The sequence below is a fragment of the Salarias fasciatus genome, assembly GCF_902148845.1.
Source record: "Salarias fasciatus chromosome 23 unlocalized genomic scaffold, fSalaFa1.1 super_scaffold_20, whole genome shotgun sequence".
NCBI lineage: Eukaryota > Metazoa > Chordata > Actinopteri > Blenniiformes > Blenniidae > Salarias > Salarias fasciatus.
In genome coordinates, this window is record NW_021941230.1 from 14,121,458 (window position 1) to 14,193,546 (window position 72,089).

Below are 72,089 nucleotides of genomic sequence, written 5' to 3' on the forward strand. Positions count from 1 at the left end.
GTTGAGTCTTTTAAATCATTGCTGAAAACCCACTTCTTTTCACTGGCTTTCAATTCAAGTTGATTTTAAGGCTTTGGTATTGTAATTTTATTGTATTACCAGGTTTTGTTTTAGTCTTGTGTTTAATGTTTATTATAGTTGACCTTTTATGATATAATGGCGGTTTAACAAACATGGAAAGCACTTTGGGGCAGTATGTTTCTGTTTTTAAATGTGCTATATAAATAAACTTGAACTTGAACTTGAACTTAATTAAGAATAAATACAGAAATATAAAAATGGGCCAATATATACATTTGTGCTAGAAAATCATACAAAATAAATCTATGTTTTTATTTCATGAGAAAACCTATAAAATGTGAGTGAAAACATTTATTTATTTTGTCATTTTCACCTCAGTCCATTCATTTATTTTGTGATTTTTTTTTCAAATTTCTTTTCTCATTAATTTTGATGTCTGTATTTATTTCTATATACTTTCACATTTTCTTTTCTCCAAATTATTTGTGTCTATATTTTATTTTCATCAGACATTTTATTTATTCATTCAAACTTTTTTATTCACTGTCACATTTATATCTTATTTTTTTCCATAACTCCATAATTTTTGGATTTTCTTTTTTTTTAATTTAAAATATTTTTATTGTTTTCAATTGACGGTAAATGTAAATTTGTGGAAAAAATAATCGGCCCACATAATCGTCTTATAAGTGAAAATGAACATAAAATACAGATATAATCTGTGAGTCACCGTAAAATACAGGTATACCTGTCTAAAAATGACAGAATTACAAAGTAATAATAATAAAAAAATAAAATACTACTTCTGCTACTAATAATAATGATAACATAAAAAAAGAGAGAAACATTCCCACCCATCCCACCACTGCTCACTGCTCATCTGTGTGTTAACTCCAGTACAAATATTACCCGATACAGTAATGAGTGAATCAGAGCTGGAAACCCAGCATGAACGGACCCCAAGTATCCTGAAAAGCAGTTTTTGGTAGCCTCTGCTGCTTCCCCTCCTCATGTCTGATCGCTGTTCTCCACCCTGATGTGCTTCACCTGTGTCTCGTTGGTCATGGGGGTCACCGGGTGGTCTGGGCTCATGGGGGTCACCTGGTGGTCTGGGCTCATGGGGGTCACCTGGAGCCCGGGGCTCATCGGGGCTTCGGTCTGTCTTCAGGTTGGGGGGTCGTCTTGTCTTCCTGCTCTGAGTCGATGCTGTTCCCGTTCAGTCGGTCAGCAGAGAGAGCTGCACGCTGAGCTCCTGCCAGGCGGTCTGGAGGATCTTCTTTCCTGTTTCTCTGCCCTCTGCTGAAGCAGCTTCTGGTTTCTGGATCTGGCTCCTGAGTCCATGCTGGACTCCTCCTTTTGTTTTGGAGACTTTGGATTGTTGTTTCTCCTCATGGACAAAAAAAAGAACTTTACACAACTCTGGGAGTGACTGGCATCTTGGGTCGTCCTCCATGTGCCTTCCCCCCTGAAATGGAACATTTTGTTGTCATTTGCATCAGTTTGTTGGACTTGTATATTTTTGTTGTAGTTTTAACTCTTTATTTGTCCAGGCTGAGAAACTTTTGTAACCATGTTGAGCAAGAAGTGATTTCCTGAGAAACGGACTTGTATAATCAGATCTGATAGGAGGCTGCTGTCACATGTCACGATGTGTTCGTGTTTTCATGACAGAATTAGAGATCTCCTCTCAGATTAAAGCAGTCGGATTTATCTCTGTGTATCATCTGCAGGCTGAAAACTGAGATGCTCCATCATGAACATGTTCAGTCTTTGTTTCCAGAACTCCTGCAGTGTGTGGAGCTCTGGAGGAGCCAGTCTGTCCACTCCCTCAGCAGCCTGGTATTCTCTCCCTGATTGGCTGGACGGCTCCGACTCACCAAGGTGTTGCTGGAGCTGCTTTTAAAGTCAGTTCATCCTCAGTCGCTGCATCACTGCTGGATGTGTTTCCTCCATTCAGACCCCGACCCCCAACACTTCACTGACATATATAGTGAAGATATTCAGTGGTTTCAATGGGCCGGTACGCGCCTGTACAGAGTTCCGAGGCTTCTAACATCAAATGAGTGTCCTGGCCGCACTGTGTGGTCTTGTCCATCAACCGGGACGCGGGACGGACGGAACCTCAGAGGAGAACCAGCAGCAAACTAATGCAGAGCAGAGAGAACTGGAGGTCTTGCCGAAGTCTTTCTTCCGTTTCACACTGAGAATGTGAGACTCTCAAGAAAGGTGTTCCTCAGAAGGAGGCTTCCTGTTCTCTGGACATGTTCCTGCCAGAAGCCAAAGAAGATTCAAACCCAGAGGAGGGAACAGCAGCTGAAAGAACCAGCGTTCAGCACACGGTGCAGCATGCAGTGGTGGCTGGAGAAGAGAGGGGGCCGGGGGCAAAGGGGGCCCTCCTCCCCCGGCACCAGGAAGTAGAAAAAAAAATCAAAATAATAAACCAAGAATATATTTGCTTCATTTTCTATAAATAATCTGCCAAACAGTGTGTGGCAGTTTTTAGTACTGATTCCACCAATTGCTGATTAATATAAATTAAATTGAACCAACCAGCGGTTTGCTGCCTGCAGCTTGAGGCTCCTGTTAGATTCTCCATCACTATGTGGGGAATGAACGTTCTGTATTTCAGTTAACACTCACAGTTTTGGATGAAACTGAAGAACGACGAGGCGCCCCACCAAATAAATTTACCTCCAGCTGCCACCGGCAGCACTCCCCATCACAGCAAAGCTTTAGAATGTTATAAGATGAGCGGCAGCATGGAAATGTTTTTTTTAATGTTATTTTGGACTCGACACATGAAGAATGCGTTGGTGTCCCACATCGTCCCACACAGCCACAGTCTTGGTCTCACATCTGGGGAGTCAGGATCTGGTCAGCCGAACTTTAACCCTTCAAATCGCTGTTCCCGCCACTTATCAGCCTTCACAGTCCCGAGCCCACGTTAACCACTTCATCCTGCAGAGACTTGATTACCCATACTGCTCTGAGCTTTAGGAGAGAAGTGTGCATGAGCTGTTGACAGATTCTCTGTCTGACTCCATCCAGCTGCCCTGGAACTCACATACAACATCTTTTGCTGCATCCGTGCTCTGCTGGCTGCTGGAGAGGGAAAGCTCAACAAACGTGACAAACCAGGAGGGAAAAAATGAGTTTGTAGAGGCAGGTTTGTTTCTGCATGAGCCATGCGTGCACTTCGTGATTGATTGATCTTTTTATTTATTTAAAAGACTGAATTATGCAAAAGAGAGTCCTGGCACACTGAGAACTGAGACAAATCAATGGTGTTTCCCATGATGCTCAGTGCCATGCCATGTCTCCTCTTTTTTGTGAAACAAACTGGGAGTGTGTGTGTCTCTGTGTGTGTGTTTCTGTGCATACGACCCTGATTGATGGTGCAGTTTGCTTTTTTTTTTATGGCAGATTTGACTGTTTAGCACTTTGTGCTGTTTTTTATGAATATGAAAAGTGCTTTACAAATAAAGTTTGATTGATTGATTGAATGAGACTGCTTTAATCTGAGAGGAGATCTCTAATTCTGTCATGGAAACACAACCACATCCTGACGTGTGACAGCAGCCTCCTATCAGATCTGATCATACAAGTCCGTTTCTCAGGAAATCTCTTTTTGCTCAACATGGTTACAAAAGTTTCTCAACCTGGAGACGTATCCAGAGACAGAGCCGATCAGACTCAGAGAGACGTGGTCTGGCTGGACATGGAGCTGAAGCTGCTGCTGCTGCTGCTGCTGCTGTGGAGCTCAGGTAGGACTCTGCTGCTCACTGCTGCTGCTTCTCTCTCTGCTGGGAATTCTCCTCCATCTGGGAGTTTCAGTGCTCCACCAACTAGAAGGAAGACATTAGTGTGGTCCTGAAAGCTGCTTCATGGATCCTCCTGACGGCTCTTTTCTGCAGTGAGGATTTGGAGCTGCTGCTCCAAACCTCCAGGCAGTGGTTCCAGTACCACAGTATCAGGGAACAAGATCTCATCTGGAGAGCTTTGCTGTTCAGGAAGGATTCTGCTTTGCTGAGGACTGAAGACTTGTGGATGTTTTGGATTCAGAATGTCTGATGTGAGGTTTCCAGCAGATTTTCTTGTTGGTTTTCACCCTCAGAAACTTGATTTCTGGAACTCTGTCTGCTTCTACACCTTCTGTCAGAACTTTAGAGTCTCTATATTCCCCTCATGACTTCCAAACAACAAAATTTACTGAGAGTTTGTTTGAATCAAAGCTCTTCTTGAATGTGTTCAGTTCTGAGTTGATTTCCTCTGAGAGCTGCTCTAAATTCTCCCTGGACGGAAACTATCTGTGTCATCAGAAAACTAGATAAACTGCAGTATTTTACAGGTTTTACCTCCTTCATGACAGTTTTTCTCAGTGGCTTTGGAGCTTTTCTCTCATGACTGTTTCCTGTTGCTCAGCAGTCAGTTCAGCCTCCTCAACATTCAGTCATTTGTTCTCATCACAGCAGCAGTTTCTCTTCCTTCGAACAAGTGTCCACTGCTTGTGGACAGTCCTCAGCTGCTGTCCTCCAGCTCTGTGCTGTTTGATAACATGAAGGTTTGCTCATGTCCCGTCAGTCCAGATGAACTCTGCTTCTCTTCTTGTTGGAGCTTTGAGCCAGGAGAGCGTGGCAGAGTTCTCCTTGTATTTTCTGAACTGAAGAGCTCCGGTTCCACACGCTGTGGCTGGACTGCCATGTTCACTGCAGGCAGCTTGAAGCAGGCATGCGCACCTCTGTGGTGAAGCCCAGGGCAGTATGGGTAATGGAGTCTGTGCAGGATGAAGGAGTGAACGTGCGCTGGGCCCTGTGAAGGCTGATGTGCTCTGATAAGCAGCAGGAAATCTTGCTTTTGAGGAATGAAATCTCCATTTTGAGCAAATGACGCATTTTTTGCAGGTTTTCTACTCGGTTTTACTTTTTTCTACTCATTGTTTTGAAAAATGCATCCACTGTTGTGCAAAAGCAAAACGTGATGTGAGGAATGAGCCAAAGCTGCCATGTCTGGAATAAAGAGTTTTGGTCACAATACTGACCCCTGGTGGACACCATAAGCAATGTCCAAGCATGAAGACTGAAAATCTCCCGTTTTGACAAACTGTCGTCTTTTGCTTCAGTAACTTTTCCTCCAGTGTGAAGCCACGCCCCTGACAGCAGAACTCCAGTTTCTCATGATTTATTGAGTCCAATGCTTTTTTCAGATGAGTGAACTCTGGAGCTGCTTCATTCTTTGTGTGTGTGGAGCTGCTGGTTCTCTCCATGAACTCTGTTAATGCAGTGATGTGGATCTCTGTGATCTGGATCCATGGTGACTTTCACACAGCAGCTTGTGTTTGTCAGTAGATTCATCCAGTGGAAACTTTTTCTGTGATTCTGGAAAACTGTGCGAGTAAAGAAACGGGCCTGTAATTATTGATCTGGTGTCTCCAGTTCTGTCCAGTGGAATGACTTCAGCCGTTTTTATCTCTTTTGGGAATTTACCAGTTTGCAGAGACAGACAGCTGATCGTCATGTCGATGCCATCCCAGTCCTGAGAAAAACCCCAAACCAGCACAAAACGAACCTGCTGCGACTCCAAAACCTGCCTGAGAGCTGAACCACGTCATGGATTTCAGACGTATTCCCAGATTTAGTTTCTCTGGTCCCGTTTACACAACAACGTTTCAAGAGGAAACAAATAGTTCTGGAGTTTTTGTTTTAGAAAAGTTTTGTATTCATGAATAAAACACTAGTCTAGTTGTGTTTTGAGGTTTCTGTTTACACGACAACGATGCTCAGAGTCTCTGAAAACACCAGTTTTTGGAAATGGCTTCCAGGGAGGAAGTTGTTGAAAACACTGGGCTCTGTCTCCTGGTAGAGGACAGGAAAGGAGACTTTGTGGAAATGCTCGGGGCGTCTCCTGGTCGACTGGGGAAACTCTGCTGCTGCACATGCACAGCATGGTCTGGTCGACAGGGCTTCTGCTCATGCTCAGGAGACTGACCACAACAAACACAAACAACAACGATGAGTTTCCTCTTGAAAAGCGGTGAAAACGGAGCCTCGGTGTCAATTCCAAACTGAAATGTGGAGTTTTCTGTCCCACACTTTCAGACTTCAGGTCAGACTCAGTTTGTTAGATTTGCTTTTAGAAAGAATCTAATTCTCGACCTTTGACCTCTGCTGGCCTAGTCTGGATGCTCTTGACCTGAGCTGGACTCTTCATACTTTCAGCTCATCTTCAGATCAAACATATTTCACTGGAATGTCGACTCTGAACTCAAGCTGCATGATGAGAAGTGAGAATCACTGAAACCTGATGAGTCCTGAACTCTGTCTCTGTTTCCCCTCAGGAGTCCATCTGGAAGACAGAAACCGTCCAGCTGGTAAAGAAAGTCCTCAGAGATGAAGACAGAAAGAGAATCTTTGTTCTTGCTGACTTTGTGCTCTTTGCTCAGAGGCTGATGGTGAGTTCAGGTTGGTGGGAGGAAGCTCTGGCTGTTCAGGTGGACTGGAGCTGAAACACCTCGGAGAATGGAGACCAGTGGACGACCTCTACTGGAACCTGAAGTTATCAACTGTAGTCTGTGAACGTCTGGACTGTGGCTCTGCTATTTCCTTCAATACAACATCTGAGTCCTCATTGAGATCTGTGTGGAGTGTCTACAGTCATTGTTCCCAGTCTCTGTCAGATTTGAAGAATTGCTTCAGGTCCTCTGATTCTTGGTTTTCCATTAATCTCAGGTGCTCAGGTAAGACCAGTGAGGTTTCATTAACTGCATGTTCTCCACATGGTGAGTTCAGACAGAAAGATTCTAACATGAAATCAGGATTGATCAGTCAGTCAAGATTGAAGGTTTTTATTTTCCATCTGTTCAAATACACCAGCAGCTCAGACACACAGGCTGTCATGTTTCTGTGGAGTCAAGTTAAAGGGACTTAAGGCAACTTCACAAAATGTACCTCAGTGCTGCCGCGATAGGCGCTGCGGGTAACTGCACCCACCAGCCAAGGCTGCACGGGAGCGCGCACAAACATTTTACAGCAAGTCCGTCTTCACAGCACTGCACCAGGGATGCTAATGCTATTTACTACGTCGCGGTTTACTGCAAGACCACAGTGCATATTATGTGATTTTTGTTAGCATCCGTTTTCACTCCCAAATGCAGCTGAAGTTCCCTCCATGAATCAAACGCATATCCAATATTTATTCGGGCTGACTCACGAGATAATGCTGATAAAGTCCTTTTTTTCTTCGTGGTGTTTTTTGTGGGCTTTGAGTGGATGCAGTTATCCGATTGTATGGGGGGGGGGGGGTGGTGCGCTCGTGCTTCAATTCACAGACCGGCATATTTGCGCACGCACGATTCATTTGAAGTGTGGACAGAGCGGTGTGGGTCTCCTCTCTGCTCTGACTGCAGCAGGGAGCGCTGCTGAGACTGGCCGCCTGTGAGTGCTTTGGGACGGGGGAGGGGCTCACGGCAGCACCCGCTGCTTGCTGAGAACAGCGGAGACGTCCTGTCACGTCTCCAGAGCACCAGAAAAGTCGCTAAATTTGTCGCTAGTCGCTTTTGACAAAAAAAGTCGCCAAGAGGCTTTGGAAGTCGCCAGATTTAGCGAGAAAGTCACCAAGTTGGCAACACTGCCCGCCCCTGACCCGAGCAGTGTTTGAGTCCGTGTCCACGGCGGCCATGTTCTTCCTGTTCGGCAATGCGCATACAGCGTCAATTTACGTCACATCCCCACGACTGTGCGGGAAATTCGGACCCCGAACAGCAACAAATTCTGTGGCACACAGCCTGTATAAGGCGAAAGACAGATACGCGGATTGGCCTGTTGTTTAAGTTTTTAATGCTTCATGGTCCATTAGCATTGAATAAACTGGAAATGCATGTGTAGTTTTTCACAAATCTTGCCTTAAGTCCCTTTAAAAAAACAGATTCATTTATCAAAAGTAGAATCAAATAAAGACTCAGTAGGAGTGAAATAAAGAATAGATTCAAAGCAACAAGAGGACCAGATGCAGGAATAAAAGTGTGTGTGTGTGTGTGTGTGTGTGTGTGTGTGTGTGTGTGTGTGTGTGTGTGTGTGTGTGTGTGTGTGTGTGTGCGTGCGTGCATATACACATGCACACAAAATAATGTTTCCATCTCAGTTTTCTTCAGTTTCACTGTCAGGAAAAAACTATTGTGAAAACAAGTTTTGTGTTCTGATCGTGTCTTCTTTCCTGTGTTTGAGAGTGGAGCTACAGTGTTTCTGGTTGTAAGTACGATGTTTTTTGAGGCTGTAGCTGCAGTGACCTCCTGTCCTGTGTTCAGACGGGGTGCGGCTGCTGAATGGATCCAGTCGTTGTTCAGGCAGACTGCAGGTGAAGACTAACCAGTCTGACCAGACCTGGTCCTCAGTGTGTGAAGCAGACCTGGACCTGCAGGATGCACAGGTGGTGTGTCGGGAGCTGGGCTGCGGGGCTCCTTCAGTCCTGCAGGGGGCGCTCTATGGAGACGTGCAGACTCCCAGGTGGAGCCCAGAGTTCCAGTGTGGAGGCCATGAGTCTGCTCTGCTGGACTGTAGAAGCTCAGGCTCAGCTAGAAGCAGCTGCTCACCTGGTAAAGCTGCTGGACTCACCTGCTCAGGTAGAAGAGGAGCTGCAGCTTCCACTCCTCTTCTCTTCACTCTCACTCCATCCTCTCACTTTTCTCTCTCTGCTCTAGGTTCAGGGGTTGATGAGTTCAGGTTGGTGGGAGGAGCCAGTCGCTGTGCAGGAAGTCTGGAGCTGAAATATCTTGGTGAACAGAGACCTGTGAGGGACGGTGGCTTCACCCTGAAGACAGCAGCTCTCATCTGTGAACATCTGAACTGTGGCTCTGCTGTTTCTGTGCAACCAACTGCTGTGTCACATCAATCTATGTGGAGAATCGACTCACATTGTGTTCAATCTGGATCTGATCTGTGGAGCTGTGTGTCACCAACGAGATTCTCTCTCACCCTGAAACTCACCTGCTCAGGTATGTTTTGTTGACTTTAAAAAATGAATCTTTCCTTCCTGGTTTAACAGCAGATTAATTTCCTGCTGCTTCTCTGCTGCTTCAGTTTGTTCCTCAAACCAGAGATCAGCTGATTGGTCTCCGACAAAATCATGTTGTCAGAAAAAATCCTCAAATCCACAAAGATCTGAGGATGAAAATCCCTCAACTGCTGGAGCTGATCTGAGTTCTGCCGTTTGCTCTGTGTTTTGACTGTTTCCTTCGAACTTCTACTATTTCTTTGAGGTTATATTGTTTCTTGTGAGGTTTTCCTGTTTCGTCTGAGTTTCTATTGTTTCCTCTGGGCTTCTGCTGTTTTGTCTGAGGTTTTACTGTTTCCCCTTGTTGACGTTCTGTGTTCAGCAGGGTTTGGAGGGTTATGTTAAAAATGTAATCTGGTACAGTAACAAGTTACCTGTCAAAAAGAAGTAGTTGGTAACTTCCTCTACCTACTGAAACAGCGAAGACAAAGTTATGTAGCAGAGTAGTTTAAATTAGTTTTAGACCAGTAAACAGAAATAAAGACAAGGATGAAAAAGTGTGTCATCCACTCAGTGTTCTGACAACTCTTACTCTCCACAAACAATACTCTAAGTAATGTGATTACCTGCTGAGCTCTGTGCTCAGCCTCAGTTGCTCCCAGCAGCGGTTGTTGCTGTGGTCAGTGTGGACAAGCGTCCAGGAAGCAGTCCCTGAAGGAGGAGCTGTGCTCCATACAGGTGAACTGTACAGGAGCTGGATCAGCTGGAAGCAGCTGCTCTTCATACATTCACTGCTGTGCTCCTTTGGTTTCCTGCGCCCCCTGGTGGCCAACCAGGAAGAACAGTCAGTTCAAATGCAGTCCAGACCAAGAGTCCACTCTTCATCAGTGTTGGGCAAGTTGTTCTTTTTTTTGTTTGTTTGTTTTTGAACAATCAAGCACCACATCTTAATCAAAAAGTGTGTACATTGTACATCAACACTCCACCAAAACAACAACCAGCACATTTTCAACTTGTACACAGAGCACAGCACAGTCCTGCATTGTAAAGTAGGATATCAAATGGGAAAGTTACTTTTAAAAAGTCAGTTGTTACAGTTACTAGTTACTCCTTCAACAAAGTAACCAAGTTATAATATTTTGAAAATAACTAATTACTTGGTAAAATAACTTGCATTACTTTAGAAAACAACTGTGTTTAAAAGTGCATTAAGGAGTTTGCACGTTTCATGTGAAACAGCGGCCCCTGCAGGCCTTGGGGCATAACTGCAGCTTAGTGAAACGCTTGTGCCTGTGGCTTGCGTCCATGTACGTGCACGGAAGAGGGGAATAAAACTGCATTAGCAGCCTTGGCACGCAGAAGAGGTGATCGATTCACAAGAATGGCTTCAACTGAAGTCAGGAAAGTTATATTTAACTTTTGGTCAGCCTCCTTCCTCGCTCTTTTAGCAGAGCTGCAGTCACTGTTGCAGTACTGTATTCTTCATATTATGTGTATCTAGTATTCATTATCCTATGTTATTTAGTATTATTCATACTATGCATGTCTCTGTTAGATATAGTGTGCTTGTGTACACAGGTGTGGAAAAGACAATGTATTCTTTCAGGTTTGCCTGCCTGCCATTTTTCATTTTTACGGCAGCCTCTTGGCAGCTGGACAGTCTGTTTTTTTCTAAAGCTAAGACTACAGGTCATTTGCCTCTCTGGTTACCTCTTGCACAAATGAGGCTCATTTGACAAGGAATGTGACACTATGTGAATTGTTGCACAACATCTGGCATTTGGGAAGGATGGATGGAGAATGGATGGAGAATTGATGGAGGCTGATAAGGCCTCCGAAGGGGTCACGGACATTCACCTTTGTAGGGAGGGGGGAAGAGAGGCAAATGACAGGTTCACAATTGTGCTTTTAGATGTGTACAACCACAATGGAGGGTTACGGAGTGGTTTATAGCATTTGTGTAGTCTTGACGAAAAGTCATATGAGATGCAATGTACTCCCAGGAAATAGTACAAATAGATGGAGTGGAAAGCGGTCTGCGCGTCAGTTTTTTTGGTCTACCTGACTGCCGGGGGTTTTGGAAATAAAGTCCTCTTTTTGCATTCTGACTGCGACTCTGCCTGATTGTTCCGAGGAGAACTACGAATGAAGACTTCGAGAACCAAGAGTGGATATAACTGAAGATTTTATTTTTTTTCTGGAATATATGTTTGGGGGTTTTTCCTTTGCATCGCAACTGACCTAGGATACTTTTTAAATAAAAATCCACAACATAACCTTTAAGGTTCTTCTGCCTGGTGGGGTCTGTGCTGGAGCTGCGGCAGTGCCAGAAGCCGGTCTTTTCTTTCTTTCTGGAAGATCCATCCTCATCCTGCTCAGTTGTTGCTCGCTAAGCATCTGGCGGAGGAATGGCAGACAGAACGAAAGCTAAGGAAGTCAGGCCAGCGGGAGGCGCATTACGTCACATCCTCTCAAATTCTCCCCAAGAAACACAAATTGTCGGACTGACACTGCAACTATTCAAGTGACAAGTTAGCGCTGTTAGCGGTTCTTGCAATGAATATGTCAGGGACATTCTACACATTATTGAATATTTGTAGCACATTTATGTGGAAAATAAATACTTTAAATGCTTTAAACTCCTTAATGCACCTTTAAATGTGTCAAAGAATGTGGATCCCTTCTTACTGGAACTTTAAGGTGCATGTTCAGTTATTTATTAAAAAACTAAATATATGATTCATGAAATACATGAACACTTGACCGAAAAAGTTACAAACAGGAAATGCTACATTAATCTGGTGTTGTGCAGAACTGTCAGACTGTTTTGCCAAATGAGCTTAGACTTTTGAAAAGGTCATTTCTGTTTGAAGAAATGAACCAAACCAGTGGAAACAAACTAACAGTTACTCTCATCACTGCTCGCTGTATATCTATGGTTCTTCTCTTCATATCTCTATGGTAGTGTCATGGTTTGTGCTGTAAAGTCTGGACAGCTCATATGTCTGGAATATTCAATCTGATTTTCAAGTGTAATCCTGATCAGTAATCGATGTTTATATCAGATATACCTGTAATAAGATTACAAATGTTTTATGTACGGTAAAGGATTACAGTTACACTTCTTTTGTATCCTATTAACGTAACTGTGTCACATGTACTGCGTTCCTCCCCAACCCTGGTGTTTAGACTCGGTGCGGCTTCTGAATGGATCCAGTCGTTGTTCAGGCAGACTGCAGGTGAAGACTAACCCGTCTGACCAGACCTGGTCCTCAGTGTGTGAAGCAGACCTGGACCTGCAGGATGCACAGGTGGTGTGCCGGGAGCTGGGCTGCGGGGCTCCTTCAGTCCTGCAGGGGGCGGTCTATGGAGACGTGCAGACTCCAAGGTGGAGCCCAGAGTTCCAGTGTGGAGGCCATGAGTCTGCTCTGCTGGACTGTAGAAGCTCAGGCTCGGCTAGAAGCAGCTGCTCACCTGGTAAAGCTGCTGGACTCACCTGCTCAGGTAGAAGAGGAGCTGCAGCTTCCACTCCTCTTCTCTTCACACTCACTCCATCCTCTCTCTCTTCTCTCTCTGCTCTGGGTTCAGAGGTCGATGAGATCAGGTTGGTGGGAGGAGCCAGTCGCTGTGCAGGAAGTCTGGAGCTGAAATATCTTGGTGACCAGAGACCTGTGGAGAAGTATGGCTTCACCATGAAGACAGCAGCTCTCATCTGTGAACATCTGAACTGTGGCTCCGCTGTTTCTGTGCAAGCAAGTTATGTGTCAGTTCAATCTGTATGGAGAATCGACTCAGGATGTTTTCAATCTGGATCTGATCTGTGGAGCTGTGTGTCATCATGGGTCTTCTCTGACACCATGAAACTCACCTGCTCAGGTATGTTTTGCTGACTTTAAAAAATGAATCTTTCCTTCCTGGTTTAACAGCAGATTAATTTCCTGCTGCTTCTCTGCTTCAGTTTGTTACTCAAACCAGAGATCAGCTGATTGGTCTCCAACAAAATCATGTTGTCAGCAAAAAACCTCAAATCCACAAAGATCTGAGGATGAAAATCCCTCAACTGCTGGAGCTGAGCTGAGTTTCTACTGTTTCCTCTGAGTTTCTTCTGGGCTTCTGTTTTCTCTGAGGTTCTACTTTTTCCTCGATGTTTTAACTGTTTGCTTCAAGCTTCTACTGTTTCTTTCAGGTTCAATTGTTTGTTCTGAGGTTTTACTGATTCGTCTGAGTTCCTGTTGTTTCCTCTGGGATTCGGATGTTTTGAATGAGGTTCTATACTTCAGAGGTTCGATTGTTTCCTGTGAGGTTATCTTGATTTCTCTGAGCTTCCACTATTTCTTTTGAGGTTCTATTGTTTCCCTTGGTTGACGTTCTGTTATGTGTTCAGCAGGGTTTGGAGGGTTACGATAAAAATGTAATCCGGTACAGTTACAAGTTACCTGTCAAAAAATGTAGTCAGTAACTTCCTCTAACTACTGAAACAGTGAAGACTAAGTTATGTAGCAGAGTAGTTTAAATTAGTTTAAGACCAGTAAACAGAAATAAAGACGAGGACAAACACAGTGTGTCATCCACTCAGTGTTCTGACAACGCTCACTCTCCACAAACACTCAATACTCTGAGTAATGTGATTACCTGCTGAGCTCTGTGCTCAGCCTCAGTTGCTCCCAGCAGCGGTTGTTGCTGTGGTCAGTGTGGGCAAGCGTCCAGGAAGCAGTCCCTGAAGGAGGAGCTGTGCTCCATACAGGTGAACTGTACAGGAGCTGGATCAGCTGGAAGCAGCTGCTCTTCATACATTCACTGCTGTGCTCCTTTGGTTTCCTGCGCCCCCTGGTGGCCACCAGGAAGAACAGTCAGTTCAAATGCAGTCCGGGCCAAGAGTCCACTCTTCATCAGTGTTGGGCAAAATACTTTTAAAAAATAACTAGTTATAGTTACTAGTAACTCCTTCAAGAAAGTAACTAAGTTGTAATATTTCTAATTACTTGGCAAAATCACTCTTGTTACTTTCGCAAGAAAAAAGTTGTTTAAATACTTCAGAGAATCTGGATCCCTGTGAATGGAACGTTAAGAAGCAATTGAAGCATTTACTAACGGTTTCTTTCTTTCTTATGTCTGTATTCTTGCTTGTGTTGTACGTCGCTTTGGAAAAAAGTGTCTGCTGAATGAAATTGTAGAATTGTAGAAGATGCATATTCAGTTATTTATTACAAAACTGAACATCTGATTCATGAAATAAATGGACACTTGAGAGACTAAACTACAAACAAGAAGAACTCCATTAATCTAAATGGTTGAAATGTTACTGTGTGATAATTTGAGACACCATCAAATCTGATTCGTCTCTGTAGGTCGCATTTCCACAGCTACTGACATGGATATATGTCAGTAGAGGTCTGAACTTCCATTGAGTTTAAAAGCCTTTGAATGATCAGGGCTCTCTGTGGCTGTATCTCTGTCATGTCACGTGACGCACTTTGGATCAATGAGGTTCCTTCTTTCTGGAAACAAACTCCACTGGACTCTGGAGGAGGAAAAAACAGCTGAAAGGGTGAATTATAGGAACAGAAACACAGAATTTCATTGTCAGTAATGGTAACGTGTAACGCTGGGAAAAGTCACTAGTTAGATTACTTGTGACTAAAAATAGTTACGAGGTTTATTTTAATGTCGCTCTTCCCATCACTGCTCTTCATATATCTATGGCAGTGTTATGGTTTGTGCTGTAAAGTCTGGACAGCTCACATGTCTGGAATATTCAATCTGATTTTTACCTCCGCCAGGAGGTTATGTAATCATGTTGGTTTGTTGGTTGGTTGGTTGGTTGGTTGGTTGGTTGGTTGGTTTGTTGGTTGGTTTGTTGTTTGGTTTGTTAGCAAGATCCCGGAAAAAGTAATTGACGGATTGCAATGAAACTTTGTGGAAAGGTGGGTCTTGGGCTAACTTAGAATTGATTAAATTTTGGTGATGATCCGGATCACCGTCTGGATCCAGGAATTTTTTAAAGGATTCTTTATCATTGATAGACAGGGAGTCTTTCACATGGTTGGGCAGGCCCGCCGACAGGGGGCGACAAACGCCTGGTTCACACAGGACGCACCATCTCCGACGCGGAAGTGGGAAGCGCTGCACACTGACTGTCAGATCGGCGCAACTGTTAACCGATCTGACGGTTCATACAGGACACGCGGGGGACTGCGGCGTCCGTAGCGGCTCGCGCCGTGGACCGCGGCCGCTCTGCTCCTCTCTATTTTCTCCACGAGCCGTGCGCCGTGCACCGCCAGTTGTAAAGCTGGACAGAGCAGATCGCACCACACAGGTAGTCTAGAATGGAAAATACGACAGAATCCAGTCAATTTTCGAATTGAAATGAAGTAAAATAACATGAATTATGTCACTTTTCGGTTTTCCTTTTCAAATAAACACACACACACAAACACACACACACAAACACAACCGACGGAGAGAGGGCGACAGGGCGACAGAGAGAGGCACCGCACGCTGCAGCGCTCTGCTCCGATCACACCCCCCCCAATCACAATGTTGTGCGATTATATATGGTGTTCTTACGGTTATTGGTGACTGATTTGAGCTGTGGTGGAGGTCTGCGCTCTCTGAGTGCAAATTTCTAGTTTTCAAATGTAATCCCACTCAGTTATCCATGCTTTTATCAGATATACCTGTAATGAGATTACAAATGTTTTATGAACAGTAAAGGATTACAGTTACATTTCTTTTGTATCCTATTAACGTAACTGTGTCACATGTACTGCGTTCCTCCCCAACCCTGGTGTTTAGACTCGGTGCGACTGCTGAATGGATCCAGTCGTTGTTCAGGCAGACTGCAGGTGAAGACTAACCTGTCTGAAGAGACCTGGTCATCAGTGTGTGAAGCAGACCTGGACCTGCAGGATGCACAGGTGGTGTGTCGGCAGCTGGGCTGTGGGGTTCCTTCAGTCCTGCAGGGGGCGCTCTATGGAGACGTGCATACTCCCAGGTGGAGCCCAGAGTTCCAGTGTGGAGGCCATGAGTCTGCTCTGCTGGACTGTAGAAGCTCAGGCTCGGCTAGAATCAGCTGCTCACCTGGTAAAGCTGCTGGACTCACCTGCTCAGGTAGAAGAGGAGCTGCAGCTTCCACTCCTCTTCTCTTCACACTCACTCCATCCTCTCTCTCTTCTCTTCGTTCAGGGTTTCCTGAAGTCAGGCTGGTGGGAGAAAACAGTCGCTGTGCAGGTTCTTTGCAGATCAGAAGGTCTGGAGTTTGGAGACCAGCAGCTATCGATGAGTGGTCTTTGGAGAAAGCAGCTGTTTTTTGTTCACATCTTCACTGCGGCTCTGCCGTGTCTGCAGATCGGATAGATTCAGTCAACTCCACACTTACAATGGTGATCAGCAACAGTTGCTTTCAGTCTGGATCTGATTTCATGAAGTGTTCATATTTCTATGAAGATAACTTCAGCAGTAATCTCTCCTGCTCAGGTAAGTTCATCAGTGGTGTGTTCCTCACTCACCACAGTCAGAGTTACAGTTCTGTTAATGACCTGTGTGTGTGTGTGTGTGTGTGTGTGTGTGTGTGTGTGTGTGTGTGTGTGTGTGTGTGTGTGTGTGTGTGTGCGTGCGCGCGCGTGTGTGTGTGTGTGTCAGACCTGCTGCTCCATCCAGTCATCTCCGTGTCCTCGTCCTCCATCCTCGGGGTCTCTGAGGCCCAGCAGCAGGGGCTCCAGGTGATCTGGGGCTCCACCTTCACCATCAGCTGCTCCATCCAGCCACAGTACCCAGGAGGCTCCTTCCAGCTCACCTTCACCTCCTCCAACACCTCCTACAACTCCACCCAGCCGGCTGTCAATCACTCTGCACACTTCCTGTTTCCTGCCGCAGAGCCCGCCCACTGGGGAAACTACAGCTGTGTTTATCACCTCCATGTTTTTGGACACAACTTCTGGTCAGAGAGCCGCCTGCTGTCTCTGTCTGTGTTCGGTAAGAAGAAGCTGATTCCTGCTTTACTCCACCCTCCCAGAGAACATATGTGGGTTTTACAGTTTTGTTTCAGATCAGTTTTGTCTGGGAAGGTGGAGGGAACCTGTAGGGGTGGAGGCCATCATGTCCTCTCCAGGTGGGGCCGGGGGGGCACCTTCCCCAGGTGGAGGAGTTTAAGTATCTCTGGGTCCTTCGGGAGGGATGGAGCAGTGATGGAGCCCAGATGGATGGACTCTGATGGTCTCACTCCCAGCAGTCCTCAGACAGACGCTGATTGTTCTCTGTGTGTTCAGATCCAACAGCTGTGATCATCAGATGGGTGGTGGTGCCGCTGTCTCTCCTGCTGCTGCAGGGGGCGCTGTGGCTGTACTGTAAGGTACTGTTCACCTCTCTGCTGATGCTCTGGAGCTCTGGGTGGAGCCAGACTCTCCTCACTCCTGTGTGTCGTCATGTCTCTGCAGGCCAGCAGGGGGCAGACCGGCAGACCGGCAGACCGGGCGGACGCTGAGCAGAGTGCAGTGGAGGGATGAAGTCGGTCCTTTGAACCTTCCTGCTGTGAAGACCAGATGGTTTATATGAGCTTCTTACAACAATGATGAATCTCATCACGTTCCCACAGACAGTGGAACAAGGTTCCTTTTCCTTTTGTGGACCGTGGTGAAAAAAAGAGCGTTGTTTTGCCGTAGACTGGACCACAGTGGATGTCCTTTTTTAATCTCCTTTTTACCCTTTTTACTCCTTTTTCTTTGATGTTTTTCAGTCATATCATGGATGCTCATTTCATCATATATTATCATCTGCTCCGCTCAGGCTGACTGTGTTTAACTGAGGAGATATTTTTGTGATTGTAATTCAATTTATTAGCTTGTTCTGCACCAAGGTGAGGCAGGATGTGGTTTGCAGCAGGTGTTGAACCGTATGGAACCGGACCAGTTTGTATTTGGTCCTGAGTGGTTCGATCTGGGCCTGAAGAACTCGTGTGGATCTCACTGCCTGCATGTTTTGTTTTTCTTCTGTCTCCTTTCTCTCTTTGTTGAGAACTGAGGCTGTGGTTGGTTTCCTTGGTAACAAAACAGCATCAGAGGACATGTCCATGGGACCGGAGTGTTTAAGTAGACCCTGTTTTCCAGTGGGTGGCGCTCTCGCTTTCCCTTTCTGAATTGGCAGAGAAAAAAAACGAACCCTGACCTGAAATTTGGAGAGAGTTGACCTCTGAGGTTGATGTCACCAAATTTAGACTAAAAACAGATTATTATGAGCGGCAAAATCTAAAAACCGCTCACATAAAGTGACCATATTAAAATAATACGTGCCTGAAATTTGAGACATGGAAGAACCAACGCAAAATCAGTTCTTTGTTTTCTTCATTTTTTTGGTATTTTACTTTTTTTTTGCCAGTTTTGAATTATAACCTGTAATCCTTTGAGTGAATAAAAATCCTGTGAAAATTTAAAATCTCTGGTGGAGTGGCGTTATTTCTCTGAGTGAGACCGAAGAAGGAACTTGGAATCAGGTTTCTTCTTCAGAAGTGAGACATTTCTTGGCCCCTGAGATGGAAGCCTCCAGTACAACCCACACTACGGCACACCACTGATCCCACAGAGTGACCACGTGTTGAACTCCAGTCCTGGGGCCCAGCATCCTGCAGGTTTCAGGTCTCCCCAGTTGTAACGCAGCTGATTGCAGTGAGGGGCTCATGATTGGTCCTTTTTCCAACCTTGAGGAGAAACATCTAAAACATGCAGGATGCCGGCCCTTCAGGGATTCAGTTTGACACCCTGGCTGATCTCACCTTCATGACCACATGATATTAGAAAGTCTTTAGTATCACCTGTTAGGACGAGGGAAACATGGATTTTTACAAGGCTTTTGAGACTGCCTCACTCAGTAGGGATGGGTACCTTTCACATCTGAATCGATACGATACCGATACTCGGTACCTGTGAATCGATACCGGTATTTTTCGGTACCGGTTTTCGATACTTTTTTTTGGGGGGGGGGGGGAATATGCATTTGGTAATTAAAGTTATTTTGTATATTTAAAAACATAGTCAAAACTTTGGAATTTTCAACATTTATGCTTCAATAACATCAACTGAAATAACTGCAACATAGAACTTGAGAAAAATGTGTGTGGGGATAAAGTAAAAAATTTAAATAAATAACAATAATAAATAACATAATAAAAATAGACTCAAAATAAATAGCTGTATGAAATGTTTCACATTTGCACCTGCTGCCCATACAATAACAAACAACTTTCAAAATAAATAACTGTATAAAATGTTTCACATTAGCAGCACCAGGCACCTCTACAGTAAACAAACACTCAAAGGTATACTGGAGGATCAGAATTGTATGGTTCCAACTCGTGATTGGGCAGTCATAATGCCAATCAAACGCCACGTGGGACCGCTTTTGCGTGATGACATATCATGTTGAGTCGCCGCCTCGATGCGCGCTCTTGTTTCGAGCCGCGCATGCGCAGAGCATTGTTTAGGAAGTGACATGCACCGGGAGCGACCATCGCAGAAGCAGAAGCCGCAGAAGCGGCTTGTTCCTCCCGCGAACAACTCCGAACAGGGGCGGGGTGGCCATCGGGAGGTTTCCCGAACGGCCGGTGTGTTCCAGGCCAGTGGGGTCTATTCCGGCCGGCAGCCACAAGCGCGCCCCCGCCCCGCCCCTGCCCCGCCCCTGCCCGCTCTCACGGCCCGTGTGCGTGTCTGCTCTCCCGGTATATTATATATTTGCTCCCGGTCTGCGAGTCAAAATACTCCGAAGATTTTGGACCCACATAACCGCGTCACCGTGTCCTCCGCTCTTGCCGATGCATGATGTCAAGGTGCGTTCAGGGTCAAAAAAAAAAAAAAAAAAAAAAGGTGCGTTCAGGTACCGAAATGTGGTACCGACGGATTTCCCGTGAATCGATACTCGGTACTTCAGCGGGAATTCGGTCGGTACCAAAACATTACCGAAATTCGGTACCCATCCCTATCACTCAGTTTAATCTGTTCTGTAAAACCTTTGGCTAAATGACATTTTTTTCTCCATTGAAGGGAAACCAGCTGAAGTGAGGAGAGAGAGAGAGGCAGGGCTCCTTTCCAACCCAGGAGCTTCTCTTCCCCTCTGACCCAGCAGCAATAGACAATTTGTTTGTTATGTTTTTCGCCATGGAAGTGCAAATTACATTTATTTAACATGAGTAAAACCAGGCTTTGGCCAAAAATGAAAAAAAAAAAAAAAACAGAACTAAACGGAAATCAAAATCCTGTATAAAACCTTAAACCAATAAATTGATTTGATCTCGATTCAGAATAAGTGCTCTGCTGCCCTCCTGTGGTCAAATCTGATCATTACATTTATGCTGTGAAGTTCAATTTATCTCGCCTGTTTTTGTTTTTTCCTTCTCTGTGGTTCTAATAAACTCATTCTCTCATATTCTAATCATGAAAATGTGATTTTATTGTAAGACTGAAAATCTGCTGAGTGTTTTTGAAAATGAATTAAGCTTAATTTCAAGCAATATAGACGGAAAATAGTAGAGGAAAACATCCCAAATGTGACTGTTGTTACTGTTCTTCAAATGAGTGGCATATTAGTAATAGATTTTTAATTTTTACAGTATAAGAGCGTGAAGCTAATTCACAGTTTTTTTTTTGTTTTTTTTTTTGGAAAATGAACTTTTTGAAAACTACAATGTGCAGAAGTGGAGACACCACTGCCTCATCACGGCTGTTTGTCTTCAGATGTACTTATATGGAGTCAAAGCTCATTTATCCAACACGAAAAACTACTGTAGACGAAAGCTAATTTAAAAGCAGTTGCTGTCTGAGCAATAACTATATTTTTTATTGTAAAGGGAAAAACCAGTAGATGCTCGTTACTTTGTCATAAATTAATTTACTCCAATGCTCTTTTGAAGTCTTTGAATGTCGGCTTTAAATTCCTCGCCGTCTGAGAAGTTTTAATTTGAAGGAACAAAAAAGGAAATGTGATGATCTTCACTTACTGACTTTATTTTTCGTTTCCACTTGTGGCCACCAGAGGGCGACCGTCCACTCATCCAGCCGTGGTCAGGAGAGTAAATGGTGGAGATTTTAGCAAATGAATCTTTGATACACGATCGGAAGTTAATCAGGAATCTTTGATGAACTGTCTCCAGGCGGTAAATTGTAAATTTAATCCCAGAAGTTTAATTATATTTTTTCATTGTAGCTTTAAACAGTGGTAGTAGTTCCTTCTTTTGACCACCAGAGGGCAAACCTCCATTTCTCAATCGAGAGGGCTTCCTGTTTTCACGCCTTCTTGTGGACAGATGTAGGAATTACAACAGTCCTGAGTTTCACCAGTTTGCTCTGCAGAGATTGAAGTGAAATCTGAAGGAAGAAGTCCTTCTGCTCTTCAACATGATGAAGAGTGTTTCATGTCTCAAACATCAGCAGAAGAGGAAGACATGAGATGAAGCTCTGCATCTGCAGGTTTCACAGAAAAGTGACACCTTCCAGTTCTCTGGTAGATTATCGCTAGAGCTCCTTCTCTTCAGGTGTGATGACCCACGTGGATTGGCATCTCCCAGCGACTCTGTTCAACTGAGAAAATCAAACTTATGTTCCAGAAGGAGGCTTTTCTTGCTGCCACAGCGATAACGGATGTCAGCGTGTTCCAGGTAGGAACCTTCTTTCACTGGCACAGCAACACAGCCGGACACTTTTCGTGCTGCACCGCTGTAAACTTTAGAAAACACTGAACGGACAGTAATTAAAGACAAGCGAGAAAAGCAGAGTTCCTGCACATTGATTAATTTTAATATGTGTAACGAAGGTTGTTTCACTATGCATGTTGGCGTCAGATAATTTTGCTGCAGGTCAGAAGAGCATTTTGTGACTGCAGCAGTGAAAGAGACTGCGGTCAAGTGAGCCTACACTTCTTAGCCCGCAGTCAAATGAGCCGCACGTTCACTAGCTGTGCGCAAATACACCGAGCATTACGGTAACACCGTTCCAAAACCCATTTAAAAAAAAGTGGAGCAGTACGGAACACAGCTCACTGCATGTAATACATTATATATTGATGATTATATATTACTGCACTTCATAAATTATATATTACTTTCATAAACACTATGAAGTATGAGTACTGTGTACTTTTACTCTCATTTGTTGCCAAAGTTCATTAGACATAGTAACACAAGCCATTGTTATCTGACTTTGAAGTGCATTAAAATCCTGTTTTTCAATAAGTAGTCCACGACATCAGTAGTGCTGGACTTAATACATTACAAATTACTTGCACAAGTACTATGAAGTACTATTACTGTGTACTTTTCCTGTAATTTGTCGCCAAAGTTCCCTGTTGTTGTAAATAAAAGCCAATTTCGCCAAACTTTGAAGTGCAATAAAATCCTTTTTTTTAATAAGTAGTCAAAGAAATCAGTACTGCTGGACATAGTACATTACATATTACTTGTGCAATGACTATGAAGTACTATTACTGTGTACTTTTCCTGGAATTCATTGCCAAAGTTCCCTGTTGTTGTAAATAAAAGCCAATTTCGCCTGACTTTGAAGTGCATTAAAATCCTTTTTTTCAATAAGTAGTCCACGACATCAGTACTGCTGGACTTAATACATTACAAATTACTTGCACAAGTACTATGAAGTACTATTACTGTGTACTTTTCCTGTAATTTGTCGCCAAAGTTCCCTGTTGTTGTAAATGAAAGCCATTGTCGCCTGACTTTGAAGTGCAATAATATCCTTTTTTTCGATAAGTAGTCCACAAAATCAGTACTGCTGGACTTAGTACATTACATATTACTTGTGCAATGACTATGAAGTACTTTTACTGTGTACTTTTCCTGTAATTCATTGCCGAAGTTCCCTGTTGATGTGAATAAAAGCCATTTTCGCCTAACTTTGAAGTGCAATAAAATCCTTCTTTTCAATAAGTAGTCCACAAAATCAGTACTGCTGGACTTAATACATTACAAATTACTTGCACAAGTACTATGAAGTACTATTACTGTGTACTTTTCCTGTAATTTGTCGCCAAAGTTCCCTGTTGTTGTAAATAAAAGCCAATTTCGCCCGAATTTGAAGTGCATTAAAATCCTTTTTTTTAATAAGTAGTCCACGAAATCAGTACTGCTGGACATAATGCATTACAAATTACTTGCACAAGTACTATGAAGTACTATTACTGTGTACTTTTCCTGTAATTTGTCGCCAAAGTTCCCTGTTGTTGTAAATAAAAGCCAATTTCGCCCGACTTTGAAGTGCAATAAAATCCTTTTTTTTAATAAGTTGCCAAAGAAATCGGTACTGCTGGACTTAGTACATTACATATTACTTGTGCAATGACTATGAAGTACTATTACTGTGTACTTTTCCTGGAATTCATTGCCAAAGTTCCCTGTTGTTGTAAATAAAAGCCAATTTCGCCTGACTTTGAAGTGCATTAAAATCCTTTTTTTCAATAAGTAGTCCACGACATCAGTACTGCTGGACTTAATACATTACAAATTACTTGCACAAGTACTATGAAGTACTATTACTGTGTACTTTTCCTGTAATTTGTCGCCAAAGTTCCCTGTTGTTGTAAATGAAAGCCATTGTCGCCTGACTTTGAAGTGCAATAATATCCTTTTTTTCGATAAGTAGTCCACAAAATCAGTACTGCTGGACTTAGTACATTACATATTACTTGTGCAATGACTATGAAGTACTTTTACTGTGTACTTTTCCTGTAATTCATTGCCGAAGTTCCCTGTTGATGTGAATAAAAGCCATTTTCGCCTAACTTTGAAGTGCAATAAAATCCTTCTTTTCAATAAGTAGTCCACAAAATCAGTACTGCTGGACTTAATACATTACAAATTACTTGCACAAGTACTATGAAGTACTATTACTGTGTACTTTTCCTGTAATTTGTCGCCAAAGTTCCCTGTTGTTGTAAATAAAAGCCAATTTCGCCCGAATTTGAAGTGCATTAAAATCCTTTTTTTCAATAAGTAGTCCACGAAATCAGTACTGCTGGACATAATGCATTACAAATTACTTGCACAAGTACTATGAAGTACTATTACTGTGTACTTTTCCTGTAATTTGTCGCCAAAGTTCCCTGTTGTTGTAAATAAAAGCCAATTTCGCCCGACTTTGAAGTGCAATAAAATCCTTTTTTTTAATAAGTAGCCAAAGAAATCGGTACTGCTGGACTTAGTACATTACATATTACTTGTGCAATGACTATGAAGTACTATTACTGTGTAGTTTTCCTGTAATTCATTACCAAAGTTCCCTGTTGTTGTAAATAAAAGCCAATTTCGCCCGACTTTGAAGTGCATTAAAATCCTTTTTTTCAATAAGTAGTCCACAAAATCAGTACTGCTGGACTTAATACATTACAAATTACTTGCACAAGTACTATGAAGTACTATTACTGTGTACTTTTCCTGTAATTTGTCGCCAAAGTTCCCTGTTGTTGTAAATGAAAGCCATTGTCGCCTGACTTTGAAGTGCAATAAAATCCTTTTTTTCGATAAGTAGTCCACAAAATCAGTACTGCTGGACTTAGTACATTACATATTACTTGTGCAATGACTATGAAGTACTTTTACTGTGTACTTTTCCTGGAATTCATTGCCAAAGTTCCCTGTTGTTGTAAATAAAAGCCAATTTCGCCTGACTTTGAAGTGCATTAAAATCCTTTTTTTTCAATAAGTAGTCCACGACATCAGTACTGCTGGACTTAATACATTACAAATTACTTGCACAAGTACTATGAAGTACTATTACTGTGTACTTTTCCTCTAATTTGTCGCCAAAGTTCCCTGTTGTTGTAAATGAAAGCCATTGTCGCCTGACTTTGAAGTGCAATAAAATCCTTTTTTTCGATAAGTAGTCCACAAAATCAGTACTGCTGGACTTAGTACATTACATATTACTTGTGCAATGACAATGAAGTACTTTTACTGTGTACTTTTCCTGGAATTCATTGCCAAAGTTCCCTGTTGTTGTAAATAAAAGCCAATTTCGCCTGACTTTGAAGTGCATTAAAATCCTTTTTTTCAATAAGTAGTCCACGACATCAGTACTGCTGGACTTAATACATTACAAATTACTTGCACAAGTACTATGAAGTACTATTACTGTGTACTTTTCCTGTAATTTGTCGCCAAAGTTCCCTGTTGTTGTAAATGAAAGCCATTGTCGCCTGACTTTGAAGTGCAATAAAATCCTTTTTTTCAATAAGTAGTTCACAAAATCAGTACTGCTGGACTTAACACATTACATATTACTTGTACAAGGACTTTGAAGTATTTTTACTGTGTACTTTTCCTGTAATGTGTCGCCAAAGTTCCCTGTTGTTGTAAATAAAAGCCAATTTCGCCCGACTTTGAAGTGCAATAAAATCCTTTTTTTTAATAAGTAGTCCACAAAATCAGTACTGCTGGACTTAGTACATTAAATATTACTTGTACAAGTACTGTGAAGTACTTTTACTGTGGACTTTTCCTGTCATTTGTCACCAAAGTCAGGCAAAATTGGCTTTTATTTACAACAGGGAACTTTGGCAATGAATTCCAGGAAAACTACACACTAATAGTACTTCATAGTACTTGTGCAAGTAATTTGTAATGTATTAAGTCCAGCAGTACTGATGTGATCATTAAAAATAACTGATCCATTAAAGTGATTGTTCTGCTCCACGACTCATTGATGATGACTTGGATTCATTCAGAGACCTGAGGTGAGGTGAATCTCTACACACTGTCAGCAGTGTGAATCCAAACAAAACCAAGCTTGAAACTCGTTTGAAAAAGTGTTTTACAGTGTTGACTTGTTGTACTTGACATTGACTGTTGAAGATAACTGGCTGTCAGTAAATATTTCAGTTCTTCTTTTGAACTCCAGCCACTGAACCACTTTCTCTCTGATTTTCACTTCAAAAGATGAATTCTGAGATAGTTTTTGCATTTCTCTGTAAATTAAATTTTAAAGAATGAATCAAAACTTCATGGAGTTTAAGTTAAAGGCAGTCTGATTTATGCTGGAGGTTCGTCAAACTATGGAGGAACGAAACGGACACAATTAAGAATAAATACAGAAATAAAAAAATGGGCCAATATATAAATGTATGTGCCAGAAAATCATACAAAATAAATCTATATTTGTCTTTCTTGAGAAAACCTATAAAATGTGAGTGAAAACATTTATTTATTTTGCCATTTTCACCTCAGTCCATTCTAGGGGTGTCCTCAAATATTCCACGATTCGATGATTCGTTCCAAGGGGCCTGATTCCACTGCCTATATAGTGGAAGCATTGCAAGATGTGGTTATGAAACGAGGACCATTCCATTCCAGCTGTATGGGGGTGCTGAATGACTGATTTTACATAGAATTGCTTGTTTTTTTTCCAAATAAACATGATGTAAATCCTATTTGATATACATGTTAGCCTATCAAGTACACTGTGGATAAATGTACTTAACTTGTAGTTTTATTCAATATTATATCTATTTAGTGTTTGTGAATGAACCACCATGGCGAGTGGCACAACCCGATTTTGCGCAGAGCTCCATCACAGAGCAGCATCTCGGTGGTGATTTGGTTTAACTTTAAAAGGCTCACAATGTCGAAAAACAACAACAACAACAAAAAAACAAACAAACAAAAAAAAAAAAAAAAACAACAGAACTTCAGACCAAGTCAAAGATGATCTAAAAAAAGTCAAATGCAAATTGTGTCCTTTCATATCACTTCACAACAACATGGCTTTCCACCTTAAACGGGTCAGTAGCCAGATAATTGGGCTAATAAAAGACGGTTCTGTTACTCAGTTCTCATTTTTAATGCTGACTTTTATTTCGTTTAATTGTAATATTTTAGGTTATTATTATATTATTATTTTTATTTATCGAAAATGCTTATTCTGTTGAATTTAGTGTTTGTTTTTGCAGGGATGTTGTGCTGCGAAACAGACCGACATAGTGCAATTAAGCCTATTTCATTTAATTTGAGCAGATAATGTGAGAAATTGTTTAGCCAAAAAATGTGAGCTTATCTACAGAGCTTTTAGAAATAAATAAATGACATGCTTTAGCCCGTTTGTTAGAAGAGGGTTTGGTTCTGGTCATTTGAACTTCATTTGTTTGATGTTTAGAGTTACCGACACTTTGTTCCAGTCTCTGTTTCAGTGTGTAGGAAAAAAATAGGTGTTGTTTTACCTGCCTGCATGCTGTTATATATATATATATATATATATATATATATATATATATATATATATATATATATATATATATATATATATATATAATCTGTCAGTCGACTATTGGCAGGATCGGACGAATCAGATTCGACTATGGAAATTCTTAGTCGGGGACACCTCTCGTCCGTTCATTGATTTTGTGATTTTTTTCAAATTTTTCAAAATTTCTAATTTCTTTCGTCATTAATTGTGATGTCTGTATTTATTTCTATATACTTTCACATTTTCTTTTCTCCAAATTATTTGTGTCTATATTTTATTTTCATCAGACATTTTATTTATTCATTCAAACTTTTTTTATTCACTGTCACATTTATATCTTAATTTTTTCCATAATTCCATAATTTTGGATTTTCTTTATTATTTTTTTTATTTAAAATATTTTTATTGTTTTCAATTGACGGTAAATGTAAACTTGTGGAAAAAATAATCGGCCCACATAATCGTCTTACAAGTGAAAATAAACATAAAATACAGATATAATCTGTGAGTCACCTTAAAAGACAGGTGTACCTGTCTAAAAATGACAGAATTACAAAGAAATAATAATAATTAAAAAAATACTACTTCTGCTACTAATAATAATAATAACATAAAAAAGAGAGAAACATTCCCACCCATCCCACCACTGCTCACTGCTCAACTGTGTGTTAACTCCAGTACAAATATTACCTGATACAGTAATGAGTGAATCAGAGCTGGAAACCCAGCATGAACGGACCCCAAGTATCCTGAAAAGCAGTTTTTGGTAGCCTCTGCTGCTTCCCCTCCTCATGTCTGATCGCTGTTCTCCACCCTGATGTGCTTCACCTGTGTCTCGTTGGTCATGGGGGTCACCGGGTGGTCTGGGCTCATGGGGGTCACCTGGTGGTCTGGGCTCATGGGGGTCACCTGGAGCCCGGGGCTCATCGGGGCTTCGGTCTGTCTTCAGGTTGGGGGGTCGTCTTGTCTTCCTGCTCTGAGTCGATGCTGTTCCCGTTCAGTCGGTCAGCAGAGAGAGCTGCACGCTGAGCTCCTGCCAGGCGGTCTGGAGGATCTTCTTTCCTGTTTCTCTGCCCTCTGCTGAAGCAGCTTCTGGTTTCTGGATCTGGCTCCTGAGTCCATGCTGGACTCCTCCTTTTGTTTTGGAGACTTTGGGTTGTTGTTTCTCCTCATGGACAAAAAAAAGAACTTTACACACAACTCTGGGAGTGACTGGCATCTTGGGTCGTCCTCCATGTGCCTTCCCCCCTGAAATGGAACATTTTGTTGTCATTTGCATCAGTTTGTTGGACTTGTATATTTTTGTTGTAGTTTTAACTCTTTATTTGTCCAGGCTGAGAAACTTTTGTAACCATGTTGAGCAAGAAGTGATTTCCTGAGAAACGGACTTGTATAATCAGATCTGATAGGAGGCTGCTGTCACATGTCACGATGTGTTCGTGTTTTCATGACAGAATTAGAGATCTCCTCTCAGATTAAAGCAGTCTGATTTATCTCTGTGTATCATCTGCAGGCTGAAAACTGATGTTCACACACCTCAACACGTTTGTGTTTCTTCATTCTTTATGTTCTCAAACAGGATTACAATCAGTAAATTCCGATCAGGCCGGATCTGATGGATGTGAGAGAACCACATGGTGTGTGATGTTCCTGTGGAGTGAGGAGTGATCAGAGAGATCCTCTCAGCAGCTCTCAGAAGGGGAGATGCTCCATCATGAACATGTTCAGTCTTTGTTTCCAGAACTCCTGCAGTGTGTGGAGCTCTGGAGGAGCCAGTCTGTCCACTCCCTCAGCAGCCTGGTATTCTCTCCCTGATTGGCTGGACGGCTCCGACTCACCAAGGTGTTGCTGGAGCTGCTTTTAAAGTCAGTTCATCCTCAGTCGCTGCATCACTGCTGGATGTGTTTCCTCCATTCAGACCCCGACCCCCAACACTTCACTGACATATATCGTGAAGATATTCAGTGGTTTAAATGGGCCGGTACGCGCCTGTACAGAGTTCCGAGGCTTCTAACATCAAATGAGTGTCCTGGCCGCACTGTGTGGTCTTGTCCATCAACCGGGACGCGGGACGGACGGAACCTCAGAGGAGAACCGGCAGCAAACTAATGCAGAGCAGAGAGAACTGGAGGTCTTGCCGAAGTCTTTCTTCCGTTTCACACTGAGAATGTGAGACTCTCAAGAAAGGTGTTCCTCAGAAGGAGGCTTCCTGTTCTCTGGACATGTTCCTGCCAGAAGCCAAAGAAGATTCAAACCCAGAGGAGGGAACAGCAGCTGAAAGAACCAGCGTTCAGCACACGGTGCAGCATGCAGTGGTGGCTGGAGAAGAGAGGGGGCCGGGGACAAAGGGGGCCCTCCTCCCCCGGCACCAGGAAGTAGAAAAAATTCTCAATAAACCAACAATGTATTTGCTTCATTTTCTATAAATGATCTGCCAAACAGTGTGTGGCAGTTTTTAGTACTGATTCCACCAATTGCTGATTAATATAAATTAAATTGAACCAACCAGCGGTTTGCTGGCTGCAGCTTGAGGCTCCTGTTAGATTCTCCATCACTATGTGGGGAATGAACGTTCTGTATTTCAGTTAACACTCACGGTTTTGGATGAAACTGAAGAACGACGAGGCGCCCCACCAAATAAATTGACCTCCAGCTGCCACCAGCAGCACTCCCCATCACAGCAAAGCTTTAGAATGTTATAAGATGAGCGGCAGCATGGAAATGTTTTTTTTTTTATGTTATTTTGGACTCGACACATGAAGACTGCGTTGGTGTCCCACATCGTCCCACACAGCCACAGTCTTGGTCTCACATCTGGGGAGTCAGGATCTGGTCAGCCGAACTTTAACCCTTCAAATCGCTGTTCCCGCCACTTATCAGCCTTCACAGTACCGAGCACACGTTAACCACTTCATCCTGCAGAGACTTGATTACCCATACTGCTCTGAGCTTTAGGAGAGAAGTGTGCATGAGCTGTTGACAGATTCTCTGTCTGACTCCATCCAGCTGCCCTGGAACTCACATACAACATCTTTCGCTGCATCCGTGCTCTGCTGGCTGCTGGAGAGGGAAAGCTCAACAAACGTGACAAACCAGGAGGGAAAAAATGAGTTTGTAGAGGCAGGTTTGTTTCTGCATGAGCCATGCGTGCACTTCGTGATTGATTGATTTTTTTATTTATTTAGGCTATTTATTTATTTATTTATTAATTTAAAAGACTGAATTATGCAAAAAGAGAGTACTGGCACACTGAGAACTGAGACAAATCAATGGTGTTTCCCATGATGCTCAGTGCCATGCCATGTCTCCACTTATTTGTGAAACAAACTGGGAGTGTGTGTGTCTCTCTGTGTGTGTTTCTGTGCATACGACCCTGATTGATGGTGCATTTTGCTATTTTTTTTTATGACAGATTTTACTGTTTAGCACTTTGCGCTGTTTTTTATGAATATGAAAAGTGCTTTACAAATAAAGTTTGATTGATTGATTGATTGATTGAAAGAGACTGCTTTAATCTGAGAGGAGATCTCTAATTCTGTCATGGAAACACAACCACATCCTGACGTGTGACAGCAGCCTCCTATCAGATCTGATCATACAAGTCCGTTTCTCAGGAAATCTCTTCTTGCTCAACATGGTTACAAACGTTTCTCAACCTGGAAACGTATCCAGAGACAGAGCCGATCAGACGCTCAGAGAGACGTGGTCTGGCTGGACATGGAGCTGAAGCTGCTGCTGCTGCTGCTGCTGTGGAGCTCAGGTAGGACTCTGCTGCTCACTGCTGCTTCTCTCTCTGCTGGGAATTCTCCTCCATCGGGGAGTTTCAGTGCTCCACCAGCTGGAAGGAAGACATTAGTGTGGTCCTGAAAGCTGCTTCATGGATCCTCCTGATGGCTGTTTTCTGCAGTGAGGATTTGGAGCTGCTGCTCCAAACCTCCAGGCAGTGGTTCCAGTACGACAGTATCAGGGAACAAGATCTCATCTGGAGAGCTTTGCTGTTCAGGAAGGATTCTGCTTTGCTGAGGACTGAAGACTTGTGGATGTTGTGGATTCAGCATGTTTGATGTGAGGTTTCCAGCAGATCTTCTTGTTGATTTTCACCCTCAGAAACTTGATTTCTGGAACTCTGTCTGCTTCTACACCTTCTGTCAGAACTTTAGAGTCTCTATATTCCCCTCATGACTTCCAAACAACAGAATTTACTGAGAGTTTGTTTGAATCAAAGCTCTTCTTGAATGTGTTCAGTTCTGAGTTGATTTCCTCTGAGAGCTGCTCTAAATTCTCCCTGGACAGAAAATATCTGTGTCATCAGAAAACAAGATAAACTGCAGTATTTTACAGGTTTTACTTCCTTCATGACAGTTTTTCTCAGTGGCTTTGGAGCTTTTCTCTCATGACTGTTTCCTGTTGCTCAGCAGTCAGTTCAGCCTCCTCAACATTCAGTCATTTGTTCTCATCACAGCAGCAGGTTCTCTTCCTTCTAACAAGTGTCCACTGCTTGTGGACAGTCCTCAGCTGCTGTCCTCCAGCTCTGTGCTGTTTGATAACATGAAGGTTTGCTCATGTCCCGTCAGTCCAGATGAACTCTGTTTCTCTTCTTGTTGGAGCTTTGAGCCAGGAGAGCGTGGCAGAGTTCTCCTTGTATTTTGTGAACTGAAGAGCTCCGGTTCCACACGCTGTGGCTGGACTGCCATGTTGACTGCAGGCAGCTTGAAGCAGGCATGCGCACTTCTGTGGTGAAGCCCAGGGCAGTATGGGTAATGGAGTCTGTGCAGGATGAAGGATTGAACGTGCGCTGGGCCCTGTGAAGGCTGATGTGCTCTGATAAGCAGCAGGAAAACTTGCTTTTGAGGAATGAACTGTCCATTTTGAGCAAGTGATGTGTTTTGCAGGTTTTCTACTCGGTTTTACTTCTTTTTCTAATTGTTTTGAGGAATGCATCCACTGTTGTGCAAAAGTAAAAAGTGATGTGAGGAATGAACCAGAGTGACTGAAAACAACTGTCATTTCTGGAATAAAGAGTTTTGGTCCCGATACTGACCCCTGGTGGACACCATAAGCAATGTCCAAGCATAAAGACTGAAAATTTCCCGTTTTGACAAACTGTTGTCTGATGCTTCAGTAACTTTTCCTCCAGTGTGAAGCCACGCCCCTGACAGCAGAACTCCAGTTTATTGATGAATATCTCATGATTTGTTGAGTCCAATGCTTTTTCAGATGAGTGAACTCTGGAGCTGCTTCATTCTTTGTGTGTGTGGAGCTGCTGGTTCTCTCCATGAACTCTGTTAATGCAGTGATGTGGATCTCTGTGATCTGGATCCATGGTGACTTTCACACAGCAGCTTGTGTTTGTCAGTAGATTCATCCAGTGAAAACTTTTTCTGTGATTCTGGAAAACTGTGCGAGTAAAGAAACGGACCTGTAATTATTGATCTAGTGTCTCCAGTTCTGTCCAGTGGAATGACTCCAGCCGTTTTCATCTCTTTTGGGGATTTACCAGTTTGCAGAGACAGACAGCTGATCGTCATGTCAATACCGTCCCAGTCCTGAGAAAAACCCCAAACCAGCACAAAACGAACCTGCTGCGACTCCAAAACCTGCCTGAGAGCTGAAACAGGTCATGGTTTTCAGACGTATTCCCAGATTTAGTTTCTCCGGTCCCGTTTACACAACAACGTTTCAAGAGGAAACAAATCGTTCTGGAGCTTTAGTTTTGGAAAAGTTTTGCCTTCATGAAGAAAACACCACTCTAGTTGTGTTTTTGGGGTTTCTGTTTCCATGACAACGATGCTCGGAGTCTCTAAAAACAGCAGTTTTTGGAAATGGCTTCCAGGGTGGAAGTTGTTGAAAACACTGGGCTCTGTCTCCTGGTAGAGGACAGGAAAGGAGACAGTGTCTCCTGGTGGACTGGGGAAACTCTGCTGCTGCACATGCACAGCACGGCCGGGTCGACAGGGCTTCTGCTCATGCTCAGGAGATGGACGACAAAAACTTTTTTTTGCTTTTTGTTCGACCTTTGACCTCTGTTGGCCCAGTCTGGATGCTCTTGACCTGAGCTGGACTCTTCATACTTGCAGCTCATCTTCAGATCAAACATATTTCACTGGAAAGTCGACTCTGAACTGAAGCTGCATGATGAGAAGTGAAAATCACTGAAACCTGATGAGTCCTGAACTCTGTCTCTGTCTCCCCTCAGGAGTCCATCTGGAAGACAGAAACCGTCCAGCTGGTAAAGACAGTCCTCAGAGATGAAAACAGAAAGAGAATCTTTGTTCTTGCTGACTTTGTACTCTTTGCTCAGAGGCTGATGGTGAGTTCAGGTTGGTGGGAGGAAGCTCTGGCTGTTCAGGTGGACTGGAGCTGAAACTCCTCGGAGAATGGAAACCAGTGGAGGACTATGACTGGAACCTGAAGTTCTCAACTGCAGTCTGTGAACGTCTGGACTGCAGCTCTGCTGTTTCCTTCAATACAAAGTCTGAGTCCTCAGGAAGATCTGTGTGGAGGGTCGACCCTCGATGTTCCCAGTCTCTGTCAGATTTGAAGAATTGCTTTGAGTCCTCTGTTTCTCCCTCTTCCATTAATCTCAGGTGCTCAGGTAAGACCAGTGAGGTTTCATTAACTGCATGTTCTCCACATGGTGAGTTCAGACAGAAAGCTTCTAACATGACATCAAGATGGATCAGTCAGTAAAGATTCAAGGTTTTTATTTTCCATCTGTTCACATAAACCAGCAGTTCAGACACACAGGCTTTCATGTTGCTGTGGAGTCAAGTTGAAAAAACAGATTCATTTATCAAAAACAGAATTAAATAAAGACTCAGCAGGAGTGAAATAAAGAATAGATACAAAACAACAAGAGGACCAGATGCAGGAATGAAAGTGTGTGTGTGTGTGTGTGTGTGTGTGTGTGTGTGTGTGTGTGTGTGTGTGTGTGTGTGTGTGTGTGTGTGTGATGCTTCCATCTCAGTTGTCTTCAGTTTCACTGTCAGGAAAAAAAACTGTTGTGATGTTTTGTGTTCTGATCCTGTCTTCTGTCCTGTGAGAGTGTAGCTATAGTGTTTCTGGTTGTAGGAACAGTGTTTTCTGAGGCTGTAGCTGCAGTGTGTGTGAGTGAGGCTGTAGCTGCAGTGACCTCCTGTCCTATCTTCAGACCGGGTGCGGCTGCTGAATGGATCCAGTCGTTGTTCAGGCAGACTGCAGGTGAAGACTAACCCGTCTGACCAGACCTGGTCCTCAGTGTGTGAAGCAGACCTGGACCTGCAGGATGCACAGGTGGTGTGTCGGGAGCTGGGCTGTGGGGCTCCTTCAGTCCTGCAGGGGGCGCTCTATGGAGACGTGCAGACTCTCAGGTGGAGCCCAGAGTTCCAATGTGGAGGCCATGAGTCTGCTCTGCTGGACTGTAGAAGCTCAGGCTCAGCTAGAAGCAGCTGCTCACCTGGTAAAGCTGCTGGACTCACCTGCTCAGGTAGAAGAGGAGCTGCAGCTTCCACTCCTCTTCTCTTCACACTCACTCCATCCTCTCACTCTTCTCTCTCTGCTCTGGGTTCAGGGGTCGATGAGGTCAGGTTGGTGGGAGGAGCCAGTCGCTGTGCAGGAAGTCTGGAGCTGAAATATCTTGGTGAACAGAGACGTGTGATGAGCGATCTCTTCTTCACCCTGAAGACAGCAGCTCTCATCTGTGAACATCTGAACTGTGGCTCTGCTGTTTCTGTACAACCAATTGATGTGTCAAAAGTATCTATGTGGAGAATTGACTCAGGATGTTTTCAATCTGGATCTGATCTGTGGAACTGTGTGTCGTCATCATCATGGAGCCTCGATCACACCCTGAAACTCACTTGCTCAGGTATGTTTTTCTGACTTTAAAAAATGAATCTTTTCTTCTTAATTTAACAGTAGATTAATTTCCTGCTGCTTCTCTGCTGCTTCAGTTTGTTCCTCAAACCAGAGATCAGCTGATTGGTCTCCAACAAAATCATGTTGTCAGAAAAAACCTCAAATCCACAAAGATCATCTTCATCCCAGGAAAGACCGGTGGGGGGGGGGATGATCATGTTCATCTCCTTCTCAGGCTGGGACTCTGCTAGTGCTCGTCATGTCAAGGGGAAAAGAAAAAGAAAGACATTTCCTGTAGCTTGTGAGAAAGCAGAACACCTCACTGCTTTTTCAGATCTGGGTAGTAGTTTTAACCTGGACCAGTACGTCTTTGAAGCACTCTGCAGTAGTGTGCCACCTGTACGGCCAGTCCTCTGCTGAAGATGTGAGCGATGAAGATACAGAGCGTTCAGCATGGCAGCACCAGCTTTATCAGAACTGTCACTGCTTCCAGCAGCGATGCTCCACACCAACACTGCAGAAGGTCAAACTAAACTACCAAGCAGTAATGAGACCTTGTCCGACAGGTGGGCCACAAGGTGGCGCAGCGCTTGTGCCTCACAGCATGAAGGTCTTGGGTTCAAATACCGGCCGGGGCTTGGGGCCTTTCTGTGTGGAGTTTGCATGTTCTCCCTGTGTGTGCATGGGTTCTCACCGGGTTCTCCGGCTTCCTCCCATGGTCCAAAAACATGCATGTCGACAGACTGGCGACCTGTCCAGGGTGACACTGCCCTCACCTGTCCAGGGTGACCCCGCCCTCACCTGTCCAGGGTGACCCTGCCTTCGCCCACAGCAGCTGGGATGGGCTCCAGCCACCCGCCACCCCAAAAGGGAAGAAGCGGTAGATAATGAGTGAATGTCTGAACGGTGTGTCCCCCTCACCCATTGGCAGAGGACGGCACACTGAAGACTCAATTTCTATTTATTTAGAGACATTCTGACAAAAAACATGTATGCGGAGAACTTTTAACCTGAAGTCTGTCAGGGTATATTCTAAACAAAAATGCATCTAAAAAGTAGTGCCCAGACATGGGAATGAAAATCATTTTCTGGCCACTTTTTCATGGTTCACCTTAGAGGTCGACCGATTCATCGGTTTGGCCGATCAATCGGCCCGATGGGACGTTTTACAAACTATCGGAATTAACGGCAAGTGGTCCCGATAGTGGCCAATGGCTGTTTTTTTTTTTGTTTGTTTTTTTTCACCAGCGCCCTTGCTCCTTCCCTCACCTGCTGCTCTCTGTCTCTCTGATCACAGAGGGGAGGGGCTGCTCTGCACACACAGGGGCATGGGGCGGGAGAGGGAGGGAGAGAGAGAGAGAGAGAGAGAGACGGAGCAAGCAGCACAGCGGCAGCAGAGAGAGGGACGTGGAGACACGATTAGCATCTCTGTAAGTGTATTAAAACCTTCACAAGTTGAAAGTCAACATACATCACCTCCTTTGTGGAGGAAATAAGTTCCACCTGTTCAACAAGCATAAACATGCATCATATGTTAGGATAAACAGCGACGTTTCCACAGCCGAGTTTTACACAACCACACATGCTTGTTAAGCTAACAATTAGCAGCTCGTTGAAAACACGCTAAAAGAAAGTTTTCTCTGTGAAGTCAGTTCATCTTAGTTTGCCATGAATCCTTAAATTTGGCAATTTTAGCTGCTGTTTGAGACAAACCAGCCCCCCCCCCCCCCCCCCCCCCCCCCACTCCTCTTCGATTTTTCCCACAGATATTATGGAGGTTATAGTGACTTTGCCATTGGAATTTTTACTGTTCCTGCAGTGGGTTAGATAGGCTATATTTGGAAATGAATTCCAAATTTATTCTTTCAAAAAAAGATAGCCTAATTAAAAAAACAAACCATTCTTTAGTAGTGATAAAAAACACAACTGCTATATAAGAGTATATAAGACATAAGTTAAGGATAAAGGTTACAGCTTATGGGAGGATGAGAACATCACAGTTCGAATCCCTTAACTCGAGATGCCTTGTTTAACTAGTGTTATTATTTATTTTTGATGGCATACAGTATCATCATTCACAAAATATGAAGTCACCCCCCCATATTAAAGTGTAACAAAATTATCCATGTCAATTTTAATAGATATTGAATACACATAAGTTTCAATTAAATATATTGATTTTTATGTTTTCTTTGCAATTTTATATATTTGGATAATGTTCAGCAGTGCTAATAAAGTCAGAGAGTGTTAATTTCCAACAGTGTTGAATTTTTTCAGGGGAGAGGGGTGTTGGGCTATCGGCCAATTAATCGGCTATCGGCTTTTCCCCTGCTCCAAACTATCGTTATTATATCGGCCTTTAAAAATCCACTATCGGTCGACCTCCAGTTCACCTTATGGCCGACTTATAAAATGTAGTCAGTAACTTCCTCTAACTACTGAAACAGTGAAGACAAAGTTATGTGGCAGAGTAGTTTACATTAGTTTTAGACCAGTAAGCAGAAATAAAGACAAGGACAAACACAGTGTGTCATCCACTCAGTGTTCTGACAACTCTCACTCTCCACCAAACACTAAATACTCTCAGTAATGTGATTACGTGCTGAGCTCTGTGCTCAGCCTCAGTTGCTCCCAGCAGCGGTTGTTGCTGTGGTCAGTGTGGACAAGCGTCCAGGAAGCAGTCCCTGAAGGAGGAGCTGTGCTCCATACAGATGAACTGTACAGGAGCTGGATCAGCTGGAAGCAGCTGCTCTTCATACATTCACTGCTGGGCTGCTTTGGTTTCCTGCGCCCCCTGGTGGCCACAAGGAAGAACAGTCAGTTCAAATGCAGTCTGGACCAAGAGTCCACTCTTCATCAGTGTTGGGCGGGTTACTTTTTTTTTTCTTTAATATTTAGGACAATCAAGCACCACATCCTCATCAAACTGTGTACATTGTACAACAAAACCCCACCAAAACAACAACCAGCACATTTTCAACTTGTACACAGAGCACAGCACAGTACTGCATTGTAAAGTAGGATGTCAAATGGGCAAATTACTTTAAAAAAAATCAGTAGTTATAATTACTAGTTACTCATTACAAAGTAACTGAGGTCTTATATTTAAAAAATAACTACTTGGTAAAGCAACGATTGCATTACTCCAGAAAACAAATGAGTTGAAATGTGTCAAAGAATGTGGATCCCCTCTTAATGGAACTTTAAGGTGCATGTTCAGTGATTTATTACAAGACTAAATATATGACTAATGAAATAAATGAGCACTTGACAGAAAAAGATACAAACAAGAAATTCTCCATTGACCTGGTGTTGTGCTGAACTGTCAGACTGTTTTGCCAAATGACCTTAGAGGTTATTTGTTTATATTTTCTGTTTGAAGAAATGAACCAAACCAGTGGAGACAAACTAACAGTTAAGGCCCGTCCATGCTTCACATGTACGCGTTTCCGCGTCCGCTTTGGAAGGTCCGCGCACCACCGATGCGGACGCGCTTTCTCCCATGCTACATTTTGAGCTCAGCTGTGCGCGTCTCATGCAGGCGCGGTGATCCACGCAGCCTCGAGAAGCTTTTCCGGCTCTACAGACTGTTTATCTGCTCCTTATTACGGATTATTTAGAGAAAATTAAGCACATACATTGTCAGTACATTATCTTTAAGTATTAAAGTTTATTTAGCCTTTTTTTCTGTTTCTGAATCGCGGAGCGGCGCTGGAGCGATTAGTTACTTTTTCACTTCTGTCTACAGACCTTCTCCTCCCTCCAGACAGTCTCTCTCTCTCTCCACGAGTTTTTCACTCTTTCGGTGTCTTTAAGTGGAGCCATCAGGCTGGAGCTCCGTCTACTTTCACGTTTACCGTCATGTTTTGTTTGCTATGGCGCTCTGGCGCAGGCGCACTCTTCCGCGACCTGCGCGCAATGCGCAACGCGGTCTCAAATTCTGGCTGCTGCGCGGACGTCCGCGTATCAGTCCGCACGGACCCTAGCGGACAGGAATTCATGACGATTTTTACGTCACGCGGACCAATGCGCAACGCGCACCCACGCAGACATGTGAAGCATGGACGGGCCTTTACTCTCATCACTGCTCGCTATATAGCTATAGTGTCTTCTCTTCATATATCTATGGTAGTGTCATGGTTTGTGCTGTAAAGTCTGGACAGCTCATATGTCTGGAATATTCACTCTGATTTTCAAATGTAATCCCACTCAGTAATCCATGTTTTTATCAGATATACCTGTAATGAGATTACAAATGTTTTATGTACGGTAAAGGATTACAGTTCCACTTCTTTTGTATCCTATTAACGTAACTGTGTCACATGTACTCTGTTCCTCCCCAACCCTGGTGTTCAGACTCGGTGCGGCTGCTGAATGGATCCAGTCGTTGTTCAGGCAGACTGCAGGTGAAGACTAACCCGTCTGACCAGACCTGGTCCTCAGTGTGTGAAGCAGACCTGGACCTGCAGGATGCACAGGTGGTGTGTCGGGAGCTGGGCTGTGGGGCTCCTTCAGTCCTGCAGGGGGCGCTCTATGGAGACGTGCAGACTCCCAGGTGGAGCCCAGAGTTCCAGTGTGGAGGCCATGAGTCTGCTCTGCTGGACTGTAGAAGCTCAGGCTCAGCTAGAAGCAGCTGCTCACCTGGTAAAGCTGCTGGACTCACCTGCTCAGGTAGAAGAGGAGCTGCGGCTTCCACTCCTCTTCTCTTCACTCTCACTCCATCCTCTCACTCTTCTCTCTCTGCTCTGGGTTCAGGGGTCGATGAGTTCAGGTTGGTGGGAGGAGCCAGTCGCTGTGCAGGAAGTCTGGAGCTGAAAGTTCTTGGTGAACAGAGACCTGTGGTGGGCTATGACTACATCCTGAAGAGAGCAGCTCTCTTCTGTGAACATCTGAACTGTGGCTCTGTTGTTTCTGTACAACCAACTCCTGATGTGTCACGTCAATCTATGTGGAGAATCGACTCAGACTGTGTTCAATCTGGATCTGATCTGTGGAACTGTGTGGCCTCATGGATCTCCTCTCGAACCCTGAATCTCACCTGCTCAGGTATGTTTTTCTGACTTTAAAAAATGAATCTTTCCTTCCTGGTTTAACAGCAGATTAATTTCCTGCTGCTTCTCTGCTGCTTCAGTTTGTTCCTCAAACCAGAGATCAGCTGATTGGTATCCAACAAAATCATGTTGTCAGAAAAAAAACCTCAAATTCACAAAGATCTGAGGATGAAAATACCTCAACTGCTGGAGCTGAGCTGAGTTTCTACTGTTTGCTCTGAGGTTCCATCATGTTGTCTTGAGTTTCTTCTCTTTCCTCTGTGTTCTAACTGTTTCCTTCAAGCTTCTACTGTTTCTTTGAGGTTATATTGTTTCTTCTGAGGCTTTACGGATTCTTCTGAGTCTCCATTGTTTCCTCTGGGCTTCTGCTGTTTCCTCTGGGCTTCTACTGATTTCTCAGAGCTTCTATTTTTCCCCTGAGCTTTTCCTGATTCATCTGAGGTTCTACTGTTTCCCCTGGTTGACATTCTGTTATGTGTTCAGCAGGGTTTGGACCGTTATGTCACAAATGTAATCCGGTACAGTTGCAAGTTACCTGTATAAAATGTCGTCAGTAACTTTCTCTAACTACTGAAACAGTGAAGACAAAGTTATGTAGCAGAGTAGTTTACATTAGTTTTAGACCAGTAAGCAGAAATAAAGACAAGGACAAACAGTGTGCCATCCACTCAGTGTTCTGACAACTCTCACTCTCCACCAAACACAGAATACTCTGAGTAATGTGATTACCTGCTGAGCTCTGTGCTCAGCCTCAGTTGCTCCCAAGCAGCGGTTGTTGCTGTGGTCAGTGTGGACAGGCGTCCAGGAAGCAGTCCCTGAAGGAGGAGCTGTGCTCCATACAGGTGAACTGTACAGGAGCTGGATCAGCTGGAAGCAGCTGCTCTTCATACATTCACTGCTGTGCTCCTTTGGTTTCCTGCGCCCCCTGGTGGCCACCAGGAAGAACAGTCAGTTCAAATGCAGTCTGGACCAAGAGTCCACTCTTCATCTGTGTTGGGCGGGTTGCTTTTTAAAAGTAGTTAGTTATAGTTACTACTTACTCCTTCAAGAAAGTCACTAGTTTACAATATTTTTAATTACAAGGCAAAATCACTCTTGTGTCACTTTCGCAAGTTAAAATCGTTTAAATCCTTCAAAGAATCTGGATCCCTGTGAATGGAACTTTAAGATGCATGTTGAGTTATTTATTATAAAAACTCAACATCTGGTTCATGAAATAAATGGACACTTGACAGACTAAACTACAAACAGGAAGAACTCCATGAATCTAAATGATTCAAATGTTATTGTGTGATAATTTGAGACACCATCAAATCTGATTTGTCTCTGTAGATCACATTTCCACAGCTTCTGACATGGATATTTGTCAGTAGAGGTCTGAACTTCCATTGAGTTTAAAAGCCTTTGAATGATCAGGGCTCTCTGTGGCTGTATCTCTGTCACGTCACGTGACGCACTTTGGACCAATCAGGTTCCTTCTTTCTCTAAACAAACTCCACTGGACTGTGGAGGAGGAAAAACCAGCTGAAAGGGTGAATTGTAGGGATGAAACACAGAGTTTCATTGTCAGCAATGGCAACGGTGTAATGCTGGGAAAAGTCGGTAGTTAGATTACTTGTCACTAAAAATACTAACGAGTAGGGGTGTTGAAAAAAATCGATTCGGTGATATATCGCGATATGACGTCACGGGATTCTCGCATCTATTCAAAATACGTCCTGTAGTGGCGCTCTGTGACTTCAAAGTTCGTTGTACCACCTTTGCAGCTTGTCTAACAACCAGTATTTGAATCACTCGACTGAAACCAAGTCTTCTTTTAAGATGTTTTACTCGAAAACTTAAAGCATACAAAAAAATAAGGCTCGTTACAGACGGTCAAAAAACTGTGTTGCTTCCATCAGTTACAGCTGCAATCTGAAGTGCATGCAGGCAGTATCAAATGACGTAATACGTAATGAAAGCCAAAATCACATTTCACAATAAATTTCTCTTTCTATATTAATTAAATTATGCATTCTTTGACATATCACAATCATCATGAATTTCTTAAAAATGAAATGAAGCATTTTTTAAACATTTTAAATCTAAATTATTCTTTATATGAATTCCCCATGAACTGGCTCTTACATTACCCGGCCCCTAATTGGTGAGGCTGGAAAACTAAACAATTATAAACTCAAACATTAAAGAGCCAAAATCACTTAAATTAAAGAATGTCCATCAGTATCAATTTGTCCTTCTTCTTCAGTCTTCTGACGTAGCTTCTTGAAGCAGGCATAGCTTGTTTACAGGTCGTTCCAGCGTGCTGGTTTTGGTCTTCAGTTTCACTCTTCTCACCGATCCACTAGAGTCTGGTAGTGTTTCAACTATCTTCCCCATGACCCAGGAGTTGCGAGGGGAGGAACTGTCCACCAAGAGCACAACATCGCCTGCCATGAAGTTTCTTCTACGCTTCAGCCATTTCTGTCGCTCCTGAAGAAGTGGAAGATACTCACGTGTCCAGCGAGTCCAGAATAAGTCTGCGAGATATTGGACTTGTTTCCATCTTCTTCTTGTGTAGGTGTCCTCTTTGCTGAAGATGCCTGGAGGCAGGTTTGGTTGAGCCTTCAGAAGCAGTAAATGATTCGGTGTTAAAGGCTCGATGTCATTGGCATCATCTGAAACGCTTGTAAGTGGCCTGCCATTGATTATACTTTCGACTTCACACATCATTGTATGGAGACAGTCGTCGTTCACTGATTGTTCTTTCAGTAGGGAATTGAGGATTCTTCGCGCAGTGCGAATTTGCCTTTCCCAAACCCCACCCTGATGGGAGGCAGCCGGGCTATTGAATATCCATCTTATTCCCTTTGGTTGCAGGGTTCTCTCAATTCTGCCATTATCCAACTCTTGGATGGCTTCTCTTAGTTCTCGTTCAGCCGCCACAAAATTTGTGCCATTGTCTGACCTGATGGTTTTAACTTGACCTCTCCTACAAATAAAACGACGAATAGCGTTGATGCAGGAGTCTGTGTCGAGGCTGTCAGCAACTTCAATGTGTACGGCGCGGAGAGTGAGACAAGTGAACATTACCCCATATCTCTTGACAGTACCCCGGCCCCGTTTGACCTCAAACGGGCCGAAGTAATCAACGCCGGTGTTCGTGAAAGGAGGTTGGTCGGGTTGGAGACGATCTTTTGGTAAGCTCGCCATCTTTTGCTCACCAACTTTGCCAGTCATCCTACGGCACACCGTGCATCGATTGATGAGTTTTCTGATTGCAGAATTGGCTTGTGGGATCCAATATTTCTGTCTCATTTTTGCCAACACATAATTACGTCCACAGTGGCCTGTTCTTTGATGTATGTCCCTCAAGATCAAAGTGGCAACTTTGCTGATTTTGGGAACAATTGCTGGATGTTTGGCACTTTCTGGCATAGCAGACTTGTTAAGTCTTCCTCCTACTCTTAAGATGTCATCTTGGAGAATTGGATCAAGTTTATACAGCACACTTTTGCGACTGAGCTGACTTCCTTTTCTCAGAACGTTGATTTCCTCCTCAAAGTGCTGTCTTTGACTGAACTGTATGATTTGTGCTTCAGCAGCATCCAGATCATCCAAGGTGAGGGATTTCTTTCCGGTTTGAAATTTCTTCATATGTTGTTGCAACTTTTTTCTTTGCTTTTCAGGGTCATTTTCAGTTTGGCTGATTGCTCTTAATGATTCCTTGCGTTCTTCTTTACGTTTCTTCAGAGCATCCTTTACCTTTACAATCCAAGCCACTGATCGTTTCAGTTTGTTCCAATCAGAGTGATAGGTCAGTAGCTGGTTCATTGGTGTCATACTTTCTTCAACTTTGACTGCGTGGACAGCGACTGTGGTCTTGACCTCTTGATCTTCTTCAAGACTTTCCTTCTTTCGCCCAGGCTGTTCCGGCCAGTCTTTCTCATTCAGGAGAAAATCCGGTCCATTTATCCATGTTCCTCCTTCGATCAAACTCTTTGCCTTCAGGCCTCTGCTAGCTTGATCTGCAGGATTTTCAGTTGTTCTGACGTACATCCATTGTAAGGGCTCGGTTGCTTCTCGGATCAAAGATATTCTGTTAGCAACAAAGGTTTTGAAACGTGCCGTTTCGCTGTCGATGTATCTGAGCACCGTAGTGCTGTCTGTCCAGAAGACAGATTGTTGCAGTGGAATTTGCAGTTCTTGGTGCAACATCTTGTCGACCTTCACTGCGACAACCGCCGCGGTCAACTCAAGCCTGGGGATCGTGACTCGCTTCAGTGGGGACACTCTTGATTTTCCCATGAGGAAAGCACAATGTTTCTCGCCATGCTCATTCTCCATCAGTATGTAAGACACAGTGCCGTAGGCATACTCTGAGGCATCCGAAAAATGATGTAACTGCGCTGCAGTAGTGCATCCAAAGTTAGTGGGTTTCAAAGATCTTTTCACATGGAAGTTGGAAAGATGAGAAACTTCTTTGAGCCATCTGCTCCACTCTTCAGCATGCTTTCCATCAATGTTTTCATCCCAGCCAAGATGTTCTTGACAGAGATCTTTCAACAAAAGCTTAGCAGGCAAGATAACCGGTGCCAGAAAGCCCAGTGGATCGTAGATGGAGTTAACAATCGACAAGATGCCTCTTCTGGTCACTGGCTTGTTTTGCAGCTTGATTTTGTACGTGAAAGTATCCGATTCTGTGTCCCACTGCACCCCGAGTGTCCTTTCCACTGGTAAAGTGTCACGTCGCAAATCCAGGTCTCTGACTTCAGTGGCTCTGTATTCTCCAGGGATTGACGTTAACACCATTCTGCTGTTGCTCATCCACTTTTTTAAGGTAAACCCTCCACTGCTGCACAAAGCTTGAAGATCCTTAACCAGTTTCACTGCGTCATCATCTGTGGCTACACTTTTCAGGCAGTCATCTACGTAGAAATTGTGCAGTACTGTCTGAACCGCATCTGGGGGTGCAGTGTCTCTGTGATCCTCCGCAGTTCTTCTCAGTGCGTACGAGGCTACACTTGGAGAAGAAGTGGCTCCAAAAAGGTGCACTGTCATCCGGAATTCCTCCATGGGCTCATCCAATCTGCCATTAGGCCACCAAAGAAAACGGAGTAAGTCTGCATCATGTTCTGGCACATTAACCTGATAAAACATTGACTCAATGTCTGCCATTACTGCTACAGGCTCCTCTCGGAATCGGAGAAGGACACCAACTAATGTGTTGGTTAAATCAGGCCCCTGGAGCAACTCACTGTTCAGACACCGATCTTGATAGGTGGATGTGCAGTCAAATACCACCTGAAGCTTCTTTTTCTTTGGGTGGTAGACTCCATGGTGCGGTATATAGAACACCCTGTTGTCCTCTCGGGTCAGTTGATGTGTTGGAACCTGGACCGCATAGCCCTTGGTGATGATTGCTTCCATGAAGTCCTTGTAATCTTTGAAGAATTCAGGATTCTTTTTGAATTTTCTGAGCAATGACGATATGCGTTGCTCTGCCACACAGCGATTGTTAGGCATTTGGAGTTTCTCATTCCTGAGTGGCAATCCAATGCAGTAATGCCCATTCTCAAAAACTGTTGTCTTTTCCACAGATTGCAAAAACTGTTTGTCTTCCTGAGACCGCTCTTCCTTGTCATCATAGTTGCGTTCCGGGAAATCAGTGTTGTACTGTTGGACCAACAGGTTCTCGATCTCCACCAATGAGATTCTGTTCACAGATTCATGAGGTGGCTCGTTCTCATTTTCATTTTTTCTTATAGGTCCATTCACAACCCAGCCAATGGCTGTTTTAACAGCATAAGGACCTCCATCTTGATCGTTAATGATGCGCCAAGGCTCCATTGCTCTTGAACAGTTAGCGCCAATTAGTAGGCCTACATCAGCGTCTATCTCTGGCAAGCGTACTTCATGAAGGTAAGGCCACTGCTGGATATCTGACTGCTTGGGTATGTTTCCAGCATGAACAGGTATGCTGCTGTGTGTAAACACCTTGGGCAACTCAACATACATACTGTCCTCAAGCCCACACACTTCAAGCTCTGATAAAACAAAACTGTTCATGAGCTTCTGTTTGTTCGGTGCGTCTTGACCCATGATGCTGAGAAGTATCCTTGTTGGTTTCCCTTTCACATTCAATTTCCTTTGCAGGTCTTCCGTACAGAATGTTGCCGTGCTTCCCGGGTCCAGAAAGGCATATGTATCTACATGTCGATCACTATTCTTCGATTTGACCTTCACCGGTACTTTTGACAGCACACATTCAGCTTCTCCGGCCCCCATGAGGAAGCAAGACTCTTGTGAGATGGGAACCTTGGCAGCTAGCTCCTCTTTAGGACTAGAACCATCACTCTTTCCTTGTGAGATGGAACTCTCATCCTTCTGTTTGTGCAGAATGTCAGGGTGCTTAAATCCACATTCTTTGCACTCCACTTTTCGTTTACATGATTTGCTGAGATGGCCAGGAATCAAACATGCAAAACATAGACCCTTTGATTTCAGAAATTCCACTCGGTCTTGATGGGGCTGACCTTTGATCTTACTGCATGAGGCAAGAGCGTGAGACTGCTGACAATACAAACACGGTTTATCAAAGGCGTTCGCCGCTTTACCACTGCTGACAGGTTTGACCTTGGCAGGCCTTTCTTGAGGCTCTTTGGCTTCGGGAACAACATTGGTTGCAAAACTGCTTCCACGAACCTCCTTCTTTACAGGCTGCCTTCCTTTTTGGTTCATCTTTATTGCTGTGGTTGAGCGGCCATCTGAGATATCACCAAAAAGTGGATCTATTGCGATCTTAGCTTGTCGGTCTATGAAGTTCACCAAATCAGTAAATCTGGCCCTGTGACCACGTCGTTCCTTGAGGTCGAAAGCTTCTGTTCGCCAGCGTTCTTTCATTTTGTAGGGCAGCTTGGATATCAGGGAGCGCAGATTGGTAGGATTATCCATCTCTTCTAAAAACTCAATGTCTTCCATAGAGTTACGACATCCTATCAGAAACATTGCAAAGGCGTTTAACGCTTTCCCATCATCTGCCTTCACTTGTGGCCAATTGAGTGCTTTCTCCATGTAGGCACTGGTAATTCGAAGCTCATCTCCATAATGCTTATGCAGAAGACGCTTCGCTTCTTTATAGCCCCTGCTTGGTGCCATATGAGCACAACTACGCACCAGTTGTTGGGGCTCTCCATCTGTAAATTGTTCCAAGAAATATAGTTTATCTTGGTCATTGTCTGTTTTCTGCTCTATGGCATGTTCAAATGCTCTCATGAAAGACTTGAACTTTCACCTTTGTACACAGAAACGTCCTTTGTCGGTAGCTGTGAAAGCTGTTGTTGCTTTACGAGCAATTCAGTAATTTCGTTCTGCTTTTGCATTACTGACACAATGTCATCACCTGTTTGTGTTCTAGGACTTTGGTTCGAGACTAGCTGTGACTGTTGTGGTGATTGTGAACGCTGCACTTGTCTTGATGCTTGAACACTCGTAGCATGTTGCAGTGATGACATGCTAACTCTTTCTTACTTTATGTTCCCACTTACTGATTTTCGCACTGACACATGACTACGTCTGCCATCTTACAATGTTTCATACTCTTTAAGCACTTGAATTTTTGCTTGGCTTTCAGCTAATGCAGTCTCCAGTTCTAATTCTTCTTTTGCAGCTTTAATTCTAATTTCTTGCAATTCAAGCTCTTGTTTTTTCTTCAGCGCCGCCGCGCGTTTCAGTAGAGCTGCATGTTCTGCTTCTTGACGAGCTCGAGTGGTAGATACACTTGACGTGCTGGAGGTGTTACTGACATGAGAGTGAGCCTTTTCTCTATTGCTGTCCCCTATTTGTGAAGCACTGTCACTGGGCAAAACAGCATCTTGTTCATCTGTCACTTGTTCAGTAGGTTCCTTTAACTGCAATTTTTCTTTTTCTGTGGAATCATACACCTCTGCCAGCCATCTGTCAGTTGTCTTCATGAAGCCTGTTATATGATCCATTTTAGGCTCATACCAATTTTTTTGGTCAAGAATTTTTTCCTCTTCAGACAAAAGACGGCAAACTTCACTATTGAGCCTATTGAATTCGCGTAGAGACTGTGCAAAATCACTCTCCATCTTAAGCTTCACAATTTCCACATTTTGAGCATCACACTTCAATGCCTCCATCACCTTAATGTGACTGCTTAGAGTTGCTAACATTCGTTTCCTCAACGATATGAAACGCTGGAATCTTTCCTCCACACCCTTCTGGGTTAACTTGCGTGATCTCCCCTGCTCCAATCCATCCCCTTCACACGTGTCATCTCCATCAGCCATCCTATTAATTGCAGAGTAATTGTGCAGTATGCGGGCACATAGTTTAAAGCACTTCCTTCAAAGTCGCCTTTCCTCTATAACTGCGTGCAAACAAACTGTCCAAAACCACAAAAAGCTCTGCATTCACCGAATCAAGTACAGATATGCACACGTGAATCCTCAGCAATTAACTGAATCCACAGAACTTTGCTGATAGTTTTTTTTTTTTTTTTTTAAGCTCCGTCATTCACCAGGGGGACGTCTTTTCTTCACAATATTTAAAGGTAAAGAAGGCTTTTCCGTTACCTTTTCCAGGGGAGTAATTCCAAAGAGTTATCCTTTCGATCCCATTTTCTCTCTGTGAGGATCAAGCTTCTTCTTTTTCCTTTTTTTCCGCTGCTTAATCCAATCAATCCAGGCAGCAAGGCTCCATTAGCGAGTTTTTTGACTTAATGTAGTGGCGCTCTGTGACTTCAAAGTTCGTTGTACCACCTTTGCGGCTTGTCTAACAACCAGTATTTGAATCACTCGACTGAAACCAAGTCTTCTTTTAAGATGTTTTACTCGAAAACTTAAAGCATACAAAAAAAATAAGGCTCGTTACAGACGGTCAAAAAACTGTGTTGCTTCCATCAGTTACAGCTGCAATCTGAAGTACATGCAGGCAGTATCAAATGACGTAATACGTAATGAAAGCCAAAATCACATTTCACAATAAATTTCTCTTTCTATATTAATTAAATTATGCATTCTTTGACAAATCACAATCATCATGAATTTCTTAAAAATGAAATGAAGCATTTTTTAAACATTTTAAATCTAAATTATTCTTTATATGAATTCCCCATGAACTGGCTCTTACACGTCCATATTGATTTTTAATTATTTATTCACCCGGCAAATATCCATTGCGGCGTCTTTTTGTGTGCTGCACTTTTACTCCTGGCCACTAGTTGGCAGCACACCACACCAAGAGCTTGCAGAGCCTCCAGTCCGCCAGAGGAAGAACAGCATCTCACGAGAGCTATCCCGGGTGGTTTCTTTACACTACCGTCTCACGGTAATTGGATCACACAACAGTCTCCCTTGGCGGAGGAAGTGGGAGACGCTCCGAGGAATATTTATAAAGCTGGAATCTGGACGCACTTTGGCTTTTACAACAAGGACGGAGGGACAGATAAGAGCAACGCCATTTGTAAAATGTGCTTTGCAAAAGTCAAATATCGCAGAAACACCACCAACCCACATGCATTTGAGCAGGATGTCCCCATGCAGGACACCCTGAGGGCCCTGGACAGTGGTGTGAGGGACAGGCTGCGTCCCCCCAGGAGTGAGAAGGAGCGTTGCCTCCTCAGCAGGTCCTTCCTCCCTGCTGCTATCAGACTCTACAGCCAGCACTGCTCCAACCAGTCCAAACACACACCACACACTGTTCTAAATGACACTCCTGTGTATTTGTCTTTTCATGTCTCTCACGTTTTTCTTTAACATTGTACATATGTCTGTCCTATATGTATATTTAACACTAGGTTTACCAAGCAGGGGCCGGTTTGGCCCAACCCATCCCAGAACCCAGAGAGGGGCCACAGTGGCTCAGTGCTTTTGAATACACAAGTCGTTGTCCTCCAGCCAGCCACCTTTCATTTGTAAATGCAGCTACTACGCAATGCATCATGCAGGAATGTGGCCCAAACAGAGGGAGAAGTGTAGCACACACACCAATCTTCAGCTGATGCTTCTAAAACTCTCTTCATGTGATAGTTTATATCACTTTGACACAAATGACCATTTTCAGAAGAGAAAACTTTGTTGTGGATGTAAGGTATCATTTTGCACGAGAATTGGGGAGTTTGCAAATTTTATTAGTGTGTGTATTTCATAGTTATAAAAATAAGATATATTTTACAGTGCATCTGTGGGTGCTGTGTATGAAAACAATATTTGTCATAATATAGTATGTACAGTGCCTTGAAAAAGTCTTCACCTCCTTTGAATTCTTTGCCCTTTTTCTTAAATTTCATACTTTGAACATTAAGTTATAAAATTGGCATATTTTGTGAGGAACCAACATCAAATGGGACACAACTGTGCAGTGAAATGAAATTTGTACAACATTTAAACTTGTTTTTAGAAATAAAAACCTGAAAAGTAGGATGTGCAATATTATTCACCCTCTTTTCTCATAGTGGCTTCAGAAGTTGTCTGATTGTTTCCTAAATGATCAAATGTTGAGCTAATGACTAAACAGAGTCTGAGTGCAATCCAGTCTTAGAACAGATGTGACTGGTCTGCAATGATTCCAATGATCTGTAAGAGAAACAAACGCAAAACTCCGCTCTTCTCTGTGCCACAAAAATCAGTCCTTCTGTTGAGGGGAGGTTTGAGGTGGCCTTTTCACAAGGCTACCCTGCACTGAAGTGCCTTGCTCCCCTTCACACTCTGGCCCCCAAACCCCCACCACACAAAACAAATCCATTGTTTGGAGAAAGAATCTTCCTCCCTGGCTCTCCCCCCCAATAGGTATGCATGAGCCACCAACCCGGCAGGTATCGACTGCATTACAAAAGAAAAGCAGGCCAGCGATCGGCCGCTGAGCTGTGCACTGAAAATCAGGGGAAAAGGGGAAGAGTTTCATAGGTAGGAAAAAAAAAAAAAGAAAACTTGGGATTACAAAAAATTCAGTCTTTTTGGAAAGAGTCTTCCTGGCCGATTTGCCAATTTTATGTATTTATGTTTGCAGTATGAAATTTAACAAAAGGTCAAAAAATTCAAGGAGGAAATATACTTTTGCAAGGCGCTGTATGTGCTTGTAGAAAATATAACACTGAATCTGCATCTAATGTAAAACTGAAGTAAGAGGTAGACGCAGTTTATGTTTTTCATTTCTTCCTGTGATTTATTGATGATGCACAGAATTCAGTCAGCTTGGCTGATCCGGGCAGCTCCCCACGAATCTTATTCATTGTGCCAAGGATGGTGATCTTCCATCAGAGGAGTTGTTTGGTGAGAGCCAGAGACATGAAGAAATTATCTGTTGTTACTGTTCTGCCTTTGTCCAGAAACGGCTCCATCAGCTTCATCACCACATCTTCTCCCACTCTCACTCCCTTGGCATGGCTGGGGTCTTTCCCAACATAGGGGACCATGTTGCACACATACTTATTCTTCAGGTCACATTCCACCCAGAACTTTATCCCAATCTTGTCTGGTTTTGTTGCAATGTATTGCAAGAAACAGCAGCGAGACTTTGTTGGGAACAGCTGTTTGTGGTGATGTGCCTGCCTGGACTGTAGGACCAAATGCAGTTTGCAACAAGGAAACTCCAAACATTGGAGATTGTGGGAAACCTGTCAGTCTCAACTGGGTCCCAGTCAAACCCTGGGAGTTACATCACAATTTGTGATGGTTAAAAAAGTTCATTGTGTTTGGAAAGAATCTTCTCTGCCAAACTCAGGAGGAAATCTCAAAGTAGTCCCAAGCTGTTTTCAAGCCTCCTCCTCCCCCTCAGAGGTATGCATGAACCAACTAGCTGGAAGGTAGCGGCTGCATTTACAAATGAAAGGTGGCTGGCTGTAGGAGAACAACTTGTGTATTCAAAAGCACTGGACCACTTTGGCCTCTCTGGGTTTCCCAGGGAGGCCAGAAAATCCTGGTATTCCTAGTGTTAAATAATATGTAACTCATATCTGTTATTAATATTATAGTTTACATATGTGTTCTGTCTCAAATGTATATTTAATTTATATTTGATTTATATCTGTTAGTGTATATCTGTTATTTCTTTATATCTGTATGAAACTTATATTTAAACTATATTTAAATTATGTCATTTAGTTTATATCTGTTATTTAATTATATTTATCCTAAATTTATAGTTAATTTTTCTATGTATGGTTGGACCTTGTAAATTCTCATATTTCGCATTTCTTTTCTGTTTCTATTTCTTTTCTCTGTGCTGCTTAACATTGCAATTTCCCCCTGTGGGACAAATAAAGGAATATCAATTCAATTCAGTTCAAGGTTTTACAATGATTGCACTGTGTTTTCTCAAAACATGTTACATTATTGAAGGTATATGTAGCCTTTATTTTTATTTACTGTTTAAATGAAAAAGTAGCCTGCAACTTGTTTGCTGTTAAAGCTCGGGTTGGCGATCTTGGAAAACTAGCATGTAGCACGAATGTAGCATCTCTCCAAGGCTCCGCCCAGCTCCCACCCCATTGGAGGAGCTCTGTTGGGAGTGGAGACGCGGAGACGTTCCGCGCGCGCTGCGCGCGACGCTTCCGCGTCCAGTGCATTCTTAGTGTAACCTGACCTCAGCGCTTTGTTTCTTCGTTTTTCTTTATTTGCACTACGCCAACTTATGGCGCACTCACCAGTAAGTAAAGCCCCAAACATTCTTCTCCGCCATTCTGCAACGACGATCCGTCCTTTTCGCGCGCACTGAACCAGGGTCAGTGCACGCCATTGACATGTACGCGCAGGGGGCAGGCTGAACGGTGAAGGGATTTGATTGGTTTAAAAAAAGGTGTCCCGTCAAAACGATTGGTTGCTGTTTTTCCCGTTTTACTCCTGCTGTAGGTAGCGGATATTTTCCAAACTATTTTAAGAACACGCCATGAATTGCTTCCCATCGGATCATAAAGATCATTTTAACCAGTATTTTAAAAAATGTATCTCATTCAAATCGCCAACCCCAGCTTTAAATATAGTTGCTTGAGTGCTTCTGTTGCATTTGGGATGAATAAAATGTGTTTCATACAAGTTTTTTTTTTTTTTTTTTTTTTAATTCATTCATTTCAGGCGATTTACACAGCAAAACAAAAAAAATCCAATATAATAACATAAACATAGAATGCCTGAAAAAAGGGAGCAGGAGGAAGAGAACTTATTTAATCGTACCCCCAAGCTCATCCATGGAACACGATGAGCACATCGTTATGCTGCAACACAAAATATAGTAGACAATAGACAATAACAATTAGACAATACCAGCAATGGTACTTGACAAAAACCAGCAATTGTGACAGACAGAATAGCAGAATGGACAAATACCAGGAATGATAACAGACTAATAGAAATGGACAGATACTGGAATGGACAAATACCAGAATTGAGCAAGGTGAAGGACAGAATACAATTGAAGGTAATGGAACACTAATATAGATGATAAACCAACATGAATAATGGACGACATGTAAAGCATTTTCTCATGAAGTACTACTAGTTTACAAATTAGTTGTTCCGAAAGTATTGCAATAATCGTCATGAACATTGGTATCGGGATATATCGGGATATATTGAATCGCGACCCATGAATCGTGATACGAATCGTATCGCCAGATACCAGGCGATACACACCACGAGTACCGAGGTTTATTTTAATGCAGCTCCTCCCATCACTGCTCTTCATATATCTGTGGTAGTGTCATGGTTTGTGTTGTAAAGTCTGGACAGCTCAGATGTCTGGAATATTCACTCTGATTTTCAAATGCAATCCCACTCAGTAATCCATGTTTTTATCAGATATACCTGTAATGAGATTACAAATGTTTTATGTATGGTAAAGGATTACAGTTACACTGCTTTTGTATCCTATTAACGTAACTGTGTCACATGTACTGCGTTCCTCCCCAACCCTGGTGTTCAGACTCGGTGCGGCTGCTGAATGGATCCAGTCGTTGTTCAGGCAGACTGCAGGTGAAGACTAACCCGTCTGACCAGACCTGGTCCTCAGTGTGTGAAGCAGACCTGGACCTGCAGGATGCACAGGTGGTTTGTCGGGAGCTGGACTGTGGGGCTCCTTCAGTCCTGCAAGGGGCGCTCTATGGAGACAAGCAGACTCCCAGGTGGAGCCCAGAGTTCCAGTGTGGAGGCCATGAGTCTGCTCTGCTGGACTGTAGAAGCTCAGGCTCAGCTAGAAGCAGCTGCTCACCTGGTAAAGCTGCTGGACTCACCTGCTCAGGTAGAAGAGGAGCTGCAGCTTCCACTGCTCTTCTTTTCACACTCACTCCATCCTCTCACTCTTCTCTCTCTGCTCTGGGTTCAGGGGGGGATGAGGTCAGGTTGGTGGGAGGAGCCAGTCGCTGTGCAGGAAGTCTGGAGCTGAAAGTTCTTGGTGACCAGAGACCTGTGATGAACGATAACTTCTTCACCCTGAAGACAGCAGCTCTCATCTGTGAACATCTGAACTGTGGCTCTGCAGTTTCTGTTCAACCAACTGATGTGTCACGTCAATTTATGTGGAGAATCAACTCAGACTGTGTTCAATCTGGATCAGATCTATGGAGCTGTGTGGAATCACGGAGCTGGCCTCACACCCTGAATCTCACCTGCTCAGGTATGTTTTTCTGACTTTCAAAAATGAATCTTTCCTTCCTGGTTTAACAGCAGATTAGTTTCCTGCTGCTTCTCTGCTGCTTCAGTTTCTTCCTCAAACCAGAGATCAGCTGATTGGTCTCCAACAAAATCATGTTGTCAGAAAAAAACCTCAAATCCACAAAGATCTGAGGACGAAAATACCTCAACTGCTTGAGCTGAGCTGAGTTCTACTGCTTCCTGAGGTTCTATCATGATGTCTTGAGTTTCTTCTCTTTCATCTGTGTTTTAACTGTTTCCTTTGAGCTTCTACTGTTTCCTCTGAGGTTCTATTGATTTCTCTGAGCTTCTATTTTTCCCCTGAGGTTTTCCTGATTCATTTGAGGTTCTACTGTTTCCCCTGGTTGATGTTCTGTTCTGTGTTCAACAGGATTTGGAGGGTTATGTCACAAATGTAATCTGGTACAGTTGCAAGTTACCTGTATAAAATGTCGTCAGTAACTTCCTCTAACTACTGAAACAGTGAAGACAAAGTTATGTAGCAGAGTAGTTTACATTAGTTTTAGACCAGGAAACAGAAATAAAGACAAGGACAAACACAGTGTGTCATCCACTCAGTGTCCTGACAACTGTCACTCTCCACAAACACAGAATACTCTGAGTAATGTGATTACCTGCTGAGTTCTGTGCTCAGCCTCAGTTGCTCCCAAGCAGCGGTTGTTGCTGTGGTCAGTGTGGACAAGCATCCAGGAAGCAGTCCCTGAAGGAGGAGCTGTGCTCCATACAGGTGAACTGTACAGGAGCTGGATCAGCTGGAAGCAGCTGCTCTTCATACATTCACTGCTGGGCTGCTTTGGTCTCCTGTGCCCCCTGGTGGCCACGAGGAAGAACAGTCAGTTCAAATGCAGTCTGGACCAAGAGTCCACTCTTCATCTGTGTTGGGCGGGTTACTTTTTAAAAGTAGTTAGTTATAGTTACTACTTACTCCTTCAAGAAAGTCACTAGTTTACAATATTTTTAATTACAAGGCAAAATCACTCTTGTGTTACTTTCGCAAGTTAAAATTGTTTAAATCCTTCAAAGAGTCTGGATCCCTGTGAATGGAACTTTAAGATGCATGTTGAGTTATTTATTATAAAAACTCAACATCTGGTTCATGAAATAAATGGACACTTGACAGACTAAACGACAAACAGGAAGAACTCCATCAATCTAAATGATTCAAATGTTATTGTGTGATAATTTGAGACACCATCAAATCTGATTTGTCTCTGTAGATCACATTTCCACAGCTTCTGACATGGATATTTGTCAGTAGAGGTCTGAACTTCCATTGAGTTTAAAAGCCTTTGAATGATCAGGGCTCTCTGTGGCTGTATCTCTGTCACGTCATGTGACACACTTTGGACCAATCAGGTTCCTTCTTTCTCGAAACAAACTCCACTGGACTGTGGAGGAGGAAAAACCAGCTGAAAGGGTGAATTGTAGGGGTGAAACACAGAGTTTCATTGTCAGCAATGGTAATGGTGTAACGCTGGGAAAAGTCGGTAGTTAGATTACTTGTCACTAAAAATAGTAACGAGGTGTATTTTAATGCAGCTTCTTCCATCACTGCTCTTCATATATCTGTGGTATTGTCATGGTTTGTGTTGTAAAGTCTGGACAGGTCATATGGCTGGAATATTCACTCTGATTTTCAAATGTAATCCCACTCAGTAATCCATGTTTTTATCAGATGTAATGAGATTACAAATGTTTTATGTATGGTAAAGGATTACAGTTGCACTTGTTTTGTGTCCTATTAACGTAACTGTGTCACATGTACTCTGTTCCTCCTCAACCCTGGTGTTCAGAATCGGTGCGGCTGCTGAATGGATCCAGTCGTTGTTCAGGCAGACTGCAGGTGAAGACTAACCCGTCTGACCAGACCTGGTCCTCAGTGTGTGAAGCAGACCTGGACCTGCAGGATGCACAGGTGGTGTGTCGGGAGCTGGGCTGTGGGGCTCCTTCAGTCCTGCAGGGGGCGCTCTATGGAGACGTGCAGACTCCCAGGTGGAGCCCAGAGTACCAGTGTGGAGGCCATGAGTCTGCTCTGCTGGACTGTAGAAGCTCAGGCTCACCAAGAAGCAGGTGCTCACCTGGTAAAGCTGCTGGACTCACCTGCTCAGGTAGAAGAGGAGCTGCAGCTTCCACGCCTCTTCTCTTCACTCTCACTCCATCCTCTCTCTCTTCTCTTCGTTCAGGGTTTCCTGAAACCAGGTTGGTGGGAGAAAACAGTCGCTGTGCAGGTTCTCTGCAGATCAGAAGAAGTTCTGGAGTTTGGAGACCCACATATATCTATTCGTGGTCTTTGAAGAAAGCAGCTTTTTTTTGTTCACATCTTCACTGCGGCTCTGCTGTGTCTGCAGATGCGACACATTCAGTCAACTTCACACTTACAATGAAAATCAGGGATGACTGCTTTCAGTCTGTACCTGGTTTCATTGAGTGTTCATATTTGTCTGAATATCACTACATCAGTAATCTCACCTGCTCAGGTAAGTTCATCAGTGGTGTGTTCCTCACTCACCACAGTCAGAGTTAAAGTTCTGTTAATGATGTGTGTGTGTGTGTGTGTGTGTGTGTGTGTGTGTGTGTGTGTGTGTGTGTGTGTGTGTGTGTGCGTGCGTGCGTGCGTGCGTGCGTGCGTGCGTGCGTGCGTGCGTGCGTGCGTGCGTGCGTGCGTGCGCGCGTGTGTGTGTGTGTGTGTGTGTGTGTGTTCCAGACCTGCTGCTCCATCCAGTCATCTCCGTGTCCTCCTCCTCCTCCATCCTCGGGGTCTCTGAGGCCCAGCAGCAGGGGCTCCAGGTGATCTGGGGCTCCACCTTCACCATCAGCTGCTCCATCCAGCCACAGTACCCAGGAGGCTCCTTCCAGCTCACCTTCACCTCCTCCAACACCTCCTACAACTCCACCCAGTCGGCTGTCAATCACTCTGCACACTTCCTGTTTCCTGCCGCAGAGCCCGCCCACCGGGGAAACTACAGCTGTGTTTATCACCTCCATGTTTTTGGACACAACTTCTGGTCAGAGAGCCGCCTGCTGTCTCTGTCTGTGTCCGGTAAGAAGAAGCTGATTCCTGCTTTACTCCACCCTTCCAGAGAACATGTGTGGGTTTTACATTTTCGTTTCAGATCAGTTTTGTCCGGGAAGGTAGAGGGAACCTGTAGGGGTGGAGGCCATCATATGTCCTCTCCAGGTGGGTCTGGGGGGACCGCTTCCCCAGGTGGAGGAGTTTAAGTATCTCTGGGTCCTTCGGGAGGGATGGAGCCCGGATGGAGGACCCTGATGGTCTCACTCCCAGCAGTCCTCAGACAGACGCTGATTCTTCTCTGTGTGTTCAGATCCAACAGCTGTGATCGTCAGATGGGTGGTGGTGCCACTGTCTCTGCTGCTGCTGCAGGGGGCGCTGTGGCTGTACTGTAAGGTACTGTTCACCTCTCTGCTGATGCTCTGGAGCTCTGGGTGGAGCCAGACTCTCCTCACTCCTGTGTGTCGTCATGTCTCTGCAGGCCAGCAGGGGGCAGACTGGCAGACCGGCCGGACGCTGAGCGGAGTGCAGTGGAGGGATGAAGTCGGTCCTCTGAACCTTCCTGCTGTGAAGACCAGATGGTTTTTATGAAGATTTTACAACAATGATGAATCTCGTCACGTTCCTACAGTGGAACAAGGTTCCTTTTCCTTTTGTCGTACACTGGACCATGGTGGATGTTCCTTTTTAATCTCCTTTTTACCCTTTTTACTCCTTTCCTCCCCGTTTATCTGAGGAGATATTTTTGTGATTATAATCCAACTTATTCGCTTGTTCTGCACCAAGGTGAGGCAGGATGTGGTTTGCAGCAGGAGTTGAACCGTATGGAACCGGACCAGTTTGTATTTGGTCCTGAGTGGTTCCATCTGGCCTGAAGAACTCGTGTGAATCTCACTGCCTGCATGTTTTGTTTTTCTTCTCTCTTCTTTCTCTTTTTGTTAAGAACTGAGGCTGTGGTTGGTTTCCTTGGTAACGAAACAGCATCAGAGGACATGTCCATGGGACCAGAGCGTATAAGTAGACCCTGTTTTCCAGTGGGTGGCGCTTACGATTTCCCTTTTCCTTCTTCTGTTTTTGAATGATCAGAGAAAATGTCGAACCCTGACCTGAAATCTGGAGAGAGTTGACCTCTGAGGTTGATGGCACCCAGATACCAAATTCAGACTAAAAACAGATGAAATGAGATGAGAAGCAGAATCTAAAACCGCTCACCTAAAGTGACCATATTAAAATAATACTTGCCTGAAATTTGAGACATTTAAGAACCAACGCAAAATCAGTTCTTTGATTTCTTCATTTTTTGGTGTTTTACTTTTTTGTCAGTTTTGAATTATAACCTGTAATCCTTTGAGTGAATAAAAATCTGGTGAACATTTCAAATCTCTGGTGGAGTGGCGTTATTTCTCTGAGTGAGACCAAAGAAGGAACTTGGAATCAGGTTTCTTCTTCAGAAGTGAGACATTTCTTGGCCCCTGAGAGGGAAGCCTCCAGTACAACCCACACTACGGCACACCACTGATCCCACAGAGTGACCACGTGTTGAACTCCAGTCCTGGGGCCCAGCATCCTGCAGGTTTCAGGTCTCCCCAGTTGTAACGCAGCTGACTGCAGTGAGGGGCTCATGATTGGTCCTTTTTCCAACCTTGAGGAGAAACATCTAAAACATGCAGGATGCCGGCCCTTCAGGGATTCAGTTTGACAACCTGGGTGATCTCACCTTCATGACCACATGATATTTTATGTCAGAGAAACCTCACTGTGATTTCCAGTGTGTGTAGAGGGAACTGAATTAGCCAAGCTTTAGTCCAGCTGAAAGTTATGAGATTCACTGCAGATGAAAACTGCCCCTTGTTTGTTTGTGCTTTTAGCAAAGTTAGAAAGTCTTTAGTATCACCTGTCAGGAAACATGGATTTTTGCAAGGCTTTTGTGACTGCCTCACTCAGTTTAATCTGTTCTGTAAAACCTTTGGCAAAATGACATTTTTTCCTCCATTGACGGAAAGCCAGCTGAAGTGAGGAGAGAGAGAGGGGCAGGGCTCCTTTCCAACCCAGGAGCTTCTCTTCCCCTCTGACCCAGCAGGAAGAGACAATTTGTTTATTGTTTTTTTTTTTTTTCAATGGAAGTGCAAATTAGATTTATTTAACATGAGTAAAATCAGGCTTTGGCCGAAAAGAAAAAAAAAAAAAAAAAAAAAAAACTGAACTCACCTAATAAATTGATTTGATCCAGACTTAGAACAAGTGCTCTGCTGCCCTCCTGTGGTCAAATCTGATTATTACATTTATGCTGTGAAGTTAGATTTACTTCAATCTCGCCTGTTTTTGTTTTTTCCTTCCCTGTGGTTCCAATAAACTCATTCTCTAGTATTCTAATCATGAAAATGTGATTTTATTGCAAGACTGAAAATCGGCAGAGTGTTTTTGAGAATGAATTAAACTTAATTTCAAGCAATAGATGGGAAATAGTAGAGGAAAACATCCCAAATGTGACTGTACTTACTGCTCTTCAAATGAGTGGCATTTTGGTAATAGATTTTTGATTTTTACAGTGTAAGAGCATGAAGCTAATTCACAGCTTTTTTTTTTGTTGGAAAATGAACTTTTTGAAAAATACAATGTGCAGAAGTGGAGACACCGCTGCCTCATCACGGCTGTTTGTCTTCAGGTGTACTTATATGGAATCAAAGCTCATTTATCCAACACAAAAAAACTACTGTAGACAACAGCTAATTTAACAGAACTCAGCAGTTGCTCTCTGAGGAATAACTGTATATTTTTTATTGTAAAGGGGGAAAAACCAGTAGAGGCTCGTTACTTTGTCATAAATTAATTTACTCCAATGCTCTTTTGAAGTCTTTAAATGTCGGCTTTAAATTCCTCGCCGTCTGAGAAGTTTTACTTTGAAGGAACAAAAAAGGAAATGTTATGCTAACCTTAACTGACTGACTTTATTTTTAGTTTCCACTTATGGCCACCAGAGGGCGACCGTCCACTCATCCAGCCGTGGTCAGGAGAGTCAGTGGTGGAGAGTTCAGCAAATGAATCTTTGATACACAATCAGAAGTTTATCAGGAATCTTTGATGAACTGTCTCCAGGCGGTAAATTGTAAATTTAATCCTGGATGTTTAATTGTGTTTTTTTGTTGCAGCTTTAAACAGTGGTCATAGTTCCTTCTTTTGACCACCAGAGGGCAAACCTCCATTTCTCAATCGAGAAGGCTTCCTGTTTTCACGCCCTCTTGTGGACAGATGTAGGAATTACAACAGTACTGAGTTTCACCAGTTTGCTCTGCAGAGATTGAAGTGAAATCTGAAGGAAGAAGTCCTTCTGCTCTTCAACATGATGAAGAGTGTTTCATGTCTCAAACATCAGCAGAAGAGGAAGACATGAGATGAAGATCTGCATCTGCAGGTTTCACAGAAAAGTGACACCTTCCAGTTCTCCTGGTAGATTATCAGGAGAGCTCCTTCTCTTCCGGTGTGATGAGACTGGCAGGTGTAAACAAACCCACGTGGGGCATCTCCCAGCAACTCTGTTCAACTGAGAAAATCAAACTCATGTTCCAGAAGGAGGCTTTTCTTGCTGCCACAGCGATAACGGATGTCAGCGTGTTCCAGGTAGGAACCTTCTTTCATTGGCACAGCAACACAGCCGGACACTTTTCGTGCTGCACCGCGGTAAACTTTAGAAAACACTGAACGGACCAATGACGTATAGAATTACGAGACCGCTCACTGCTCGGCGGACAGCAGCGGCGCCATGGCAAATCGGTGCTGACTTCCGGTAGGGGCAAGAATCAGTGGGGCGCTGTGGAATCCAGTGTAAATACACTGACTTCAAGGCTTGCTTGTCATCACTGATGGGACTATATGTGTTATGTTATGGCTTTGACTGTTAGCAGACAGTAAAATGTCTGTCCTAGGCACGTTGTTATGGCGACTACAGCGCTGTTTATCCCTCACAGACAAGAAAAAACAAAGCATGTTTGTAGTTGACAGATACGGAATTTCGGTCTCAATAACTCTTAAACAAAACGTCAGTGACATACAAAGGGCGCCTGCATCCCATCGCTGTGAGGTGGACGACATGCTACAAGCTCATTTTTATTAAAAGTATGTGTCTATCAAGCATCAGAAACAATATTGATTTCTATCAGCAGCCGGTCCTGCTGTGGGGTTAAGGGACCGTCTACAATTTACAAGACGCTGTAACAGTGAAGACAAACACCAAAAATTTTTAAAAAAACTAACAAAAAAACCAAAACGTAATGCCACCACTGGGATTCGCTGCAGTGTCACCATAATCCACCACAACCTTCATTTGTCTCCTATCAAATTTATTGAATATGGCATTTGTCTTCACTGTTGCAGCGTCTTGTAAATTGTAGACGGTCCCTTAAACTGCTGATCGAAATCAATAATGTTTCTGCCAAAACAGAACCAATGCCAAATAAGAAAGTTAATGTTTTAAACAATTTTTCTCCAATTCAAATGATTCAGTTGGACTTTCACAGCTGCTCAGACCCACAGACCTTGGAATGGTTGCTTTTTTCCTCCCACAAAAATGGCGATAAAAAGTTTCTGGAGGAGCAATTGTTGCAGTCAGAACATGCACAGTATTTATGTAATATATTTATGTAATACTGCTTTAATGCTCAATAAAGAACTGAACTGAATACCTTAACATACACAGAGGTTCTTCAGAGCAAAATGTAAGAAATAAAGTAGTGTAATAAAAAATCAAGTCAATTTAAGCAGTGGGGGTCCATTGAATACAACCGACACTCATTTCTCGAATAATTACAACAGATTGAGTGAAACAGCCAAAGGAAGACAAGAAATGGAAAAAAAATGAAAGCATGAAACACAGTAACTGCAATAAAAATTAAAAATTTATTCACAGTAAATGAAAAAATGCACACAATGACATATTAATTGCACATTCCGTAGTCGCAGGATACACTTGTCTTTGTGACTTCTGTTTCAGAGGAGATAAATTTAAAAAAAAAAAGAAACTCCTGGGTCTCCTGGCTTGGTGTTCACAACGTATCTCAAGCATTGTGACTTGATTCCAACACAGAAGTTTACTGTACCTTGGTAAATCACGAAACACAAAGTCACATACCGTGCTGGCGTCCCACTCAGAAACCGCTTTTTGCCCCTACCGGAAGTCAGCTGCGATTTGCCGTCTCTCAGGGGGCAGTGAGCGGCTAGTAATTCTATACGTCATTGGAACGGACAGTAATTAAAGACAAGCGAGAAAAGCAGAGTTCCTACACACTGATTAATTTTAATATGTGTAACGAAGGTTGTTTCACTATGTATGTTGGGTCAGCTAATTTTGCTGCAGGTCAGAAGATCCTTTTGTGACTGCAGCAGTGAAAGAGGCTGGAGTTTTCTTCCAATTCAGCGTTTGATGGAAAATGATCCCAGCTCACACTGTTTCTACTGAAAACACTCCAGTTTGTGTTTGTTCCATCTAAATAGCTGTGTGCATATTGTGTATTTATTTATTTATTTATTCATACAGAGATTTGTTTTAATGTGTTTGTATCCTGTGTCATAACATTCATGGTCTGGAAATGTCTGGAACTAATTAATTACAAATCAAAATATTATAAAACATAAATAAATACATGTTCAGAATAAATTTTGACAAATGGAACCAAACTGAGAGGAGTTTCAGTTGAAAACAGTGATTTATGTTGGAGTTTCTTCAAACTGGTGGAAATTTGGACGGTTGTAATTCCTACATGTATCCACAAGAGGGCGTAAAAACAGGAGGAGCTGTTCATTGAGAAGTGGAGGTCTGCCCTCTGGTGGTAAAAGGTAGGAACGACTACAACCCTGTAAACCTTCAGTGAAATAGATTACTGTCAAACTTCCTGGATTCAGTTTACAGTCTTATTCATGAAGATGATTCATAAAGTAATTGTGATGAACTTCAATCATCTTTTAAAGACAATTCACTGAAATCTCCACAGTTTACTGTCATTCAGGCCGCTGTGTGTCGTTGATTCCTGAATGATCGCCCTCTGGTGGCCACATGGGGAAACTACAACCACAGTGTCAGGTCAACAGTACTGTGTATCTTAAAATACATGCGGGAAGCTCCTTCAAAATAAAAGCCCTATTTACAGTCTGTTTCTGATTCCAAGTGGTATTTTTAATTTGTTTACATTTATTATTAGCATCTTTTTTCTGTTGAAGAAACAGATTTTGGTTCTTCACTGAGACTAAATCTGAAAACTGGTGCAAACTGAACTTCTGGAGATTCTGTTCTGTCAAAGGGTTAATATCCAGAAATATCAGTTATTCAGTTTCACCTTCACTTTGTTATCCTGTATAATGAAATCCCTCCCGGTGCATTGCAGTCCAATTGAAAAGCAGTAGCAGTAATCACAGTTGGAGGTGTTCAGGGTTAACCCCGAAGCCCTCACCCTCTAAAAAACTATATATTACAGGTATATGTGCAGGTCTCTTCTCAGTTCTGTTGTATTTTTACATAATTTATTCTAAAAAATCTTGTAGTTTTTTTCATGTAGTTTATAGATTCTAATGTATATTATGTGAATCAAGATGTAAAAATATACATTCTGTCCTGCTCTTCCACCATTTGAGTCTCATAAAGGACGTGTAGATGTGAATCTAAAGCTTTCGTCCTCTGCTGTGTCCGGATACACGTCAGTCCTGAACGTCAGCAGAGCAGGAAGGATCGACCTCCTCCACTATGTGGCGCTCTGCATCAAACTGTGAGCATCAGAGGTGATGCTGTGAAGATGGATTTACATCAGTCTCACCTGGCTTGTTGCGTTGTTGTAATTCATTCAACACCTGAGCTCTTTTAAAGTCTTTCAGTTTGTTTTCAGCAAGAAGCCAAACGCTGATTGATTCCCCTGAAAATACATCTGAAGTCCACACTTTTTCCTCGTCTGCTGAGAAGTTTTACTTTGAAGGAGCAAACAGGAAATATTACGCTAATCTTAAAGGTGTAATACAACATTTTGATTTCCGGGTGGATCACCTAAATAATTGGTGGGTCTATTTGTCAATCATTCTGACGAGCTGCTTTCGTAAGGCGGTTCTCCGTGCTTGCGCCCAATCAGCTTCTCCCTTTTGCGCATGCGCATTCAGAGTGTTTATGTAGCCGGTGAGCTTCTGAGCTAGTACTTACCGATGGCGAGTCTGACATAATGAAACTGTAGCTGTTTCGGAAAAAAAAAAAGCTTTATTTATGAGCGAGGCGGATCACAGAAACTGTACAGAGCCGTGCACGCCGGAGAAGAGGAGATCGCGCTCGTACACTTCCGCGTTTCCTGGGAGAAGCAGGAGAGCCGGGCGGATGGTCTGGCGCATGCGCGTTGTTCAAAAAGTGAGTAACAGACGTGGGGCTTCGTCTTTTCGAGAAAATGTTGTATTCCACCTTTAACTTTGAAACTTGACTTGTTGTAGTTCCCACTTGTGACCACGAGAGGGCGACTATCCACTCATCAGGCTCACAGCGCAGGTCAGGACAGTACATGGAGGAGATTTTAGCTCATTAACTGATTGAAAGTTTCTTTTGATCTTTGATAAATGATGAAAAATTCATCACAATTCTTCGACGGACCATCCTCATGAAGCAGACTGTTAAGTTAATCCAGGAAATGTGATTTTAATAAATTTATTTTGAGGTTTCAATGGTTGTAGTAGTTCCTACTTTTGGCCGCCAGAGGGCAGACTTCCATCCAGGGCCGTTTCAAGCTTCATGGGGGCCCTAGGCAAGATGTTGTTTGGGGGCCTCTATTTTTTCAGACTGTAATGAAGAGATTCCTAACCCTTTAGATGGTCTACTAAGCCTAGGCTACAGTTAAAATCAAACGTCTTAATAGTTGAGCCACTCAGACAAGTTAAACCGATAAGACTATAATACAAGGAAAATCATTCTCTATATGTCAATAAATAAAACAGATTGAGAATTTATACAAGAAAAAAACATTTACTTTAAATAATAAAACATAGCAAATCAACATGTATTTTAAAGTTCAACAATCAAAACAAACCACCGCTTAAAATAATACTTAACACGACAGTCTCACACTCGGCACAACAGCTAATAACACACTATTCACAGTAACAGTCACAGTGTATTGCGTTCAAAATGTCTGCTTCCTAGCTTTCTGCCATCTTCTTTTCTGGGAAACGTAAAAACAGAACTGATCTGAAATGGCCCTCTGCCTACTATATCAGTTCTGAATGAATCAGAGAAAACTGATGGCCACTGGCAGGTCAGCTGGATCAAAAACAGACAGCTGACCATGTAAATGTGCAGCTGATGCTTCCTGGGCAGAAAGAGGTTCTGAAGTAAGTGATTGTTCTGGAGTTTCTGGACAGAAGGAGGTTTGGAGGCACTTGATGGCCCTGGGGCTTCCTGGTCAGGATGTTCAGACGATCTCTCAGGCTCGATGTCTGGAGCGCCAAAATATTTTAGAATTGCTCCTGCAACGACAAAGCTCATGGGGTTATCAAGCAAAAAATAGATCCTGAGTACATATTCTATTTTATTATTACAGCGTTGTTGCAGTAATGCAGAAAATTAAAATTATCTGTCTTTAAACTAAACATTGTGATGTACAGTGTCCCTTTAAAGTTTGTACCCAGTTACAAAGTTACCACTTTTAAGAGTTTTCTGCATTAGTTTACCAATTGTACTAAATTAATAAAACTAAGACAAATGAACCACTGCCATAACAGTCTAAAATAAGAAGAAAACACCATGCCTAGTATTTATAGATCACACTCATTGAACACATTACTTGTATTTGTTTTTATTGGTTTGATATTGTTTTATTGGTTTTAAATTATGTACTTATTTTTATTCATATACTTTATTTTGGAGCGCACTTTGGTCACTGTATGTGTTGTAAAGGGCTCTATTAAATAAATGTTGATTGATTGATCGATTAAAAAACAGACCTTTAAAAGAGTTCTTTAAATTAAAAACAAAAAAGTGGCACAGTTTTAATTAGAGTCCTATACAATACACTCTAAATTTAGTAAATTAATTCTAACTAATCATAAAATAAAGTGTAAAATATGTGAGAGACAACTTCCACACAGAGCAGACTACTACAACGAGATGCCCTCCCTCCTTATAATCTGAATGAACGGCTCCACGGTCCGGAGTCAGCCAATCATTCCCGGCAAGACAGGCCAGCTTTCATGAGACAAAGCTTAAAGCTGAGTTTGTGACGAACAGATAATAGCAGACAGCAAGCTAACATTTATCCAACACTAGATAGTGCAACAAATAAACAAACTTGCAAAAAGAAAAAAAAAAAAAACAAGTTTCACCTCGACCTCTGCAGCCCACATCACCAGCAATTGACTTACCTTTATCCTTTGAACGTTTTTCTTCCTCAGTCTTCTTTTTTTCCGTTTTTCCGCGCCGCTGGGCTTTCTTTTTGATACCATTATGGTTTGTTTTGTTAATCCACTCGCTAATGACGGGTAGCTGTCAATCATTCCCATCGTACCTGTCGGCGGGCGCTACGTGACGTCACTTGCTGTGTGACAGAGCGGTCCAACAGACTAATAATGCCACAAATCATTGCAGTTTATTTTATTTATATCCAACGTTTATTTTTAAGCATATTAGAGGTGTAATAAACACAAGAGCTAGCTACAGATAAAAAAAGGACATTTTAATTTTCCTCAGAAGAGGTTGAACATGCAGCTTTGGGGCCCCCTGGTGGCTTGGGGGCCCTAGGCATTCGCCTAGTTGGCCTATAGGAAGAAACGGCCCTGCTTCCATCTCTCTTCTCATGACTGACTTCTCTTCGATTCTCTTTTCCCGCCGCCCAACAACCTTTTTTCACACCAAGTTTCCCTCCTTTAAACACCAGCAGCTTCACACTGAGTCCATTTCTACAGGAGGCCTGTGAATGTCTGCAGGTGTGTGTGAGTCATGAAGTCTCCGCCCCGCCCGCTCCTGCGGGAACAGAGAGGAAAACAAACGCCCCTGAAACACCAGTTGACGTTTAGAAGGAGGGAATCAGTTTATTGATTATTGATAAAGATAATTAGCTGGAACTATTTATAATTTGACAACAGCAATACTCCTGGTTTGACCTTCTTGACCATATTGTGGCAGAATTATTTCATTGAAAAGACAAAATGTTGATTTGAAATCTTATTTCATGCTGTCAGGAGGCGTTTTAACAAGTTTGTTTTTCACAAATGCCCTCCATTTATTTCCTTTTTGAAATGTTTCCACTTGCCTCACGTTTGAATGTGTTCCTGCTCCCAGGCTTGGTAATGTAGAAAAAAAAAACATTTTAGTTTTATTTCTGGAGGTAGTGATAATTCTCAGACTGGTTTGGGGATTGTTCTTGTTTTTTTATGCACTATAAAAATATCTGAATTATTTTTCCTTCACTGTGATGTCTTTTTTTGTCAGTTAAGCGATTTTGAACCAAAAGGGTAGATTTCACAGCCGACATGCCAGTGATCATTAAAAATAACTGATCCATTAAAGTGATTGTTCTGCTCCACGACTCATTGATGATGACTTGGATTCATTCAGAGACCTGAGGTGAGGTGAATCTCTACACACTGTCAGCAGTGTGAATCCAAACAAAACCAAGCGTGAAACTCGTTTGAAAAAAAGTGTTTACAGTGTTGACTTGTACTTGACATTAATGACTGTTGAAGATAACTGGCTGTCACTAAATATTTCAGTTCTTCATTTGAACTGAAAGCCACTGAACCACTTTCTCTCTGATTTTCACTTCATAGATGAATTCTGACATAGTTTTTGCATTTCTCTGTAAATTAAATTTTAAAGAATGAATCAAAACTTCATGGAGTTTCAGTTAAAAGCAGTGTGATTTATGCTGGAGGTTCATCAAACTATGGAGGACCGAAACGGACATAATTTCCGAACGATTCTTTTAAAAGAAGATCCAAGATGGCAGCGCCAGCAGTGTGCACGGCGATGCGTCTCCCAGTCCTTGTTTAGCTAGTGTTTGTTTTATTCGTCTGTTTTAATTACCAAAATGTCCTTGGACTGCTTCGCCAGTCACTACTCGCCATTCGTGATCAGCACGACCTTTTTGTGAAGCAAGTTAATCGTGGAAATTATTCCTCCAATTTGCCTCCTCCTCCTCCGCCCTTGCTCCTGCCAGATTACCTGCAACGCGCACCTGTTCCCCAGAGGAAGCGCCACAGAAGACGGGGAAGGCGCGGCGGTGTTGTTGTGAGGCTAAGAGCTTATCTGCGGTCCCATTATGGTGGTGTTTCAAGAAGTCGCACTGGCTTTTCTCCTTGGGACACTGATCTTTCCCGGGGCTGCTCGGCGTGCTGGCTTGTCCCGATCGTCCCGGGACGGGTGGGGGAACAGCAGTTCGCACCAGTGACAGCGGAGGACCATGCTCACCGACTTCGCAGAGTGGCCAAACGTGGCGTGGATGTAACAAACTTGCGTTCGCTAGCCCGGGCCCAACCAGTTAAGGATGCTGCTGCTGTTCATCTAGCTCTGCTGAACGTCAATTCTTTGAGGCACAAAACTTTTGTGTTGAATGACTTCTTTGTGACTCGTGATTTGGACTGCATGCTACTGACAGAGACATGGCTCAAACCTGGTGAGTGCTTCGCTTTTTCAGAGCTTCTTCCACCAGCATGTTCGTACTTTAACTCCCCCCGTTTAACTAACTCTAAAGGGAAAGGCGGAGGTCTAGCAGCAATGTTTAAAACAAGCTTGAACTGTCGAAAACTCCCCAGCGAACAGTGCAAGAACTTTGAGCTGCAATTATTTGAGCTCAAGCAGGACATATCAATCCTATGTGCCCTTATCTATCGAGCACCTGATCCCAAAAAACTTGAGCCTTTTATTAAAGAATTTGAGGATTTTTTGGCAGACATTGCACTGAAATGGGATCGTTTTGTAATTGTGGGGGATTTTAATGTTCACGTTTGTTGCAAGTCAAAACCTCACGTTGAAGATTTCCTACATGTGCTGGACTCCTTTAGCCTTACACAGTCTGTACTGGCTCCAACGCACAGAAAAGGACATATTTTAGATCTTGTAATGTCATATGGTGTAAACGTAACTGTTGATGAGATCTGTGATGCGGGGATTTCAGACCATTCGCCCGTGTTGTTTTCATTTTCACTGTCTGGCTCAAAAAGTAACTTGTGCGCTCAGATGCGCCAGCGTCGCGTCATAAACTCATCTACGGCATCTCTTTTTTCTGCTGAGTTTATGGCTTCGTCTCTGAATGACAACTCGTTTTCTTGTTTTGGGATCGATGATCTTGTCAGCCTTTTTGACTCCACCTGTGCGGACATTCTTGACACCGTTGCGCCTTTTACGCACAGGCGCGTAAAATCCAGAGAGCCATGGCATAACGCTACTACTCGCGCTCTCAGGCGCGAATGTCGCCGTGCAGAAAGGAAATGGAAAAAAGACAGACTTCACTTATCTTTGGGGATGTTGCGAGACAGTCTTTCGAACTACCAAAAGGCTGTCAAGACAGCAAAGACTCAGTATATGTCTAATCTTGTGTCCAACAACTGTAACAACCCACAGACTCTTTTCAATGTTTTAAATAGGGTCGTTAATCCTCCTGAGTCTTCTGGTATCATTCCATGCCCCTTTCTTTGTGACAAATTTTGTATTTTTTTCTGTAATAAGGTTGCCTCTATTCGCTCTTCAATTGTGTGCAATTCATCTGACCCCAGTACTGCCCCTCTATGCTCAGCTGCTTTGGGAGAGTTTGAGCCCGTCTCCCTTTCTGAATTAAGTGACACAACCTATAGTCTCAATGTGTCAAACTGCCCTTCAGATATTTTACCAGCAAAGGTTTTTATTGATGCTTTTGGTGCTGTGGGTAACTTCATCTTAAAACTGATAAATAGATCTCTCCTAGAGGGCTATGTGCCAATCTCTTTTAAAAACGCTGCTGTACAGCCCCTCTTAAAGAAGCAAAACTTGGACTCGTCAGTCTTATCAAACTATAGGCCAGTGTCAAAACTGCCTTTTTTAGAAAAGGTTGTTTACGTTCAGCTTCTTCAGCACCTTAAATCAAATGATATCTTTGAGAAATTCCAGTCTGGATTTAAATCTTTACACAGCACTGAAACTGCCCTTTTACGTATTTTTAATGATCTTCTTTTAATTGCAGACTCTGGTAATTCCTCTGTACTGATACTACTGGATCTTACAGCAGCATTTGACACTGTAGATCACAACATTTTACTTTCTCGTCTGGAGTCTTGTGCGGGGATCAAAGGCACAGTCCTCAAATGGTTCCAGTCATATTTGGCAGACAGGTCCTTCTATGTTAATGTTGGCCCTTTTAATTCTAGAAAGGTCCCTCTTGACTATGGTGTGCCTCAAGGCTCAATTCTAGGGCCAGTCCTATTCTCCTTGTATATGTTGCCTCTTGGATCCATTTTCAGGAAATACAATATTTTATTTCATTGTTTTGCTGACGATATCCAAATTTATTTACCGTTAAGTGGCCAGGCAAACTCTTCTCAAAATGTGGAAAAATGTCTTAAAGATGTTAAAGACTGGATGTCACTAAATTTTCTAAACTTAAATGAAAACAAAACCGAAATTGTGACCTTTGGTAAATCTGCTCTGTCTACATTTAATGGTGTGCTGGGGCAATTGTCATCTTATTGCTGCCCTGTTGTAAGAAGTCTGGGTGTTTATATTGACAGCGAGTTTAAAATGGAAAAACAGATTAGTTCAGTGGTTAAAACCAGCTTTTTCCAGTTGAGACTTTTGGGGAAGGTTAAGCCTTACCTCCCTCCCAATCAACCGGAAAAAGTCATTCACGCACTGATTTCATCCCGGATTGACTACTGCAACTCTTTGTATTACGGCCTGGACCAGTCTTCTATCCGCAGGCTTCAGCTGGTCCAAAATGCTGCAGCTCGGATGCTTACAGGAACGAGACGCTGGGAGCACATCACTCCAGTTTTAGCTTCCCTTCATTGGCTTCCTATTAGTTTTAGAATCCAATTTAAAATGTTGCTGCTGGTTTTTAAATCTTTGCACAATTTCGCACCTTCTTATTTAACTGAGCTGATAACGATGCGTACCCCACAATGAACCTTGAGGTCCTCCAACCAACTTCTTCTGGACATCCCATGGTCTAATCTAAGAACTAGAGGGGACCGGGCATTTGCTGTTGCAGGCCCTGAACTTTGGAATACTCTTCCTATTAATATCAGACATGCTTCCTCTATTGAGTCTTTTAAATCATTGCTGAAAACCCACTTCTTTTCACTGGCTTTCAATTCAAGTTGATTTTAAGGCTTT

General features: G+C 43.1%; 1 protein-coding gene across 1 annotated transcript; it reads left to right on the forward strand.

The window, feature by feature from the left end:
• The first annotated feature begins 2,819 nt into the window (after positions 1–2,819).
• Positions 2,820–42,596, forward strand: LOC115383653 (scavenger receptor cysteine-rich type 1 protein M160-like). The gene is made up of 9 exons (XM_030085785.1): positions 2,820–2,895; positions 3,768–3,785; positions 6,356–6,388; positions 6,461–6,572; positions 8,360–8,370; positions 12,196–12,510; positions 12,595–12,882; positions 39,426–39,473; positions 42,469–42,596. The coding sequence occupies exons 1-9, from the start codon at positions 2,820–2,822 to the stop codon at positions 42,594–42,596; spliced, it is 1,029 nt and encodes a 342-aa protein (XP_029941645.1).
• The last annotated feature ends 29,493 nt before the right edge of the window (positions 42,597–72,089 follow it).

What these genes read in the sequence shown, in the direction of transcription:
- LOC115383653 (XM_030085785.1), top strand. Translation starts at nt 2,820, where the DNA reads ATGAAGAATGCGTTGGTGTCCCACATCGTCCCACACAGCCACAGTCTT. An exon ending in AGACAGAAACCGTCCAGCTG is followed by an intron (nt 6,389 to 6,460) that starts GTAAAGAAAGTC and finishes CTCTTTGCTCAG; the next exon opens with AGGCTGATGGTGAGTTCAGG. An exon ending in CATGAAACTCACCTGCTCAG is followed by an intron (nt 12,883 to 39,425) that starts GTATGTTTTGCT and finishes CCTGGTGTTCAG; the next exon opens with ACTCGGTGCGGCTGCTGAAT.